Below are 72,089 nucleotides of genomic sequence, written 5' to 3'. Positions count from 1 at the left end.
AAATATTAGTTTTTATATGGAAGGGAGTAATATTTTTTTATTATTTTGTTGACTGTTTATATTATATTGTGTATAACTATATATAATATATTTTATATTTATAATATTATTAAAAAAATCGTATTATATAAATATTATGATTGTGTTTTTTTTTTTTTTTTGTTTTTAAATCTTTATTATTATTATTATTATTACTACTTAATCCCTAAGGCTTCTAGTAAAAATATAAGGTTGTGTTCGATTGGATTATTCTCAAAATATTTCATTATTTTTTTTTTCCAAAAAGATATTTATTAAAACTTACATTTTATTCATTTTATATCTTAAAATATAATATTAATTCTTATTTATATCTTAAAATAGTCAATATCTTTGATTAGGTTTAAGGAGTATCATACTAATAATATGTGAGAAAGTATACACAATTATCTTTCATAAATGATTTGAACACAAAATTATACTCCCTCCGTCGTCCAAATAATAAGTATATATTTATTTTTGGCGCCAAGGTTAAGAAATAATAGTATTTTAATTATAATAGGTAGGTAATTATATAATACTCCCTTGTGTTTTTAATAAAAAAGCACAAAATATGTCCCGTAAGGGATGACCTGGTGGTGTGGGGATTGGACTTGTAGGATTATTTTAATAAGAGTAAAAATCATTTCTAGTCCCATTCAAATTTAATTTTTTTCATTTTTGGTCTCATACCAAAAATATTATCAAAACTAGTCCTACCCAAAAAGATATTTATTATTTGTAGTCTCACCGTTCAAATTTTAACGATTCCAGCTGACGTGGCTGTTACGGATGCTGATTTAGATGCTGATTCGGATCAAACACGGCCTTGTTGTACAGAATACGACCGTGTTTAAAATCACACCTCATTAAAAAATTTGACCGAAATAGACACGAGCGTGTTAAATACAAACACGCCCGTGTTACTCTACCAACGAATTAAACACGGGCGTATTTCTATGGCACACGGCCGTGTTTGAGGTTGCAGTGTTTCGGGTTCAGAAAACGAGCGTGTTCAAATAGCACACGCCCGTGTTGTATCATTAAAAAATATGGCTGATTAGAATTAGCTTTACACAGCCGTGTTTGTAAAAAAACACGGCCGTGTTCGACCTCATATTTAACAAAAACCCTAGCCCCACATGTCCCCATTTCAAATTTATTCCACGCGAATTCTCTCTCATTACTTTCCCATTCGAGCCTCACTTCTCCAACCTATCAGCCCCATTTTTCATCTATTATATTTTATCTTTTTGAAGTAAAGAATGTTCTTGTGGAATCTCTTGTGAGGGTAATTTTTAAATTAATTCTTTTCTTAAATTTATTGTCTTTTATGGTATAAAAAATAATAATAATATGTATAGCTTGTATATTTTTGTGATTAATGGATTATATTGTATGAAAATTTGAATATTATAGAAATAAGTTTTACATAGTGTATTATTTTATAATTAATGCATAAATATTTGTATTTTATAAGTAGTGTATTCAATAAGTGTTATATCCTAACTTGTATTGTAGGAGAAAATTCATTATCATAAAAATGAGTTATGATAAAGGAAAAATGTGTATGTCGAAGAAATATACGATGAAGATATAAATTTGGATTGCAATGAAATTTGAGAAGAAGATGAGTGGAATGAAATGCTTAATGAATCGGATTTTGAGGATTCTAATTATATGATTGAAGAACAAGATTCGGAGGATGATAGGATTGATCAGTCATTGTTTGAGAGTAATGTGATTAATTTGAAAAACCCCATCACCTATTTTTGGCATATTGACAAATCTTCTTTTTGCTGTTGTTGTCGTTAGATTCCAAAAGCAGCAACATTTGACCCAGTTGTGCAGTCTTTTCAAGTTGCCTTTTATTGTCTTTCCTAGGAATGGTGGTTTCTCAAGACAAAATGGACACTTTGAGTTTGTCATCTTGTGATAAGAAGTGAATAGATACACACCATTCCTTGTTTGTATCAAGGGAATTTATTGCATGTCTGCAACATGCCTGCTGTGGTTGCCTTGCACAGCTCGAGATTAGTGGAAAGGTGAGTGTGGTGGTTTTGAGAGAGTGTGTAGTGAGAGAAATATTGTTACAATCTTCTCAACCTCAACCCTTCCCATCTCCATGCATTGAGTGAGTGATATTCACTACTATCTCGCCGGAGAGTTCGTCGGTCGAAAGGAATGGGAGTTCCGATCAGGAGAAAATTCGGAATCTGAGCAGCCCAGCTATTTGTTAGTTGTCAGTACGCGTTTGTGACAACGTATGCCAGTGGAGGGAATTTCCTAGGTAATCAATTTGTAGTTTGGGTTGAAGGAGTTTTGGGTATTTTGTTCTTAATCAGCACTAATTAATTAACCTCTTCTGGATTGGTATCCTCCGGATGTAGGATTATTTATATCTGAACCAGGTAAACAAATAACTTGTCATTTATTGCTTTGGTCTCTGCATTTATTTCATTGATAAGTCGCTGTTATAACTTTGATATAACTACGCTTCGGGAGTTGGCCCTTGAATAGGTCTTCGAAGGTGATTTGGTACAACACTTATTCTCCCAACATTTGGTATCAGAGCAGTGTTCTCTAAGTTGTTGAGTAGGTCATTTCACAGTTGCAAAGATGAGCAAGGAAGGTCGTTCTACGTTGAGACCTCCATTGTTTAATGGAACAAGCTATCGAAGTTGGAAAAACAAGATGGAAGTTTTTCTGATGTTACAAGGTGAAGATGTTTATGAAACTGTTGATTCTGCATGGTCTCATCCCATGAAGACCATCCAAGATGAAGATAATATTATCTCTCTTCTGTAGAAACCAAAAAGAGAATGGACCTTAAATGAAAAGGCTGCTGTAATCGCCAACTCAAAAGCTCTATTTTCGAGCTTCAACACTGTAGATGAAACACAGGCGAAGCTGATATCCAACTGAAAAATTGCTAAGAAAGCTTGGGACATTCTAGAAAATGTATTCGAAGGTTCTGTGCAAGTTCGAGAATCAAAGTTGGATCATGTTGAAACTTTGTTCCAATGGATGAAGATGAATGAAGATGAAACAATCGTTGTTTACTATAATCGATTCATGAATGTTGTAAATCAAGTTGAAGCTCTTGGAATGCATTTCGAAGAGAAAAGATTGGTGAGGAAGATGCTTAAAAGTCTTACGAAAAATTTCAGGCCCAAGGTGATTATGTTCGATGAACCACCAAAGCTAAGAAATATGGCATTGGATGAACTGTATGGTACATTGATGAGCTATGAAATGAACTATCTCGAAGATGAAGCACCCAAAAGTATGGCCCTGAGTGCTCTGATAGAGTCTGATGAAGAAATGGCATTGCTGAGTCGTAAACTTTCTCGAATGATAAGTGAGAAACGAGCTGCTAAGCTGAAGTATGGGAAGTTTCAGAATAAAAATGGCTATCAGGGAGTAAGTACATCCAGTTCTCAACGAAAATATCCTGAGCAAAAATCAACCACTTACAGCAAGCCAAAAGAAAGATTTGATGGTGGATTTAAGAAGAAGTTTGTGGTGTCTGCAAAACCTGAGACGGTTCAAGAACCTACCTCTTATGGATATGGTGGTGTTTGACATATTTAATCCGAGTGCCCAACGGTAAATAAAAGAGAGAAAAGAGCATATCAAGCTACTTTGAGTGACAATGAAGAGGGTGAATCTGTTGGTGGTGATGAACAGACTGAAAATCATGAAGTTGTTGCATTTATGGCAAATGCTGATGAATCCAGTGATGAAAAGGAAGAATTCAATTCTAAAACTACTGATGAGTCAAGAGAACTTGATGCTGATGAGCTGATTGAGGCTTATGAGCAGATGGTTGTCGAACAAAAGAAAGTTGTTGTGAAAAATAAAGAACTTCTGGATACCATTTATCGTTTGGAAGATCAAAAGGAGAAACTTAAGGATGAACTTGAGAAGTTGATGAAGATTACTGATGATAAATCTGCTGAATCAGAGAAGTTGAAGTCTGAGAATCTCAATTTGAATGGTGAAAATGATAGGCTTCGGAAAGGAAATGAAAAATTAGATGAAATCCTTTCAATTGGTAAACCATTTGGTGATTATAAAGGATTGGGTTTTTGTGAATCTTCTCAAAGTAAACCAACTACATTTGTGCGTGCTGGTCTACTGACCGATGTCAAACTCCCATAGAAGAAATCAACATAAGTCTGGAAAAGAATACAAGGAAGAGCAGAAGCAGAAAACAGGAACAGAAACCGTAGAAGAATTCAGAATGATAAGTCGAAGTTATCACAACCTACTGACTGTAAGTACTGCATGTATCCTGTTCATTCGGCTGAGAAGTGCTTGAAGCTGGCAAATGATGTTATCAATGGAAGACACATTCAGTGGCCTACTAAAGGATTGAAACAGAACATAAAAGTCGAATTGGTATGGATGCCTAAGGAAACTCAGAAACAGCTGGAGTGCAATGTGATCTTGTCAAGTCAAGAGTCTACCCGAGCTGATCGATGGTACTTTGATAGTGGTTGCTCAAGGCATATGACTAACCAAAACGGACTTCTGAAGAATTTTGTTGAAGACCGAAGTGGAAAAGTTATCTTTGGTGATTGAGCAAAAGGAAAGATCAGTGGCTATGGTGTTCTTAAAAAAAAAAAAGGATTCCAAGATTGTCGAAAGTCTATTTTGTAGAAGGACTTAGTACTAACCTGATCAGTATAAGCCAACTCTGTGATGATGACCTGCATGTGAAGTTTACTAAGGATTCATGCGAAGTATATGATGTTGGACAAAAATGTGTGATGACTGGTGTTCAATCTAAGAACAATTTCTACTTGCTAGAATATCCTCAAATGGAAGCATTGATATTGAAATATGATGAATCTATGCTGTGGCACACCAGATTGGGTCATGTCAATCCACAAAACCTGCTGAGCATCAGAAAAATTGGAGCTATCAGAGGATTACCCAAATTCTCAAAGATTCCAAATACTACTTGTGGTGACTATGCAAAAAGGAAAACATAAAAGGGTTGTGCATTCCTCACTGGAACAACCTTTCAGCAGCAATTGTCCGGAGCTTCTGCATATGGATCTCATAGGTCCAGTTGATGTCTGTAGTCTTGGAAGTAAGAAGTACATTTTGGTCTGTGTGGATGACTTTTCCAGATATACATGGGTTGATTTCTTGCATGAGAAAAGTGATGCTTTTGATGCCTTTGAAAAATTGGGTACAAGACTTATGAATGAGAAGAAGTCGAAGATTGATAGACTGAGAACAGATCATGGAAAGGAATTTGAAAATCAGAGATTTGATGGATTCTGCAATGGATTGGGAATCAAATATGAATTTTCTGCCCCAAAGACTCCACAAGAGAATGGAGTAGTGGAGAGGAAGAATCGAACTCTACAGGAGATGGCTAGATCGACTATGCATCCCAAGGGAGTTGCCAAACATCTGTGGGCTGAAGCCATAAATACGGCTTGCTATGTGATCAATCGAGTTTATCTCAGACCTCATACATAGAAGACAGCTTACGAAATCTGGACAGGGAAGAAACCAAATGTTTCTTACTTTTATACCTTTGGGTGTAATTTTTATATTATGAAGGACAGGGAACAACTTCATAAGTTTGATACTCGATCAGATGAAGGCATATTCTTGGGATACTCTCTGAACTCGAGAGCTTACAAAGTATACAACAATCGTACTAAGAAAGTGATGGAATCTATCAATGTGATATTCAATGATACTATTTCTGAAAAGAAATCTATACATTCAAATAATGATGATGATGATGAAACTGCTCCTGTCAAAGTGATTCAGAAACCTCCAGATGTTCAGAACATTCCCCAGATTCAGAATAATCTGCCTCAGACTGGTGGCAATATTGCTACAGAAAGTTCAGTCAGATTTGATTGGTCAGAACCAGAATGTTCAACGGACGTTACCACAACCAATCAACAACCTGCTGAGATTGAATCCGATGCATAAGTGAGAAGATATGGTTACAGATTTCTACACAACCATCCAATCGATGCAGTTATTGGTGATCCAATGGGTGGTCGACTAACTCAAGGTAAACAGATTGATTTCAAGAATTTATATGGTATGAATTGCTTTATTTCCATAGTTGAGCCAAAGACAGTAGATGATGCTCTCAAGGATGAATATTGGATCAATGCAATGCAAGACAAGTTGAACCAGTTCACAAGAAATCGAGTTTGGTATCTGGTTGAAAGACCAACTGATGTGAATGTCATTGGAACAAAGTGGATCTTTAAGAACAAGTCAGATGAAAAAGGGAATGTTACCAGAAACAAGGCAAGGTTAGTTGCACAGGGGTACACAAAAATTGAAGGTGTTGACTACAATGAAACATTCGCTCATGTTGCACGCATTGAAGCAGTAAGATTGCTGGTATCTGTCGCATGTTCCTTGGGATTTACTCTCTACCAGATGGACGTCAAGACAACATTTTTAAATGGATGGATTAAAGAAGAGATTTATGTGGAACAACCAAAGGGATTCGAGGACCCTTTCCATCCAGATCATGTATACAGATTGAGGAAAGCTTTGTATGGATTGAAGCAAGCACCAAGAGTGTGGTACGAAAGATTGTCCAACTATCTACTGGAGAATGAGTATGTTCGAGGATCAACTGATAAGACAATGTTTATCAAGCTGAAGGGAAAAGATCTGATGATTACACAGGTGTATGTTGATGACATCGTGTTCGGTTCCACCGCTGAATCCTTGAAGAATGAACTTGTCAAATTCATGGAAGATAATATTGTGAGTTGGAGTTCAAGGAAATAGAACTCCATAGCATTGTCCACTACCGAGGCCGAATACATAGTTGTTGGAAGTTGTTGTGCTCAGTTGTTATGGATTCGACAGATGCTGCATGATTATGGGATTGGTCAAGATTCATTCACTTTGTTCTGTGGTAATAGAAATGTCATCAACATTTCCAAGAACCCAGTTCAACATGGTAGGACAAAGCACATCGACATACGGTACCATTTTATTCAAGACTTGGTGGAAATGGAGTATGTGAATTGAAGCATGTTGGAACGCATGATCAAAAGGCTGATATTCTCACGAAAGCTCTGGATGCAGATTGATTCGATAAGCTACGAAGGGATTTGGGTATGTGTTCAAGCCCTCTTTGATGCTGCATGCATGAGTAAAAATAAATATCTCCAATTTATTTTATTACTCAATATTTTTGGTAGAAATTGGAGATTGGAGATTGTGAGAAAATGGATGTTGGAAAATATCAAAAAGAAGGAGGACTTATTGGTGAATCGAGATTATCTAAAAAAGAGAAATTATTGTTATTTTGAGAAGGGTTTTAAAAACCCCAAAAAGTAGATTTGACGGCTCTGCGTTGCAGTTTCGGCTGTAATCACGGCCTTTTGAGAAATAACGGTTCAGAGGGGAATTGAATTTGAAATTCAAAAAGTTCATTCGCCTCCCTCATCTCTTGTGGATACATATAGTGATGCGTGTTGTGGTGGAAATAACCACTCCCTCTCAATTTCTCTCCACTCTTCACTCTTGCAATTTGTTTCTAAGAAAACCATGGCTCAAACCCGATTTGGAGCAGACCCAAGGACGGGCAGAGAAACTGTTCATGGGCATGGACGTAGGTGCAGCAGAGGACGTGGAGGCCGTCGTGGAAGAATCACTTCACATCCTCTTCCCAGTGAATCTCCCGCTCCTGTGGTAGTTGCTAAACCACTTCCTGAGGTTCGAGTAATTTCTGAAGAATGAGTGGAGTCTGCTAAGAAAACCCTAGAGGAAACGCAAGCTGGTGTACCGGATGCTAGCATTTCTGGTGAACCTGAAACTACTCCTTCAGGTAATCGTGATGAGGAAGAAGATTCTGCAAAGGAACAAAATGATGCAGAACCTGAGTCTCGTGATGTTGCTGAGAAGACAGTGGAGCGATTTGAAGAAGCTCCTGCAGATGAAGAACAGAGGACTAAAGTTGTTGTCCCTCATTCTGAAGATTTTACCGCACAGGAAACTTCCATCCAAGTTGATGTTCCTGCCGTTGAAGAAGAAAGTTTTGATGCTGACCCTAATAAGTCTACCTCTGATGAGAGCCTTAACACCATTATCGACAAAACTTTTGAACCTCTTTTCTCCGGAGGTATGGAACGCGAGGAAGTTGCCATCACACCTGCATCACAACCTGAGGAAAAGAAGTCTGAGGACTAAGATAATGTTCCTCTCGCACGTCTGAAGAAGCTCAGTCCAGCCAAGAGTCTGAGTAAGAAAAGGAAAGTTGTCGTTGACACTTCTGGTTCTTCAGGCAAAAGGATCAAGCATCACATTTCCAAGAAGGGATAGAAATTGAAGAAATCAAAGTCCCGCAAGTGCAAAAACACTCCTCAACCGATTTGAGCTGAGGAAACAATGGACTCGACTCACTTTGATGATGCTGCCGAATCATTTGAATATGATGTTCTGGCAAACAGAAAGTTTGTTCCAGAAGCCCGTTTCACTGACCCTTTGCACACTGAAGTTGGATTCTCCGAGTTCTTACGGGAGAGAGGATTGCTTTATTGGGCTGTGTCTCTCAAGCAATACTGCCCGAAGTTGGTCAAAGAGTTCTACGTCAATTTGTCTCAAAAATTGATGGATGATGGAAGCCTATGGTTTCACAGGGCATATATCCGTGGAAAAGTATTTGAACTCAGTTCGTTGGTGATCAACAAACTGTTAAAGCTGCCATGTGACAACCCCGAAGAATTACCATTCTCACTGTTGCAAGAATCAAAACGAGAAGTTGCTCTCCATCTTTCTTCCCGGAAGTCCGATGATTTTGGAATAACAGGCTTAGCTGGCACAGAGCTCACGATAAAGTTTCAATGCCTCTTTTGCTTCTGTGCCATGAATGTCTTTCCGACGAGCAATGGCACGAACATTGGCTCCAGAATGGGTAAACTGCTCTTCTCTATTGATAAATTTTGTTCTGACATAAACTTTGGCTTTTTGGTTCTCTCAAAGATGTTGAAGTTTGCACGAGGCTAGAAGTATGAAGCGACCAAGTTACCATATCCTGCCCTTATCACTCTGCTCTTGAAGAAGAATGGCATTTTGCCGGAGCTGACTGAAGACCTCGTTGACACGGGCTTCTTTAAGCCCCGCTCGAACTTGCAGAAACTCCACAATGATTTCACAGAGCCCATTCCATTCGATCTTTCAGGTCAACTTCTGGAAGCCCATCGTCTACTTGTGGAGGTTCTATATGAACAATTGACCATCCGCATCACTTTAGGCGAACACAGGAAGAAGATCATCCATGCTCTCCACTTGCATCCCAAGTTTGCGTCGGGTCCTGATGAGGACGACGCCCCTAATCCTCTCTAGCTTCCCAGCCTTTCTTGGCATCTGCTTCTCGCAAGGGAGAGAGGTACAGGAAAGAGGGGGGTTGCTGGATAGAAGGTGCAGGAAAAAGGGAGAGTTGCTGCTGTTGTCAATCTTTTGTTGAATGTTTTGGTTATCTGCTGCTGCTGTTGGAAGTGTTCTTTATTTATGTTTGTTGTTGTTTTTGGATTCATAGTTGTGAGACTGTTGTTATCATAACTATCTGATTTGAATAGGCTTCTTGTAGCCTTATTTTGCTTGTCGGCCTGTAATCAACTACTAAACTTGACTTTTGAATTATTGGATTGATTTGCTGAGTGTGGGAGATCTTCTCCTGCACAATGTGCTTGGTCACATATGCCAAAAATGGGGAGAATGTTAAGTTGAAAAACCCCATCACCTATTTTTGGCATATTGACAAATCTTCTTTTTACTGTTGTTTTCGTTAGATTCCAAAAACAGCAACATTTGACCAAGTTGTGCAATCTTTTCAAGTTGCTTTTTATTGTCTCTCCTAGGAATGGTGGTTTCTCAAGACAAAATGGACACTTTGAGTTTGTCCTCATGTAGTCAGAAGTGAATAGATTGATAGTTAGAAATCGCATGCATTAAATGTTCATGTTATATGCGATATTTGATTGATTTTGATTAGATTCTACCTACTTTATATGCGTATTGTTTATTTGTTGTGTGCAGAGGGCAAATATCAAATTTGGCGTAATTGGTAGAAGAAATAAAGAAAACTTCATATTTGCACCACCTAGTTAGTCATGGCCATGACTAACTATACCCTTGACATGAGAATTCAATTAAGGGCCCAAAAGCCCAACTACAAAATAATTAGGGCAAATATTAAATAAAAGGAGGGATCACACGTTTCAAAAGGGGAGAACGGCTAGAGCAGATACGCACAGGAGCAGGAGACTGACAGACTCATAGATCGCACAGGAGCAAATCGACAGAGAAGATTCCCCCCTCCCGCTATGACTTTATCTTTCTCTTTTGTTCTTTGTTATTTGATTATGGAGTAGATACTTTTCTGGTTTGAGGGGTGATAATGTTTTGGTTCTTTTGTTTTGGAGATTCTTGATTTTCTTTGTAAAAGTTCTTTTTTATTATCAATATTAGTCTAATTCTGAGAATAGCGTTTGTGATTGTTAGATTGATTGAATATTTTGGTACTGATATTTAAATTAGTCTGATAATCTAAAGTCAATTCAGGTAGGATATCCGTAATTGTATTCACACATGAATAGGTGACAACCGGGTTGAATAGTTCCTTCCCGGGGGTTAGACAATCAAATCTAATTGCTCATCCTAGGTAGTAATTGTTTTGAATTGGGTTTTTCTAGATTACAATGTTGTTAGGCAATATTCTTGTGGGCGCACCTAGGTTTATTTGCTTAATTAGAGGTAGTTAACGGTTGTACCTTAATTACCTACACTGTAAGGAAAAATTGGTTGTCAGAGCTTGTTGATAACTATAACCAATTTATTGATACTTTAATAAGAATTAACTTCATTGAATTAATGATAAAACACAAGTGTCATAACTGCATCATCCCTTGAGCTATGCATCCCCTTGATAGTCAGTTCCTCTTAATTTAATTGCTTTGTTATTTTATTTTCACTAGAGAATAAAAGAAAATTCTCCCTTTATTTACTACATTAGAACACAAAAGAGTGAATCACACAATCTCTGTGGAGACGATCCCTTCCCCTATATTCCATTAAATTGTGATCACGGATTAGGTGAAATATTTGATTGACCGCGCGACAGGCTAAATAGATACACAACATTCCTTGTTTGTATCAAGGGAATTTATTGCATGTCTGCAACATGCCTGCTGTGGTTGCCTTACACAGCTTGAGATTAGTGGAAAAGTGAGTGTGGTGGTTTTTAGAGAGTGTATAGTGAGAGAAATGTTGTTACAATTCTCTTAACCTCAACCCTTCCCATCTTCATGCATTGAGTGAGTGATATTCACTACTATCTCGCCAGAGAGTTTGTCGGTCGAAGGAAATGGGAGTTCCGATCAGGAGAACATTCGGAATCTGAGCAGCCCAGCTATTTGTTAGTTGTCAGTACATGCTTGTGACAAAGTATGCCTGTGGAGGGAATTTCCTAGGTAACCAACTTGTAGTTTGGGTTGAAGAAGTTTTGGGTGTTTTGTTCTTAATCAATAGTGATTATTGAACCTCTCCTAGATTGGTATCCCCGGGATGTAGGATAGTTTATATCCGAACCAGGTAAACAAATAACTTGTCATTTATTGCTTTGCTCTCTGCATTTATTTCATTGACAAGGCGTCGTTATAACTGAGATATAACTATGCTTCGGGAGTTGGCCCTTGAATAGGTGTTCGAAGGTGATTTGGTACAACACTTATTCTCCCAACAGTGGATATGAATGAGTTTAATGAAAATCAAAATATCGTAGTGCACCAAAATTCCGAAGATGACATGTCAGTTGGTGATTCTCAAGAAAAAGATCTAACCACCTTTGTTGAGTCCGATGTTGATGAGATGGAGTCGTATGCCATTTATGATATAGGTCAAAGTATGATCCCACCGTTAGTCTTGAAATGATTTTTAGCTCTAAAAAAGAATTCAAGGATATGGTTCAGAATCACGCTATCAAGACAATGAGAAAATTGAAATTTGTCAAGAATGATAAAATAAAAAAAAAGTTTATGTCTGATGTGCCGTTGAGAACTGCAATTGGAAAATAAATGCGTTAAAGATGAATGATCAAGCATCTTTTCAACTATGGACATATAATTGCAATCATGATTGTATGTGCGACTTGAATATGAATGATGTGAAGTCGACATGGCTTGCAAGGAAGTATGAATTGTTGTTTCGATCATATTCTAAACGACGTATAAAAGGGTTTAGGACAGACGTCACAAAAGACATTCAATGCAATATATCCCATCAGCAAGCATACAAAATGCGGAAATGGGCACTGAAAGCAATTGAAGGTGATGCCGAAGAGCAATATAGAAAGTTGTGGGACTATGTTGAAGCTTTACGACAGTCTAATCTTGGGTCAAATTTTTTGATGCAATTGGAAGGCGAATTTTTAAATGGAGGACGTAGATTTAGCAAGTATTACATATGTTTGAAATCGCTTGTGCGCGGGTTTCAGTCTGGATGTCAACCTATCATTGGGATGGATGGTTGTCACCTAAAAGGTCCTTGTCAAGGCATTCTTTTTACTACTATTGGAATTGATCCCAACAATGAGTTGTTTTCCTTGGCATATGTTGTTCTCGGGAGTGAGACGCCCGAAGCTTGGGAGTGGTTTTTTACTCTTTTAAGAGATGATTTGAACATAGAGCATGAGGGTTATACTTTTATATCTAACAAACAAAAAATTCTTGTGCCATGGAAAAGATTTTTCCTCCATGCGAAAAAAGATTTTGTGCTCGACATTTGTATGGAAATATGAAAACAGCTTGATTTAAGGGTCTTGCATATAAAAGATTGATATGGATGGTTGTCGACACAAGTATTGTCCCTGACTTTAAGGAGGTGATGAAGGAGATTCAAGAGTTGGATCCGAAATGCATTGATTGGTTTGCCGACAAGCCACCATCTCAGTGGTCAAGATCACATTTTGCTACATTTTTTAAATGTGATATGATCTTGAACAATTTATGTGAATCATTCAATAGTATAATTTAAATGCAAGAGAAATACCGATATTGCCGATGTTGGAGTGGATTAGAATATACTTATTAACATGGCTTCAGAAACAAAAGGAGACGGCGCATAAAAGATGGGGGGGGATATGCTCTTTTGCCCAAAGATAGTAAAAATTATGGAAAAAAACATCCAAGCGGTATCTTCTTGTGCACCCGTTAAAGTCAATGATTGGTTTTATGAAATTTATTGTTCGGATGGGAATCGATTTTTTGTTGACATTTTACAAAAATCCTGCAATTGTAAAAAATGAGAGTTATGTGGGATCCTATATCGCCATGCGATGAGTGCTATATGTGGACAATAGTTAAATCCATAGGATTTTGTTGACGAAGTATACAGTTTTGAGATATTCAATAAAGTGTATTTGTATTCTATTGGCACAATGGATGGTAAAAAAATGTGGCCAAAAACTGAAGTGTCTCCACCACTTCCCCCAAATGTTAAACGAGCTATTGGAAGGCCTAAGAAGGCAAGGAGACGTGACCCCAATGAAGTAATGGAAAAAGGTCAATCACGGGGAAATAGGTTAGTGAGAGTACTTTACCAAGACAAAAAGTTAGAAGAACTTGCAAATTTTGTGGCCTTTTGGGCATGCTTTGAAGGGTTGCCAAAAAATAATAGCAAGTTTGATCGAATCAAATTCCACGGAGGATGCAATGCAACTTGCTGAAGAGTTGTCGCAGAGATGCAATATTCCAACGCAAACTCAAAGTATCTCAACTCCACAAATTCAATAAGCCGAGACTCCTACGATACAACCTTCCATTGCAAAGTTAACGGTACGCAACTTATGTGATGTATTGATATATTGGTACACATATTGATGTTTCGATTACAATAAATTATTACTGTTTGTATAAAATAGGTGAGAAAAAGAACTTTTGGAAGGAGTGCAACAACTGAAAGCGAAACATCGAGTGGGACACATTAATAGAAAATATGAATTTGGGGCATGTTTACGTGGAGTTGATTTGTGTTACTCTCTATGAATTTGGCTTATGTTACTATATTTGGATTAGTCTTGTGTTATTTGTCTTTTGTTATTGTGTATGAATTTGCCTTATGTTTGTTGTGGGTTTGATGTATGGATGAATTTGAGTTATTTAGTTGGTATTGTTTTTGTATAGGTGTTGTTTTTGGATGTGTTAATTTTAACAATGGTCCTACAAAAAATTTAGGGTTAAAAACGGGCGTGTTACTCTAAACACGGCCGTGTACGCATGCATTACGATTGCAAAAAATCACAAACACAGCCGTGTTCTACAAACACACGCCATAAAGTTTTACTCATAGTACACTAAACACGGCCGTGTTTAAAAAATAGAATAGAACACAGGGGTCAGACACGGCCATGTCAGTGGCCGTTTAGTCAAACACGGCCATGTCATAATCAACATGGCCGTGTTAATTTACAGAATAGTGCAGTGGGGTTATACACGCCCATGTACGTGACTGTGCAACTAAACATGGCCGTGTTCTTGCATTAGCCGTGTTCCACACATTTACCTCGTGTACAACTAACACGGCCGTGTACGTGTGCACACGGGCATGTTCTGGAAACAGAATAGTGCAGGGGGTTTATACACGACCATGTTCATGGCCGTGTTATGGTGCACGGGCGTGTTCGTGTGATACATGGCCGTGTTAAGTTCAGTAAAAGTTTATCCATTTTATAATAAACACGGTTGTGTATTGTTTGAACACGACCGTAATTGAGGCGCGTTAGGTTTTTTAAAAACCCGAATCGGTCGAACACAGGAGACAAAATATACAAATCTCTCGTGTTCGGCTCCAACCTACACATTCCTGGACGACCGCGAGGGCGGCGGCAACAGACGACGGGGAAGGCGGCGGCTGATCTGGGTTTTTTCTTTGCATCGATTTTAGAGATTTGGGAAAAAAGGTTTTTTTTTCAAAAAAATTTCAAGTAGTTTGTTGTTTATACAATATTTACTTGTTATATCTCTCGCATTATGGTATATATTTGGATTTAAAAATTATTTGATTTTTTTCTCAATTATAAACTAGGTATTGTTGGATTTTTTTAACGATGTAGTATAATGGTTTGTTCTTGGTGTTGTATTTATAATTTTTTTTCCTTAATGTGGTACAGTATTTTGTTCTTGGAGTAGTATTGAGGCTTTTTTGGATTTTTCAAACAATGTCATATAATGCTTTGTTCTTGGTGTTGTGTTTATTGAGGTTTTGTTGAATTTTTCGAACAATGTCATATAAAATTTTGTTCTTGGTGTTGTGTTTAGTGTTTTTTTTTAACATAGTATAATTTTTCACTATTTTATTTTTTACGTTTTGTTAACTTTAAGGAATGGTGCCTAAACGAGGAAAACAACGGAGCAGCAAGGGAGTATCAACCGATGTTGGTTCATCGTGGGAGATACGGATTTAAGTGGTCGGTTTTTGAATTTTCAAGAACAAGAGCTCATAGAGCGGTATGAGCGGTCGAAGATAAAGTTTTTCAGATGAGTAAGCATATTGATAGCAAAGTATTTGAGACTTTGGGCATAGAAAGGGAAGTAGAGGAGTTTTTGTTTTGGTGGGGGCATAGTGTAATTTCTTCCAAATTATTGAGCCAACATATAAGAGTTTGACATTGGAATTCATGACTACGTGGACACAAGATTCAATTAACTACCACTACGAAAAACCAAAGAGTTTGACTTTTCGACTAAGAGACAAGATGTTTTCGGTTTCCCTATTTGATTTTGGCGTAATTATGAGTTTGTATGATAGGGAGTTCGTGGATATGCCAGAGTTTAAGAACTTTCCTATTTCGATACCAAAAATGCTCATCACTTTTGGTCGCGTATTAGCACGGAGCAATTTCACAATCCTACACGGTCGAAGGCATCGACGCTCCGGTATGCATCTTTGCGATACATTCATTATATTTTGGATCATATATTATTTGGTCGTAGAGAGAGTACGGGGGTAGTATCATCACACGATTTATATTATCTTTGGAGTATGCATGCACGTATACTTGTAAATAGAGGGTTTATGCTTGCACGGTATCTCCTACATCAAGTTGATGATAAACTTCTTAGAGGCATTGCTATTGGGTATTATATTACTCGATTGGCGAAAGGTCTTAAAGTATTTAATGAAAGAACAGAGGAGCCTTGTTGTCTTATGATGCAGTGTGGTTTTCGTACCCTACAGTCTATGGGTATGATTACAAAAGTTAGGACACAACGAGGGCGAGAGCGGTTTGTGCTGGTTGATAAGGTTGATGAGGAGATGGATCGGGATGATCATGCTCAGGGCGACGAGGTTGAGCGAGAGATTGATCGAGAGGCTGTGCACCCTCAGGCTCGTCGCTGGGTTCAGCATAGGGTCTCCAACAAGGAGTCATCCGTTGATCAGTTATGTAGTGAGATGTATCAACGATTCTAAAATATGCATGAGGAGATAAGAACATCGTTTGCAGGTCTTTACGAGCATTTTTCGCTTCCGTACCCGCTGCCCCATGCACCTGCCCCAACAGAGGACATACAGCGGGACAGGAAAGTGATGATATGATAGAAGACGGACATTCGGATTGAATATATATTATGTAGTTTCATGTTGTTTTGTTTTTATGTTTGTTTTATTATGTAAACCGAATTTTTAACTAAATATAATATATTATTAGTTTATTATTTCTATTTAATATGTTGTGGTAATTAAAAATATATATTGATACATATAATAAAAATTTCACTTAAAACATGACAATACAATCAATGAAATCGAAACACGGTCAATGAAACCGAAACACGGCCACTGAAACCAAAGCATGGATGTATGTAGTCTGTAGCTTCAAACATGGAGCCTGTGTTTTAAACACTGCAAGGACTCCTGCAACCTCAAACACGGCCGTGTGCCATAGAAACACGCCCGTGTTTAATTCATTGGGGAAGTAACACGGGCGTGTTTGTATTTAACACACCCGTGTCTGTTTCGGTCAAATTTTTGAATGGTGTGATTTTAAACACGGCCGTGTTCTGTACAATACGGCCGTGTTTGGTCCGAGTCAGAATCCAAATCAGAATCTGTAACAACTACGTCAGTTGGAACCGTTAAAATTTGAACGGTGGAACTACAAATAATAAGTATTATTTTTTTGTGGGACTAGTTTTGATAATTATTTTGGAATGTGATCAAAAATGAAAAAAATTATATTTGAATGGGACTAGAAATGATTTTTACTCTTTTAATAAATTATATATTCGTTATGTAAATTAATACTCCATCTGTCCTATTTTAAAACACTATTTTTACTATTTTTATTCATCCCGCTCAAATGTATTCATTTCTTATTTTATAAAAAAGTAATCATACACTAATATTAAAATACTCTTAATTTTTTTACTAAATTACAAATATATCATTACATATACAATTCATTTATGCATAAAATCAAATGACAAAAATATTAAAATCTTTTACACAATTTCACTAACTAATAACATGTAGTATTTTTTTTAATCTATTATAAAACTCCAATGGACCTCTTTGAAACGAGAGTGGGAGTAAAATATTTACTTATGTGATTAGTATATTAGTGTAGATGACTTTAATTAATACTCTTTCTGTCCATGAGTCGCATTTTCCTTTTGCGTCATTAAACTTAACATTAAAATATTTTTATATTTATATAATGTTTTGTATAAATGTTCTTCTATTAGTATTATACACTAATTGAAGCATTTTTGTAATTTTTTTTAATTTGTACTGCGTTTTGATATAATAATTAATATTCAAATATTAACACGCAATAAGTAAATGAGATCATTAGAACCGGATGAAAGTGGTCTCAAATTTTAGTATAAATATATAATTAACTTGAATAAAATAATATTTTTATTTTTGTAAAAATACTTATATATTAATATAAAAATATTTTTACTTTTTACTTGCACTACAATGATAATATTACATATATAATTACTTTCTATAAAATTCAAAAGAGAAAAATATCAAAGCTTTTTATATGCTTCTATTAACAATAAAATAATGTTATTTTTTAGTTTATTACCCCCTCCATCTTACATTTTGTGCCCGATTTACAATAACTACGATAATTTAGGTAAAATATAATTAATAAGTAATTAAGAAATGTATTAATAAAAATTAATTGTAGTATAATAAAATTAATTATAAATTAAGACTAAGATAACTAGATAGTATAATTAAGATTAAAAATTATAAATTATAAAATTTAAAATGTAATTAAAATATATAATTATAGTTCTTAAAAAAATAACAAATAAAATGAGAAGGATGAAAATAAAAATAATTGACAAAAAATATAAAACGGGACGGAGGGGGTATACAACTTCAAAGGAATATATTCAAATGAGATTGAAAAAATATTATTTATATAATCATCTAGGTGTGTTTGTTTGGAGGTTTGAATTTTTTGTTGGAATTTGAATAGTAAAAGTTTTGAATTAGAGTGTCGATAAGATATTTTAAATATAAAATTAATTTTTAATATAATATAAAAAATATAAATGGATATTTAATTTGATATTTTTGAAAAAAAAAAATGTGTAAACTATGAAATTTTTTTAAAAATTCTTAAAACAAAAGCATCCCTAAAGTAAGGTCATCTCCAACCACACGTCAATTTTGACGTTGCAACTGCAATTATGTGCCGCCGGTCTCCAATCCAACGCCAATTGCAACACTATTTTTGGTGTTGCACTGCAACAAACGTCATTTATGATGTGTTTATTTTATTTTATTTTTTAATTTTTTTACAAATTGTAAATTTAACTTTTAACTTTAATTTTTATTTTTTTTAATTTTTAAAAAATTTATTTAAAATTATAAAAATAAAAAGTTATTTAAAATAATAGGAAAAATTGAATATTTGAAGAATAATGGGGAAAAATAGAGTTATGATTGGAATAAAATTATTGTAGCAATTGTATATTTAGAGATAAAATTGGATAAATATAGTTGATGGGTTGGAGATGTCTAAATATTTCCTCAAAATATATTTGCAAAGTTCTCCAAAGTTCGTGTGTGATCTCGCGAGTGAGCGCGTGGAGTTCTTAACTTTGACAGAAGCTGCAACAAATAAGATTACTGCACGACAAGCCCCACAAATTTAACTCAAAAGGTGAAATAACCTAATAATTATGTGTGTGGTTTTTGGGGGTTTGAGTTTTAGATTTGGATTTTTGAATAATAAAAAATTGAATTTAATACTTGTTTGATTTGATATAAATAAATGATTATTTGATGTTTTAAATTTAAAATAAATTTATAGTATAAAATAAAAATTATTATTTGATTTAATATTTTTTTAAAAAAAATAAAATTTAAATAGTAAAAACTTTATGTAAAATTCACAGAAAAACACAATCTATAATACTCTCCTTGTTCAAATTTAGTTGATATCTTTGGTGTAGTTGTTTTGTGTTTTGGTTTTACACAAATATATTTTTACAGTGAATTTTAGGTATATAATATAAAAATAATAAATATATAGTATATTAATTCTCTTGAAAAAATATATTGAAAGAAAATTGCAAAAGAAACAAATCATTTGTCTTTGTTTTATTACACAATATTTAAGATAATAAAATTTAATAAATTAATAATAATATTTAATTTTTTTATATACATAAATAGTGATATTGATATTTTAAAATAAAATTTAATATATTTGAATAATTAAAAAAGTTTTAAAATATATATTTTAAATTCTATATTCAGTAAAATATATAGAATATGAATATGAAATAAAAAATTATTTTATTTATTTATAATTAATATAAATTAATTTTTTAAAAATATTAAAAATTTTAAATATAAATAAAAATATTTATTAAAAAATAGAAAAATATAAAAAGAAAATTGAATATATGCATGTAAGAAATTAAAAATTTAATGAAATTGATAGATGAGAGATAATAGAGATAAAGATGTTTTGTATAGATGCTACATGTAAGGTATTATTTAATTAAATTAATTTATATTTATTAAAGTATACTTAATATTGATAAATTTATTTTTAAAAGAGAAAAAAATATAAAGTAGAGTGAGATAAAAATAATAATAATAATAATAATAATGCTAAAAAATGTCAATTACAATAAGATGGAAAAAAATAAATAATAATAATAATATAGTTTTTTCGTGCCGGTTGAATATTCAACCTCTTTCTATTATTAATATAATTTTTAAAATAATATATATAATTATTTAAATGGTAAGTTATGGCATTTTTTATTTAATTGATAGCAATAATAATTTTAATTTAAATTTAATATATAATTAAAAAATAGAAAATGTGTTTAAATATTATAAAAATTATATTATAATAAAAAATGTATATAATATGATCATATAATACAAGTATATAAAAAGATACATTTATTTATTTAAATTAACATAAACTAATTTTATAAATGATGTGGAAGGCAAGGTTTTTAGAGATGTTTGAAATTTTGAAATGAAAAAAAAAAAAAAAAAAAAAAAAAGATAAAAAGTTGCAATTTGATTTCATATTTTGTGAGAGAAAAATATATTTGATGTGATATTTTTAAAAAATAAATAGTGTCAAATAAATAAAAGATTGTTAATTAAACAAAAGGGAGTTTTAAATATAAATAAAAATATTTGTATTCAAAAGAGATACAAATAAAACAGTTTTGAATGAGTTTATGATCTTTCATACTCCCTCCGTCTCAATACAGTCTTGTTTACCATTTTTGTATGTCCCAAAACAATAGTCTTATTTCCATAAATAACTATATCACTGTATAACTATTCTTACTCTTTAATTATTATTACACAATTACAACTGCATTTTACAATAATACAATCACAAGGGCAAAAATGTCTTTTATCTGTACTTTTTACCCACTTTAAATCATGTACCTAACACAACCAAGACTATAGTTCCGGAACTGATGGAGTATTATATAGTTAATTAAGATGATTTATATTTATTAAATATATTTTAACTTAGTAAATATTTTCCAAAAAAAAAATATTAATTTTTATAAAATAGATAAAAATAAAAAATATGTAGATTAAAATGAACTAGAAAAAGTACAAAACAGTGTGGGGGCGGCAATGCTATCCGACAGCAAAAAGTGTTACCGTAGACCGTAGACGACACACAATATACGTTAATATAATACAAATATAGTATGACTTAACAATACATGATATTCTTTCATACAGCATGTATTAGCATATGACATACTTCCGTCTCTAACATGCTGTATCGATGAACAAATAATACATATGGTATAAAATAAGGGTGTGTTTGTTTGGGGGTTTGGATTTTTGATTGGGATTTGAATAGTAAAAATTTTGAATTTGAATAGTTGTATGATGTGATATAAATAGGGTTTGATGTGATGTTTTGAATGTAAAATTGATTTTTAGTATAATATAAAAAATAAAAAATAGGTGTTTAATTTAATGTTTTTGGGGGAAAAAAATTGGATGAATAATGGAAATCCTTCAAAATCCTTCAAACAAACACACCCTAAAAATATTTTACTGTTTAGTTTGCTTAAATTCAGCACTTTATTTTTTTATTATTGTTTTTTTTTTTATGAGGGGACCCTAATCTTTCCGTGCGTGAGAGATAGGAAGAGAAAGAGAGTCGTTTTTTTTTTTTTTTTTTTTTTATGGCGGAAGCTGCATCCGTGTCAGTCCATGTCAGAGGACACAACACAACACAACGCAAGGCGGGCAGTGAGGCAGGCAGGCGGAACGGAGGAGATTTCCTTAATTGTTGCATCTCCATGGATGGATCACAATCTAGCCCTTATTACCCACCATTTTAATTCCATCAACTCGCAGCAGCAATGGAATTCATTTGATTAGGGTTTCTGATAGAATTCATTTGTTGATGTCCACGATCGCATTCTATCTCTGTTTCTTCGCGTGAGAGTACGGGCTAGCCAGCTACTTTGGGGATTAGACCGACAGAGAGAGAGCGCGCTGTTATTGGATTTTGATTCCGACTCCGACTCCGATCCCTCATCACTCTTTCCCAACAACCAACGCTTCTAATTTTGGCGCTGCTTTCAATCCTCCTGCTCCTGCTGTTTCCTTGAACAATTTCTGCTTCGGTGAGCCGAAATCTGTGCTGGATTGCAATCCGATTTCCAGCCGGCGGATGCGTATCTAACTTCGAAATGGAAGCAGGAATCCGCCTCCTCCAACGCCAGAGGACCTGAATCCGAGACAGAGAAATGCTCCATGGAGAGTTGGGAGAACGTGTTGCCGGACGCATCTCCGGAGCAGGAGCAAGAGCAGGAGCAGTCTATTTCCCGGTGGATTATCGGCGATGTGGACGACTTCGCCACCGCTAGTTTGAGCAAGGTTCTTCAAATCGGTACCTCCGCCGACGCTAGTGGCTCAGCCGCCGCGGAGTTAGGGTTTCACGGTGGATTTGGGACTGTGGATTACGGATTCGCCGCAGACGACGACCAATTCGGTACGAAGTCGAACCCTTCCATTTCCGCTTTCCTCCATAGATCCACTGCAGAAAACCTCGATTCCTCCACAAATTCACTAAACATAATCAATTTCACCTCCGCCGCCGCACTCCACCACCATCAGCAGGATACTGCATTCGATTCATCCGCAGAAATAAAACCCCCAATATTCAACCCACAGTTTCTCATAAACCAACACCAATCCCACCACAATCAGAACCCCTCATTTTCCCTTCCTTTTCCTTTTGCCTATCCACAGCACCAAGGCCTAATTGGTGAGCTCCATGGCCATGTCTTCAATGGCTGTTTTTGGGACACAGGGCAGGAAGAAGTGTTCATAGGTAGTAGGCATCACAAACAAGGTCAGCTGCAAAGGCCTAGTCCGAATCCGAAGCCGAAAACTGGCGTTGGGGATGAACTAGGGCAGCATTCCCACCAGCAGCATCGGCAATTGATAATCGACCAGCTATACAAGGCTGCCGAAATGGTCCAGATGGGAAATCCGGTAATAGCGCAAGGGATATTGGCGCGGCTCAATCACCACCTCTCGCCCGTCGGAAATCCTTTCCAGAGGGCTGCTTTTTACTGCAAGGAGGCTCTTCAATCAGCCCTCCTCAATAATGGCAACAATCCTGTTAATCCAGCCTCTGCCATTTCGTCGCCGATTAATATTGTTTTCAAGATTTCTGCTTACAGGTCTTTCTGCGAGATCTCACCCCTCCTGCAGTTCACCAATTTTACTTGCAACCAAGCCCTGCTTGAAGTGCTAGATGGTTTTGATCGTATTCATGTCTTTGATTTTGATATCGGGTATGGCGGGCAATGGGCATCGCTGATGCAAGAGCTTGCGATTCGAGGTGGAGGTGCGATACTGCTGAAAATTACTGCGGTTGTTTCTCCTTCAATGCATGATCAGCTAGAACTTGCCCTCGCTCGCGACAATCTGGTTCAATTTGCGGGGGAAATCAATATTGGATTCGAGTTTGAGGCTGTGAGCATCAATTCTTTGGACTCAAGATTATGGCCTTCATCTTTCAACCTATTGAATAACAATGCTGTGGCAGTACATCTTCCAATCGGTTGCCTCGCAACTCATCAGTTGTCACCTCTGTCGACTCTTCAATTCGTGAAACAGCTCTCGCCGAGAATCATTCTTTCTGTCGAGAGAGGATGCGATCGGACTGATCTTCCATTTGCCAGCCAAGTTATCCATGCCCTTCAGTCATATTCGAATCTGATCGAGTCCCTCAATGCTGTCAATGTCAATATGGATTCGTTGCTGAAGATTGAGAAGTTCTTGCTCAAACCAGGAATCGAGAAAATCGTGATGGGCCGTATTCTTCAGTCCCCTGAAAAGTCGCAGCACTGGAGGAGTCTGTTCTTGTCCGCCGGATTCTCCCCGGTGACGTTCAGCAACTTCACCGAATCGCAAGCAGACTGCATTGTGAAAAGGACTCATTTCCGAGGGTTTCATGTGGAGAAGAAACAGTCCTCGCTCGTCCTCTGCTGGCAATGGAAGGAGCTCATCTCCGCCACCGTATGGAGATGCCGATGAAGGTATAGTACTCTTGCATACTTGCATATTTGCTATCGACTTTTGAACGAACTTTAGCATGGTTTAGTATCAATCTTTGAAGTAGTACTTATAGTTCGGTATCTCACATAGTGAGAAAAAAAAAAAAAACCCGTGCTATTTTCATGTCTAGGCGAATTTGACCCCTTGATCGAGTTTAGTGAATTTTATGCATGCCGATCATTTTTGTGCCTGTCTTAACAACCAACGGAATTCGGACATCCAAACTTTTCTATTATGGGCGTCTTCTTTTCTTACAACATCCAGCATTTTGTTTTAAATTCGTAGTGCAACGATAAGCTCCATGTTTCATATTGTTGATGTTCTTGGTTTATGTTATTTTTGCTGATGATCTATTGAAGTTAGTTAGTTTGTTTAGTTTTATACTTGAATTGCATGATGTGAAAGCGATAGAGATTATCGTATCACACTCACTCGGTACGTTATCAATCTCACAATGATCTACTGTAGTCAGTCAGTTTGTCGAGTTTTATACTTTCTTTGCATGAAGATGTGAAAGCGATGGGGATTAAAGTATCACATTTGGGAATGAATCAATCTCATGATGATCTATTGAAGTTAGTTTGTCAAGTTATATGGTGTCCTCGATAGAGTTAATGTAATACGTTATCAATTTCACGAAAGATCTGTTGAAGTTAGTTTGCTGAGTTTTTATACTACTTATTACATTCGGTATGTTATCAATCTCACGATGATCTCAACAAAGATTATTCCATCACCATGGTTGTCATGGCGCCCTTTTGCGGCACGGCGCTAGGGGACCGCCATACCGCCATGGCGAACGCGGCGTACTATGTATAAAATTAAATAGATATATATAATTACTATATGCCTTAAATCATAAAAAGAAATATATTACCATAAAAAATATAATTTCAATCATCAAACAAAACAAAATACTATCCATGAATCTCTAAACCACCAATTTAATGATCTCAAATTTCAACAATCAAAGAGCTCAAGTCCACCACTACCACTAGGAATATCTTCAAAATCATCATCATCAATGACATCATCTAATGATACATCTTCATCATCTAATTCTTGCTCCATCAATGCCGAAGTTGACATTTTCTTAGGACGTCTAGAGTATAATTGTATTGATGAACCCGATGTATCTCCGATATTTCCCCTTCTAGGAATATTGTGGCGTTCAAGATTAGCCGATGCACCCATAGCTTCATCAACATGACTCCATGTAAGATCCTCTCCCGAATAAACTACATCATTGGTGTCAAGAAATCACTCATATCTCATTCAAATTCCTCCAACACCAAAGGATTGAAGTTTTTTCCTTCCTCGCGCCTCTTTTGAAATCTATTCGCAATTTTTCGAATGTATTGAACGAAAACTAAATCGTTCAATCTCTTATACTCCAATCTATTTCGTTTTTTCATGTGAATCTAAAAAAAATAAATTATAATATATTAGTATATGACTACAATAGCAATAATGGTTAATATATTATTTATATAAGTAATTAAATACTTACAAATTCAAATGAGCTCCAATTGCGTGCACACCCGGAGGACGAACAACAAAGACTAATTATACGGAATGCAAGTGATTGAAGCTCGAAATGAAGGCCTCCAAAAGCATTCCACCAATCAACTAAAATTATAAAACATTAAAAAAATATATTTAGTTCGATCTTTAAAGAAAAGATGGAAAAACAAATAAATAAAATAGAAATTATAAAAATTAAGCACTTACGATGACTTTTTGCCTTTTGTTGCTTAATAGCCAATTGTTTTCCGAAGCTTCCCCGCATATTATCATAATCATCGACTTGATCACAAATCTTTGTTTGCAATTCATCATCAGTGACCATTTTTTCAAGAACATCATTAAACATAGCTCGTGGCTTACGAGCATATGCATTATCACTCACCTTGAGATCAAAGTACTTGGAAGGATTAAGAAATAATGCAGCTCCATACAACTCGACTTCATTTGATTCTCCCACCGACAATCGATAATATGCATAACTTCTTTCAACAAATGTGGCTTTTTCTCAAAATCTTCTTTGATTTTCCTTTTAGCTTCATTCATCGCTACTGCAAACTCCGGCATCGCTGGCTTCTCATCCCCGTCAACGATCCTCAAAACAATTAGAAGTGGATGCGATGCTTTTATACAATCCTCCACACCAGTCCAAAAAAGAGAAGACAATACCTTGTTTGCTACTAATCTTCCGGCATTTGTATCAGCCAATTTCGATGCAGTCCAGTCTTCGCTAAAAAATAAGCTCCTCAAAGCATCCCTATGCTTATATAAGCTCTGCAAAGTCAAAATGAGTAGCAAATCGGGTAGGCCCAGGTCTCATAAGATCACTACCGTCCGTCTTCTCCCGCTGCGCATTAAGGAGCTTTACGTGCTTATAGATATAAGTAGTAACTCTTCTTGCATTGTCAATCTTTGCCCGGAAAACAAACAATTTCCCGATATCTTCCAACACAAGATCAAGACAATGAGTTGCACAATGAGTCCAATATAAAGTGGGTATGCGCTGCTCCAATATTTTACCCGTTGCCTCGAAATTAACACCATTGTCCGTTACTACCTGAACCACGTATTCTTTTTCAATTTCTTCAATTTTCACCTGAAGTAAATCCGCCAATAGTGATGCAACTTGAGCTTGACTTGATGCATCAATCGACTCAAAAAAAAATGTACCTTATGGGCTATTGACGAGGAAATTAATCAAATGCCGCCCTCTTTTATCCGTCCACCCGTCGGCCATAAGTGAACATCGGTATTGCTTCCAAGCAATAACATGTTTTTCCTTCAATGTTTGCGTCTTTTTTACCGCCTTCTCCAAAAGAGGAACTCGTAATTCATGATAACTTGGACCTTTTACACCTAGTCCCATCTGCCCCGCTGACTCAGTCATTATCTCAAAACTTTGAGACTTTGCCACATTGAATGGTATGCCATTTTTGTAAAAAAAAATCGGCAATATGTCTATGAAATCTTTCGATCTCCTCATTGCTCCTTGTACACGCTTCTAATGTTCTTTGACTTTCACTACCCGTTTTGCTATGTCTTTCCTCAATGACTTCCTCCGGGGTTTTTCTAAGCAATGAAGCAACCGACTTGCTTTCTTTTCCACCTTGTGACGGCATCGATGGAAAATTTAGAACAGATTGCGAACGCTTCCTCTTGCTCAAAGTACCCGAGCTAGGATAAGAAATTGAGTTGTGCGATACCCCTTGCCTTGCTCCTTGAACATTCACATCAAAATCGTCGTCGTCGTCATCTAATTCAACACGACTACGACTGGGCTGCTTTCCTACTGTCTTTTTCTTTAGGAACTCCCGCATCTCATTCCGGATTTCTTCGGTAGTTTTTGAACACTTCTCTACGTCTCCAGAATTTCCAAGCAAGTGTTGTTTCAATCGCTTTATTCCCGATCGTACTTGCTTATAGCAAAGGGACATTCTACCAAATCTCTATTTCCCAAGTCCGGCCAAAAAGCATATTTCCAACCCGGATCATTTGACTTAGCTTTTTTTTTGGGATCTTTGGATGGATCTATCGTTGACGCTTCACTTTCGGCCATAGCAAATTTAATCCTATAAATATTTATATATCAACATGTCAAAATAATACAAAATAAATAAAAAATTTGTTTTATAAAATGAAAAATTATAAAAAATATGTTGCAAAATAAAAATAAATAATATTATTATATTAACAAATAAAAAATATATAAATAATTAACTTATTATTAAAACAATAGCTAATAATAGTAATATAATATATATATATTAAAAAACTAATAATAGAATAATAATATAAAAATAAATAAAAAATAAAGCATATCCACTTAGAAATTAAGATTAAGATTCCACTCACCCAGAGGATGAGGATAGCGGATGGAGCGCGGCTTCGGTTCAGCGGACTGGAGCGCGGAGGGGAAGATTCCAGAAACGACGCAACAAATCTCAAATTTTTTGAGAAGATCCTTATATTCATACCGGTTCAGTCCACTTTCAAGTAGGGCTTGATTTCGGGTAAAAATCGGTTAAGGGTAGAATTAGGTTAGGGCTTGATTTCGGATTTAGGGCCACACGCCGCGACGTCGTCAGACCGCCTTATGTCACAAGGCGAGGCAGTGACGCCTGGCGCTCTCCGGAGAGTGCTAGAATGCCGTGGCGTCGCCATGGCGCCAAGTGACAACCATGTCCATCACACTAAGTTATGTGTGACGTGGGTATGGTTTGAATTTGTGATCTTAGTTACAAATTTGTCTACTATATCAACTCAGCCATCCCTCATTAGCCATAATCTCTTTGAAAGTTACATAATTATCTTATGTTGTGACAAGTTTATTTATTTATTTGAAAATTTAGATAAATTTGAATATCATGACAAGTTTATTTATTTATTTGAAAATTTAGATAAATTTGAATATCAAGTCTTTCAAGCATTTCTAGTTTAAATTGAAATATTAAGATAGAATTAATTAAACTCCTTCCGTTTCAATTTAAAATATTGTTTTTATCATTATTTTTTTGTTCTACTCAAAAGTATTAAATAAGTAATGAAAGTTAGTCAAAAATAACATTGCATTAATAAGAAACTTTACCATAATTAACAAATCACATTAATTATAGTTTCAAATCTTATCTAAATTTTGAACATATTACATTGTACTATCGACCGCTACATATGTTATCAGTAATACCTTGATATATTTTCATGTTATAAAGTGTTTATTGTACATGTTATTTGTACAACTAAATTTATATTTATTATCTATAGTATACTTTTATAGAATTAAAATGTTATATATATATATATATATAGTAATCTTAATTGAAGCAATTAGTTTAAGTCAAACAAGAAAATGATATGATATTCATGACATACTTCATAATTAACAAAATTTTATCCATTTACTATAGTTTCAAATTTTATCTAATTTTTTTTTTTTTAATCGGATCAAATCTTGACTATATTACATGTTGGAAAATATGGGCGATAATGAGGAAGCGGGAAGGAAGTTGAGTCGAATGAGGCCTTTTTTCACAAAGCAAAATAAGGCCAATAGTGTTCCGGTGTATCCGTATTACTCTAAAAAATAAAATAACTTATTCCTTTTAAGCAGCACCACAAGCAAGAGGCTTCATGAATAGGAAGATAGTAAAATAATCAACAGAGAGATGAGAGAAGAATTTCGGGATGAGAATGTGTAGGCTTATGTGTATGTCCTTGTAGGTCTAGGGTTCATGCCTATTTATAGGCTCTCCACTTAACAAACTTTTGGAGATTTTTTCTTGATATGGTTACCGATAATCTAAATAACAACCATATCAAGAATTATATGTCGTAGGATATGATATCAAGATTTAGATGAGAAATTAATTCTAAGATATAACTTATTCATTAAGTATGGATATAGTTTTTTCGGACTTATCTAACCGACCTGTGAGCTTACTTACCGACTAAGTCCAAAACTCAATTCGAATTTGCAACTCGGTTCGGCATATAATAATGTGACGTGGGTAATTATATCATCTAATTTATTTCTCACTCAACATAATTCGGTTTTGAAAATAAGCTAAATATTTAATCATTATTTGATTACTTGAATTTTCAAAACGAGAATTTTTGCATTCTCCTACACGAGTGAAAAATAGGCAATACTAGGTTGTAATGGCACAACTCTCCTCAAAGAGATATCGCATAGGGCAAGGTAGGTTTTTCTTTGACCTTCATTTTTCGATACCGATCAGGTATACTGGCAGCCTAGTGAACTTTATCTTGAACTATTCCACCACAACGTACACCTAGACAACGTTATCAAAAATGATAACACCTCACATCTCGCATGTTCTCAGTTTGTTTCCATTTCAAGCCATGAAGCACACATTTGTCTTCACAAGTGTTTCAGTTGAAGTAGCCCCCACTTCACACTTGCATAGGTGACCTCCAAGAGTATTATGTTGTACTCTACATATGATTGGTAGAGAGTCATTATAAACTCAATGCTTAACCTTCACCATTGATAGAAGACTCAACATTTGTTACTCGTACTTTTCCTTCCCGAGGAAGGGTAGATGGCGTGTCTTCCAAGTGTTGCAACGTGAACTTATGTAGCTTGGTTTTTTCATTGAACCAACTTTGAGGAATCTCCACTCATTATGGTTGGGTGTCCACTAGAGTCGTTCTCAAGTGTGGTTTTTCAAATTCATTCCTCCAAGTAACTTCAAAAATTGATCTCGGTTTAACCTTTGGTTAGCGGATCCGCTATCTTATCCTTGGACTACACATAGTCTAACGAGATTATCCCCGTGAGATCAATTCTCGCATGGTATTGTGTTGACGACGCATGTGTCGTGACTTACCGTTGTACATCACATTATGTGTCATTCCAATTTCCGCAAGATTGTCACAGTGTATCGTTATTGTGGGCACATATTTCTTTTAACATGGAATCCTCCGTAATAATTGTTGAAGTCATTCGGATTCCTCTCCTACCTTGTCTGTGATGATAAACTCGAATTTTATAAAGGATCCGGCTATACATGTCTGCTTAGTCAATTTCCACGACATAACGCATCCTTGGATTGTAAACACATATCCCTTTGTGGAGAATAAGTCACGTTGGATCCGATATCCAATCATCATCAGAGTATCCTTTAAGTACTTGAGGATATTTCAAATAACATAGCCCACGGTTTTGAGCATGTTTTAAATACCTCAAAACCCTTACAATAGTTGTCCAATAATCCTAACTCGGATTGCTAGCGTATCTACTCAATTTGTTTACCGAGTACGCAAGATCAAGGCGAGTACATTTCGTCAGGAAGATAACACTCTCAATTATCCTTGCGTATTCCGCTTGAGCTATAGGATCACCCTAATTTTCTCTCAACTTCACATTTGGGTCAAGCGGGATTTTTGTTGTTGGCCCATCATTGGCGTCGAACTTTGTTGGTATGTTTGACACCTAATAGGATTTTGTCAGGACGTTTCCTTCAATGTTTAGAGATAGTGAGGGGGGAAAAAACAAAAATAGAATTGAACAACCTTCAAAGTCTTTCTTTCTATATACATCTCTATACGAACCCCTAATTATTTCGATCCCGAACATCACAACGGCCAACTCCAAAGTTTTCATGTCAAAATTTCATTCAACATTTGTTTTGTCCGAACAATAAGTCTTTGATCATTTCTCATGATCAACATATCGTCGAAGTAGAGGCAAACCAACACAAAGTTGTTGAATCCCCTTTCTAATAGACACATTTATCACACTAATTGTATCTTAATCCATTTGAAAACATCATATTATCGAATTTCAAGTGTCATTTCTTCGACGTTTGCTTCAGTCCATATAGAGACTTGATCGATTTGCATACCTTACTCTCTTGGTTAGGTACTACAAATCCTAGAGATAGGAGAATATGTGTATAAGACTTTCTCTCTTGTTTTGATAAAAGCCCTTAACAACCAATCGGACTTTAAACTTCTTGACTGAGCCACCGGCTTTTATTTTATTTTTTTTTAGAACCCATTGCATCATAGGGGATTGCAATCCTTTCAAAAATTGGTCATGATCTAAGTGCGATTTTGCATAATCGGATCAATTTGGTCATTTATCGTTTCTTGCCAGAATTCAACATCTGGCCTTGACAACGCTTTTTTCATTGTCCTTGGTTCATCATTCAACATATATGTGATGTAATCTGGACCGAAGTTCTTGGATATTTTAATTCTCTGACTATATCTCGGTTCTTTTTTCAAGAAATTCTAGTAGTCACTTCTCATGTTCTTTTCCGGGAACAAGGAGAAAGTTTCTTGTTCCAGTGGTGATTCTCTCCGTTTTATATTAACCTGTTTCAAGGGGATACTATATGTTAATCTGATGTCTCTTAGTCCTTATCCCATATTTTATATAATTAATATGTGAGATATAGTTCCGATAAAAAAAAAAAATGTGAGATATAGATCATCGTTGTTTTGGCTTACCTAATGAGATTGAGTGGAGAGTGACCGATGAGGATTTTGTGAAAGTGTATGGGTTTCCATTTGGTTGTAATAGGGCCTCAATTTCCCTTGATGAGTATCGAATTATTATGATTTTGCAGATGAAATAGGCGAAGAATATAGTTTGATTGGAGAGGAAAAGCATCATATAAAAAAAAAAAATAACTTGAAAGAGTTGTTGGAGGGAGACAAGATTATTAGAGAAGTGGATTATTGGAGGGTAAATGCTTTATTTGCTATATGTACGTTTTTTGCTCATATGACAAACAATAGGTTAAATCATCGTTATCTGAAGTTTCTCAAATCCGAGAAACTTGCGGACCAATACAATTGGGTTGACTTTTCAAAGAAATAATGTTTGATGCAGTTCGTGTTATTCGCAAAAAGATGCTAAATGATTATATAAGGAGCGGACATGCATTTTTTTATGTAAGTTATTAGCACAGTAGTTTTACATATTCATGCTTGGTTGCTCTAATAGTTGTCTATAGATGCTATGATACTTTGGTTTGTGATTTTTGTATATTTACTATGTTCTTGCATTTTATTTTATTTTATTGATATCTTGAATATAAGACATTTGGTTAGTCGATTTTACATGTGTTTGATTTTGTGGAAGCTGACGATTGATGATATTGAAGAACATTTCCCACTTAATTATGTTAACGTTGAAACAGAACATGTGAAAAAAAAAAAAAAAAATAGGACAAAAAGAACAATGAAGGTGAATTACATTGTCTTACATATGTATTTGTATATGCATGTTCTAATGATATTGCTATTTTATAGTGATGTTGCCACTTTTATAAAAAAAAAAAAAAAAATTGTGATATTTTGCAACATTATGTACATATGATATATGTACTTTATAGATATGTCGGATGTTTTATTAGTATATGGTACGATATATTCAATGTAGAATTGTACTGTTGAACAACCTTAGAAGACCAAGTCGTGGTATGATGTTGAGATTGCCAGACTGACAATGGTTGTCCGATCACTGGAGGACGAATACAACTCTAACTTTAAGCAATTGACGAAGAATGTTCATGGTATAGTGAAAAAACTAGGCTACCCAAATGACCTTTTTAAGGACATGAGCTTATTATTCCCCGCAGCAGAAAGCTCACGATTGTCGATGAGACAATTTTTTTCTTTGAGTATGACCCAAGAGTTTGAAGAAGTATTCACTTCATCTGTTAAGAATACAAACGTAAGACATGTGCATCTGATATGTTGCTGAGCTAGATTTAGAATATTGTAATTCTACATTAGATAAAGTTGTCAACTTATAATATGTCTTGTTGCATTTTCTATTATATATTGATCATCTGCTTTGATCAAATATTTAAATTATAGAAGTTTTTTACGCCAAATCAGTGTGATTTAGAGGCTAATGAAATTGAGTGTGATGATGACATGTTTTTATTACTTGTGCTTCATGATGAAACTAAAGTTGCTAGGGAGATAATACTTTATAAGGTATTAACCTCACCATGCAAAAAACCTTCAAATATGAGCGAAAATTTTAAAATATCTGAGGAAGAAGAGAAAGTCGTGAGGTTGGCTTTTAAAGACCAACCTAACAAGGATGATTTGGAGGGGGGGCACAATGTGCAATGATAAAACAAAGATACTTTTAATAATTAGATACTTACATTGAGACTAGGGAGTGGTGTTTCAAATAATGTGATTGATTTGTATGGGATCTATCTGAACCGGATGGAGTTTAATGTAGCTAAGAAGGAAAAAACATCGATGAGCAGATTATGTTGTACATTCAATATAGTTATAAGTTTTTGTTTCCTCTGTTTGCTTATTTCAGATGGTTAAAATTAGTTTGATCTGTGCATTATTTTGTTTTTTTTTTTTAAGTACATGGCTTCTGTCGAGCTTATTAGTAACTTGTGCGAGAAGATCGAATTTGAGATGTTAGAAGATTGGAAATGTATGTTTCGTCAGCCCGACTTTGGCAACTATTGGTTGGAGGTGTTGAAAGCTTACTATGTAAGTATCTTTCAACAAAAGCTAAAATGTTTTATTTTAGTTAGTCTAGTTTTTACAATTAATTTATTAATTCATTGAAATCTTTATGTGGTTCTCTAACATAGCATAGGTTATTACACAGTAGATGGATTATTTTATATAGTTTATGGTATTACAATAAGATGTTGGTAATTTACCCATCTTTTTTTTCTTTTTTTTTTTGTATTGCAATACTTTTTCCATTATGTCGAGCGGAGTATTGGGTTTTATTTGGTATTTTCATCACCCGACTTAGTGTTTTTATTTCAACAACCTAAATTCCATTGATGCTTAGGATTCTGATTCTCTTGTTTTCAGAAGACTCTTCAAATATTTTAAACTCGCCATTAATAAGTTATATTCCGATTGGCGGTGGGATGGACAATTTTCAATTGAACTCCCGCCCCATATCGCACAACAGATATTCATAGTTTTGGCGTGTATGCTTAATCTTTTTACATCTATAAAGATTTGGTTGCGCGATATGGGGTGGGAGTTCAACTAAAAACTGTCCATCCCATCGCCGATCCGGATAAAGCTCATTCACAATGAGTTTAAAATATTTGAAGAGTCTTGTGAAAATAAGAGAATTAGAATCTCAAGCATCAATGGGATTTAGGTTGTTGAAATAGAACACCTTACTTATGGAAATACCAAATAAAACCCAATGCTCCACTCGACAGAATGAAAAAGTACTGTAATACAACAAAAAAAACGAGTAAATTACATTCGGTATAAATTTTAAAAATTGTTAATGGTATATTTATTATAACTGACAACATCTAAAAGGACAACCAAATAATTGATCGAAGCAATCCAAATGTTGTTGAAGAGCATATGCTATCCAATAACATAAGCAATCCATTTGTTGTCAAATATCACATGCTCCGTAAGAGAACAACATAAAGATTTGATTGCATTGCTAGATTAAAGGTTATTACCGGCATCTCATTATAATACCATAAAATATACAAAACAATTTATCAAATGTGAAATAGCATATGTTATGTTAAAGAACCACATAAAGATTTCAATAAGTTAATAGATTAATTGTAAAAACTAGACTAACTCAAATCAAACTCTTCAGCTTTTGTTGAAAGACACTTATATAGTCAGCTTTCAACACCTTCAACCAATCCTCATCAAAATCAAGCTAACGAAATATACATTTTCAGTCTTCCAACATCTCAAGTTCAGTCTTCTCGTGTTGGTTACTAACAATCTTGACAGAACTCAAGTACTTTTCAAAATAATAATAATAATAATAATAATAATGTAATGCATAGATCAAACTAATTTCAACCATTTGAAAGAAGCAAACAAGGGAAATAAAAACTTACAGCTATATTAGATGTAAAACAGAACTTGCTCATCGACATCTTCTCCTTCTTAGTAACATTGATCTCTCTCTGGTTCTGGTAGATACCATACATATCAATCACATTGTTGGAAAGTATCTTCGTTTCGTCATTGTACATTATGGGGCCTCAATCATCCTTGTTGGGGAGGTCGTTCTAAAAAGCCAACATCAAGACCTTCTTCTCTTCCTCAGATATTTTAACATTTTCGCTATGTTCGAAGGCTTCTTGTATGATGAGGTTAATACTTTCGAAGGTATTCTCTCCTAAAGAACCTTAATCTCATTAGGAAGCACAATTGCTCAAGATATGGCATCACACTTAATTTTATCAGCCTCCGAATCACACTGGTTTAGCGTAACAAGCTCAAATAATTTAAATATTTGATCAAAGCAAAGGTTCAATATATAAAATAAAATGTAGCGAGATACATTATAAGTTGACAATATATCTAATATAGAACTACAACATTCTAAATCTAGCTCAACAATATATCAGTTGCACATGTCTTACCTCTATATTTTTAACAGATGAATTGAATGTTTTTTCAAGCTCTTGGGCCATACCCAAAGAAAACAATTTCGTCTCATTGACAATCTTGGGTTTTTTGCTGCAGGGAATGATAGGTTCAATTCCTTCAAAAAGGTCATTTGGGTAGCCTTGCTTTTTCACTGTATCGTGAACACTCTCCGTTGATTGCTTAAAGTTAGAGTTGTATTTGTCCTCCATCGACCAGACAATAGTTGTCTGTCTGGCAATCTCGGCCTTATACTACAACTAGGTTTTCTCTGGTTGTTCAAAGGTACAGTCCTACATTGAATATATCATAAAATATATAATTATAAAACATGCAAACATATCTATAAAATGTTGGGACTTACCAGGAATTTAACCCTAAGCCCAAAATCTACCGTGTTGTCATAATTGAGATAAAAATAAAGCAAAATAAATCTAACCTTATTCCATTAGTATAGTCGAATTCGGATCTGCAAACAATGGAGGGTTTTGTGTTCTTCAAGCCTATGGCACAACCCCTCCTGAGAAAACCGCTAGGGTTTTTGTCGTTACTCCCACGATGAGATATGGAACATAATGGTTGTTGCGTCTAGACCTGGGATCACAACCCTATTTATATCCCTTATTATTAATTGGCCTCATCACCCAATTAATAATTTACCGGGTTTCTGCACATTGGAGGCCCGCGCTTACTAAACACATTTAAGCCCAATAAATTAATATATCATTTAATATAGGCTTAATCTGACTGATAACTCAAATAGTTACATTTAACCCACAATTGGATTTTTAATCCAACAATCTCCCACTTGGGTAAATATACACTGAATAACCTTATGAGCTCATGAATGTTTTGCTATCAGGTCCTTAATGTATATTATCAATCTTATCTATAAGTCACGTCAATGCGGATCAAAGCGGTCGTCACTGCATCTATCGCAATAGGACCGATCAGTGGTCACAACACTAATATAACCTAAGATTCGATCAAGTGCGGATGCACAACATGGAAATTTCATGTAATGTGATCTTAACATGCCTATTTCCAACTGATCCACCTTAACTTTAATTTCAGAACAACTAAATACTGAATTAAAACTGAACATTGCACACTGAATATTGAACATTGAATACTAAATTGTGCAGTGTAAACCAAAGTAACTTTAATAGTATTTGAACATTACTAATCAGCTCCCACTAAACCGAAGTATGGAAATATGGTTCCACTATCAAACGAGCAATATGCTCATTATAAAACTTATGTGGAAACCCTTTACTAATTAAGCGGATCCGTAATCGTGGAAGTTATATGAATATGTTAAATAACTAATTCATTATATGAAGTCAAACTATTAAATAAATGGTGATTATTATTATCAAATGATGCACTAGTTCCAATCGATTTTGAATTCTGGAAGAGACAAAACTTTATATTCGAATGAACAATAATAACTGAATTTGTTCAAAATAGAGATCGAAATTAAATTTTGACTGAAGATGGTACCATAAAAAATGCCTCATCCAAATTCAAATAGTAACGAATACTCAATAATAATTTAAAATTGTCAATGACTTCAACTTGAACTTTCTTGTCGTCACCCATATAGATGTATCTTTCAACATCAATTGATTTCGACAATAAAATAATCTTGCATAGATATACTGATGTGTGTTGTTACATCAAAATCCACCCGCAGGTGTGTCTATAAACTGAAATTAAATTAATTTCAAGAGCAAGACTAATAGGACAAACATGTCCTCCGAAATGTCTAACTTAAGTGCCCTCAATTTAGTAGCAATAGTAGACATGTTCATGATGTACTCCCTTATGTTATGTTTGTCGTTATACTTTATGGTAGTGAGAAGAGTACGCATTTCTGCCTTATCGCTTTTGGTAAAGCGTTTCTTAATTTCGACAAGGAATCCATATATATTGTACTCCTAAAAATTTATGGAGTGCTTTTCTTAATGATAATTAGACTTAGGCGTTGGACCTGTCCCACTTCTCAAATAACTATGCTCATGAGCAGTGTTTTTCGCCGTATGAGTGAGTTGGTCTATTATTAATGCCAAGTCATGATTCATGCAACCAAATGAATCATAATGAAGCTCAATAATAATGCATTCTCATCTCAAGACACTAAGTGCAACATCAATGGTCAATCTTTGGATCAATAATATTGATTGCTAGCAGTCATCTTGTTGCAATAATCATATACAGACAATAAGTAATGTCAAACAGCAACCAATCTTTGGACTGATTTACCATTCACATAAGTTAAATCCATATAATCGTCCCATACATACTATCGCAGATGTATATTTCATTCTGTCAATTACCAACTGCCTTTGGGCCGAAGAATAATCACATGAATTAAAATACACATAAACACTTACGTTATCAAGAAAAAATCTTATATAAGAGAGGTTAATTTGGCAACGTCAAATACTTGATCTTCACCGTCAAAATGCAGCATGCTTATTAACAACTGAATGCACATGTCTATAAGCTACTGAATGTTTCATATGTGAATTTATAAAATAAAGTAGCTATTATATCACAAGTTATCGAGCAACATCAGCAAACGTTGTTGGACAAATTACTGACTCGCCAGTGATAAACTTATTTTGACAACTAAATGTAGACAATAAAGTAATATGCCAAACAACACTCCATCTTTGGACAGATCTATTATCCACACACAAACAATCAAAATTATCATCACCACATTCAATGTCACTAAACATGTATGTAACTACTTAATGGTTGAGTTGCCTTTGGGTCAATCAGAAGCCTTATAAGTCACAAACACAACTTTCTAATACACAAAATAAACTGATTTACACAGCAGAGGCTGCTTTGGCAACATAATTGTTTCAACCGATTCATGAAATATATTATATTATTTATTGCTAATTAAATTCACCTTAAATAAATTATGTATGTCCAATACATATGAAAGGTATAACAACAACAATTAATTGATGGACTTATTAAAATAATTAAATAGTCCAAGAAAGACTAAATGCAACGGAATTATATAAGCAAAAAACATGCCACCCAAGGAGACTATAAATTAATACACCAAATAATTATAGTCTTATTTAAACAAATGTATACCCTAATAAATACATGCTACTATATCCCAAATTTAATTGGATTTTAAACAAATCAGAATAAATATGTAATTCTGATTATTCAAAAATTCAGCAATAAAATAAATAGAGCATTGCACAACTGACAATGAAAGTACACAGGACCATATGTACATACTGATTGCATATATTTAGTAATTTAATGAATAGATCCATCAACAATGTAACACATAATCATATTTGAATTTATAAAACTCCACACCATACTTTATCTGAATCCAAAATTAATAGAATCCTTTAACGATGAGAGTGAATTGATTTTATAAAATCAATAATAATAAATGAATAAACAAATTCAGTACATATTAAATCTAATTACAGATATATTATTATATGTACATTAATTAGTAAATCTTTACTGCATGTATACATATGTAAGCACACAAAAATTGGACACACTAATTTAATCGACATCGTGTAATATTGCATAATTATGTAATTAATTGATTAAATGAGTACACTGTATTGATGTAAACATCAACAAAATTAATGCTTACTCCATTCCATTGAGTATTAAATAAATTAATAATACCCTCAGTCCAATTATTAATGCAAATTAAACTTCAGACTAATAATACTTTTCCATATGGTATAATGGCAAGGAATTCATACATATATATATATAAATGTATATATTTCCGATAACAAATATCCATACGATTGCATATCAAAATCAAATTAAACTTCAATCAAGACTAATCTCAATTAAGCAATCAATTTATTTAATTGATATACCAAGAATCCGTAGTACATGCAATCACATTCATAATAAAAGAAGTGATGCAGACACTCACATTCATAACTTATTGTCTGCTTTGATTCATAATATATATATATATATATTTTATAATTGCATTCAATGTCCATTCATACTTGTAAAAAATAAACAAAAAACACGATTACATAATCATGTTAACATATACATATATTAATTGCAAGCAAATTATTATATCGCAAACACGTCAATAAATCATCATACATATTTAATGATCAATGGACAGCAAACTTACGGAGTGATTTCACGAATGGAGACCGAAGGGATTGATGTATGAATAAAGATGATATCAACATTCTCAATACGAGACATATGGACATGATGGCAGCACACGAAATAATATTTTCACTTAATTAAACTTGATTAAGCAATTATATCATACAATGAAAAGATTCGACACCAACATCTCGCAAACAGATCAATTCGGAAAAATAAGTCTGTTCTATCTTGCGTGGATTAAATCTAACCGATCAAACATCAATTGATCTAACAGATAAATCTCAAAAATTCAACACAAAACTACTCTGATACCAATTGTTGGGACTTACTAGGAATTTAACCCTAAACCCAGAATCTACCATGTTGTCATAATTGAGATAAAAATAAAGCAAAATAAATATAACCTTATTCTATCAGTATAGTCGAATTCGGATCTGCAAACAATTGAGGGTTTTGTGTTCTTCAAGCCTATGGCGCAACCCCTCCTCAGAAAACCGCTAGGGTTTCTGTCGTTAAATATGGAACGTAATGGTTGTTGAGTCTAGACCTGGGATCACAACCCTATTTATATCTCTTATTATTAATTGGCTTCATCACCCAATTAATAATTGGCTGCATATTGGAGACCCGCATTTACTAAACACATTTAAGCCCAATAAATTAATAGATCATTTAATATAGGCTTAATCTGACTGATAACCAAATAGTTACATTTAACCCACAATTGAAATTTTTAATCCAACATAAAATACTATTATCATATAATAATGCAGCATATCACAAAACAATTTTTTATAAAAGTCCTAGCATCACTATAAAGTAGCAATAGCATCAAAACATGCATCTAAAACTACATATGCAAAATAATGTAATCTCCATCATTTGTTCTTTGTCTTTTTCACTTCTTATGTTCCAACGTTAACATCATTCGATGTGAAAGATTTTTAAATATCATCAATCGTCCGCTTCCGGACAATCAAATATGTGTAAAATTGACCAACCAAGTGTCTTATATTCAGCATATATATATATATAAAAGATGTTGCAACATAGTAAATAAACAAAAATCACAAAACAAGGTATCACAACATCTACGGACAACTGTTACAACATCTACAGACAACTATTACAGTATCCAAGTATGAATATATAAATTTATTGTGTTAATAACTTACAACAAGACAATGCATGCCCCTATTTGGCCTTGCACTCCTCATATCATCGTTCACGAATGGCAAAAACTGCATCAAACATTCTCTCTTTGAAAAAGCTAGTCCAATTATATTGGTCCGTAATTTCCTCGGATTTGAGAAACTCCAAAAAACGATTATTTACCATATTGTTTGTCATAGGGGAAAATAACATAGAGATAGCAAATAACACATACAGCCGCCAATAATTCACATTTCTAATAATTTCGTCTCCCTCCAACAACCATTTGAAGTTGCTTTCTTTTACATGATGTTTTTCCATTTCAATCAAATTATACTTTCTACGGAATTCGTTGCAAAACCATAATAATTCAACCCTCATCGAGGTAAATTGTGAACCTATTGCAACCAAATGACAAACCATACACTTTCGTAAAATCCTCGTAGGTCATTATCCACTCAAGTCCATTAGGTAAAGCAAAACACCGATGATCTATATATCCCACATATTAATTATACATAATTTGGAATAAAGGCTAATAGGCATCGGATTAACATGTAATAACCCCTTTAAAATATGTACTGTTAAAAAAAACGAAGGAAACCACCACTTGGAAGAAAATCTTTCTCCTTGTTTAAATCGCAAATTTTCCTAGGAATAATACAAGCGCATTGAAAATAGAAAGTTTTTTAAACATTTGATTTATTGTCTGGGATAACGAAAGGATTGGGCTTAGACATACTACCGTTCAATTTATCCTCTTGGATTACAATGGATTTATATTTAGATATACCAACAAAAAAATAAATTTACTCAATTGAAAGAGGATCGAAGATGGAACGACTGCCCGGGACTGGAATCACACAAACAAGTTGGGAGAAGTCGATTTCAAACCTGGGTTTATGTCGCATTTGAATGGGAAAAGGGATGGATGGTTCGATTGATTTTTGCGTTGATGACGGTAGCGGCGGTACCAACAACGACAGTGACGGAAGGCCGACGACGGCAGAAGAGCGACGGGAGGGGCGATTCGGCAGACGATGGATGGGATGCGACAAGGGCATTGTGGGAAACGTAATGAGGTGAAATGTTTTTTATAGGATTCGGTAAGTAATTAGGGTTTTAGAAACAAAATTATCCTAAATAATTTTTATAAAATTTAATACTATAAATACCATGTACATAAAACACCGTATAGAATGAAAATATATTATAGAATTATGATAATATTATAATTAATATCACATCAATTTCTTGCTTGAATTAAATTAATTACTTAAATTAAAATTATTACCAAAAATATCTTAATTAATAAAAATATGTCACAGATAATAGATATAAAATTTACTTCTACAAATAACTTGTTCAGCAAATACTATATAGCATATAATTATATCATTGAATTAAGGATATCATATGCATATACTACCGATAGCACAATATGGTCAAATTTTGGATAAGATCTTGAAACCATAATTAACATTATTTTCTTAATTATGCTAACATTTGTAATTAATATCATATCAATTTCTTATATGAATTAAATTTAATTACTTAAATTAAAATTGTTAGCAAAAATATTTTAGTTTTATAAAATTATATGGTAGATAATATATGTAAAATTCAATTCTACAAATAACTTCTACAACAAATATATTATGGAATTACTCATAACATATGTATATACGGGTGATAACAAAATATAATATGATCAAAATTTGAAACTATAATTAATGTGATTTTTTAATTATGATAATGTTTCTAATTAATGCAATGTTATTTTTTTACCAACTTCAAATATTTATTTAAATTAAAAAATTTCTTAAAAAAATTTCTATCCAAATTTACAATTTTTACTTGATTGATATCCATTGGATCAATCAATTATCAAATCCTACTACTATAATAAAATAAGTAGTGTCAGATGGTTTTCATCAATGTAAGAACAATCTAATTATAGATGATACTCACAAAGTTACACATTTATGTCTCACTTATTATTTAAGATTGTCTATCCAAATTATTTAAAATCATTTGAAAAATTTCTCTATCCAAATTTATAATTTTAATAAAATAAGTAAGGTGTTCATGATTTTACAACATTAGCACCTTTACAGCAGCCTTATCTCACCTATATAATTCTTTTTTCATTTATAGTTTATGTTGTTCCCGCTCAATTACTAATTTTTCACTTTTTTTTTTTTTTTTACATATATATCATGTAACAATTTATTATTGGCCTTACTAAATCTAAGAGTATTTTAAATAGTTACCAATGATAACCCAAACAGAAGCACATTGGTAATGCAAGGAGAAGACAAGGGGAAGCAAATAGGCTAATTCCATGATACAACATGAAGTAACTTCCGAATATAGAAATTATTCTACGTGTAAACTACACGGGCTTGGTATGATAATAGATACCAATGGGCACCAAATTTTCTTCCCTTTGATATACTGTGTCATTTCTGTCCGTCCAATAAAAGGACTGTTGTTTCATTTTTTTTCTTTTTGGTTTTAAAAAAAATAAATAAATAAACTTTAAAAATTGTAAATAGATCCCTCACCCCGTCATTACCCAAAAAGCTACGTAAAAGAAAAATAAAAATCCAATTTCTTTCCTTCTTCATTCTTGCCGCCGTGAAGGTCAGTCGCCCGGCCTGCCCTTCGCCGCCCAGACCCCGGCATCGTCGGCATCCTTTTGCTTTTGCATTTTCTTTTTTTTTGGAACCATTCTAACCGCGTCCAAGACGAATTTTATTTCATTCGACTATATCACCAAGCCCATAATCGTTGCCTTCTCCTCTTCCCCAGGTACACGATGATTATTTTTGGAGATTTTATGCAATTTCAGTTTAATTTTGTTGCCTTAGTGTTAAACTTTGTTGTTATGTATTTAAAATTTATCTTCAATCTATATTTTTGTTCACTGTTATATTTGGTATGTTTATCTTGTAGTTGGCTTAAAATTCATCAAAAGTTTTTTTTTTGTTATGGTTTTTGAATGAATGAATTTTTCATTTCATTGTGATTAATTTTACAGGATATGGAGTGTCGGTATTTGCAAAGATGTTAAGAAGATATGGTTGTCTTGATGGCCACAAAAGCCTCAAAGCTAGAAAACAAATGTGCTGAATTAATTCCTTGACATTTTTGTGTTTGAATTTTATTCAATACCTAATATTATGTTATTTTCACGATACATTGATATATTGCCATCTATGTTGATTAATGCACAATATATCTATGAAGCAATTAACTATGGAGTTTAATTTATAAGAGTAGTAGTTTTTTGTGCCGTTATTGCTTTAGTTAAGAATACTTTGGCCAAGCTAGCAGTCTAGAACTAGCTACATTTACTTACCTCAGTTTGTATAATTCCAGCCTAATTATTTCATATCTTAGTTAATTTGCATTGTTAGAAACTAATCGGATGTAGGTTTGTAGTTACCATTCGTCTCCCATGTTTATTTAACTTTTCGTGCCTCATTAAATTTATCATTATGTTGGGATATAACAAAAGTCCAAATTGTAATACCCTTGGAGTTTGGCTGGTGCTTAAGCTAACTCTTATGGATGAGCCGATACCAGATCATCCGAAATTGAATAGTAATTAAATAGATTGAATAGATTATTCATATCATACACATCCCTTTTCTAAAGTCCTATTCAAAGAATTATTAGTTAAATATGCTTGGTTTAGAGGAGCGCGTTAAAAGGACTCGCGGTAATCTGTAAACCCTCAAAATTCACTCATTGGCTATAAGATGAGAATGTAAATGCATGCCTTAAATTATATATTGCACAGAAATAATATATGGTTCCCTAAAACTCTGTTGACAAGACGAGAAAGAGATAATAGGCTACTGCATCCTCCTCCACCCATAATTGCAAAACATCATATTATATCCTCCCGACCCCAGAGTTAGCTGAGTTGGAAAATGAAGAAGGAAATATCGTACTGGTTTGTCACTTCATCACCTCTTGTTCCTTTTTCGGTAACACCATAACTTTCCGATCCAAAATTCACAACCTGAGGTTCTTCTTGAGATTGTAGGATTGGTAACACCTTAACTTTCCGATCCAAAATTCACAACAAGAGGTTCTTCTTGAGATTGTATGATTGGTTTCACAACCTCCCACTCTCCATAAGCATAGTGGGCATTTATCATTGAATTTATATGCAACATTCTACAATTATTTGGGATCGAATCCAATTATTTGGGTATCGGGTCCGAGTCTAGGTATTGTGCACCCTTATCAAATTTGGTCGGATCTCGGGTCCAATGGTGGACCCTACCTGGACCCGACCTAGATCCGATTAATATATTAATTATATATATGAAAAAAATTAATTTTTAATAATATAAATTATATTAAAAATACTTTTTTATTTATTTATTTTTTACTATTTTATTGCAATATTTTTGAATAAAATATATAAATTTTAATATATGTTGAATCCGGGTACGGGTTGAGTCCATTGAGTATTTGGGTTGAGTCCGAATATAATTGTGTCCAAGTATAATCGGATTTGAGTATCTTTCTATTTTTTTTTTTCACCGCGTCATCAAACATACTTTCTTCAATTTTACATCCACAATGAAATTAAAAAACTAATTCAATTTTTTATATATTTTTTAAATTTAAAACTAATCAAATAATAAATTAATATTATTTTCTAATATTTAATTTATTAAAATATAATACAAATATTTAAAACTAATAAAAAAAAATATATTCAATATTAATATCATTTTGTAAAATAGTAATATAAAATTTAATAAATTATAAAATTAAAACATAATAATATATTCAAAATAAATAACAAAATAATATCTATACATATATATATAATATTATATGTCATGTGTCACAATGATATTAGGACACATGGCAAAAAGAAAAAGGCACATCTCCAAGGGTGTAAAAAGGGCACATCTCCAAGGGTGGTGAGCAGAACACCTTTGGTGATAATATCTCATATTATTTGATGGGTATCTCTAAAATGGAGATACCTGGTGGCCTAATTCTAGGTGGTGACTGATTGTAATCAAATAAGTTGACACAGCATTATCACTACACTAACTACAAGATCTATTTGACCTAACATTGGCTATTGGAAATCACAACAAAAATGCATTACATTAAGAAGGTCAATTCTGAGAAAACATGACATATAATAATAGAGCATGCATTCATTTCATTATAGGGAGGAGGAGGAGGAGACCAAAGAAAAAGAATAGAATAGAATAGAGAAAAATGAAGTGTATCGGATAACTAACAACTTACATCGCATGGCCATGGTGCTTATCAAGAAAGTTAGGCCAACCCTTTGGCCTGGCCAGTTGACCCCCAATTTTGGTTGCAACACCACCTACCTATAAAATGGGGAGCTGGAGTTCAGAGTTACTTACATAGTCAGAATGGGAATTTCTAATCCAAGTGGTGCTACGTTACAATCAAATATAAAATTCATATCAACATCTGAATGAATCCCCAAACATTTGGGGTTCATCCTCATTCAGGAAGTCACTGGCTCTAAGATCACAGATTCAACACCAACAATTAATCAAACAATAGACACAAAGAAAATTCACAATGTTGCCTCTTGTTTCAACATTTTTCAAAGTAGGATTACAACTGACAGAAAATGTATCAATTTCTCTCTGGAATTAAATGTGCTTCAAATGATCGATACAGACGGAAAAAAAAAAAAAAAAAAAAAAAAGAACTCTCAAGGTAATAATGTGTATTGCATGACAAATTGAAAATATAATCAAATTATTCTAACGTGATTTAATATACTTGTTTTCGCACTATGCATACATTCAAATATTTTTCCCTCTAAAAAGTATCTCATTCAACACCTGTTTGCCATTCAAAACCATCACATTCGAACCTAATTTCCATATAAGTTATAACATCCATAACCTAATTTTCATTCGAAACTTTACAACACCCTAAAACATCATCAAGACAAACAAACACCCCAAAGCAATAAATTCAGGCTATCATCAATCAATTTGTAACTGTCATCGAGCACACATTATTTCACAAGGCTAAACTAACAACAAACCGAAGCCATACCTCAAATTCTCCTGACAGCTTCTATGTTCAGCATGTCCACATGCCAATGCAGCTCCTCATCTAGCAATCTTGAAGTTCATAAGCACTAAAAGCTTAAAAAATTAATCTAATAATCACACACTTCCATAGGTATAGAGCATGTCAATGTCATCACATGACTGCCAACGCATGCATTGTTGACAAACAAGAATGCATGCTAGAACATAGTAATGGAAAGAACGAGATGTCTTTGATAAAGTGAAAGAATATATTTCTGTGCTGTCATCGAAATAAAAATGCCAAAAAAAATAAAATCTAGTCACACTGCAAAGCAATTACAATAACCATCAAAACCATTGAGCGTATCTTCTGTCGAACAAACAGCTAACTTAATCCAAAGCTCTTATCAGCAACATATCCTGGATGTCTTAGAAATTTGTAACAAGCAGACGACTGGGGTATATCTAAATGTGGATGCAATTCAAGTTCAATCAATCACGCTCTCTTCAAAATATACCCCAACGCGATGCCAATCAAGCCGATAATGATCACATACAGGAGGGGAATACCGCCATGGGTACTACTTCCCCGACGCCTTAACATATCCTGCGGAACATGACCAATTCCAGGAAATATTAGCAAGGGATCAACTTTAGTGCCACAGAGGGAACATATCGAAAGGGTCATCCTTTGCAGCTTTGTAAAGGAGAGTTGTTACAAATTTACAACACCCACAAGGACAAGGCTATATTTACCATTCTTTCAATTCTCATCAAGATTGTGGCGACTAATATAGCAATAGAATTCCTTCATTTTAAATTTAAAATGGGGTGTTTTGCACAATTAAGTACTATCTTAATTTTCACCCTGTATGTATAAGACGTGCATATTCAATGAAAACTGGATGGCATTTTAAGAGTACAGAAGATCAAAATGGGTATTAACTTTGAACAAGATTATTATCTTAGTTTCTCTTACATGATATATTCCCCCTAAACCAAATAATTCTAAGGAAAGAAAAGTAAAACAAATCATTATATTATGTGCCATTTTAAAGGCAGTTTCAAGTGGGACATGGCACAAATGATTATTCGAGATCATTCATCATTCTATTATAACACATGGATGAAGACTCTAATAAAGCAAGAAACAAATGATTACCAGTTCTTGTTGAAGCTTGTAATTTTGCTGAACAACAATACGTTTCTCCTCTGTAAGCTTTGAAATCAGTGCCTTAGCCTAGAGTTTGGATTTAAACAGAAAAAAATTAGTAAATTAACAATTATATACATTTATTGTTGAGAATTTGAGGGTAAAAACAAATAATGACCAATAAAAAAACAACTAGGTCTTTCATAATAAGGAAACACAAAAAGAAATACTGTTTCAAATAAAATTGATGCAAGGAAAGTGAAAAAAGCACAAAAATTATATTCAGCTCTAAAACTGCATAAACTAGCCCCCCGAATGATTGAAGAGAATAACCTCATTAAAATTCAATAGAAGAGATTCACACATGAGAACCAAAACCAAAATACAACTAAATAGCTAGCCCTACAAAATTAAATAAAGCCAATATATTATAGCATAGACCTCTGGGGTGCTTTCCTGGTGGTCCGATGATTTTGACATCTGCAAAGTCATAAGAAAGATTGAGTTATTATAAATTCCCTGATGTTACAAAGCTTCATTGATTGAGAGACAATGCAACAATATTCCAGATCACAAAAAAACCAAAACCTACCACATTGAAATCTGAACCCTGATTCACAGCCCCATTCTCTGATAAAGATGCCCTAGGCGAGTAACCTTCCTCCGAACCTTCTCTCACAGGTGAAGGAGGTCGAGGGGGCGGTACATAGACAACTCTTAACTTGGATTCCTCAACACGATTCCCAGACTCTTTGTTGAACTAATCAAAAAGATTATCAATAGCTACCCAAACACACCAAAATGTATACTGTAGTTAAAATTCTTACTGCAGAAAAAAATGAGAAATTTACCATTTCAGGAGTAATATCCTTTGCCGTAACTCCAGCGCTCACAGTAACACTCTGCAGGAGAAACTTATCCCTGCATTGCATGTCCGGTGGCACCTCCTTTTGGGCTTGCATTGTTACTAAATCAATAAATAATAAAAAAAAAATTAAAATCCACAGCCATTTAAGTCATCAGTAAATTATTCAAACTCAATTCTACCAACATTCAGACTTCAACATCTTGAATGAACAGATTAACATAATAGAGAAATATAAATGTATATATGTATGTGTGTGTGTTTTCAATTCAAACACAGACCTATAACATCACATGTTGAATGAGGTACCACAACTCCAGTGTTCGGCCTCACACAATACTTCTTTGGATTTGTAGTCTTCACCTGAACAGCATGAGAAAGAAAAAGAGAATATATATAGATATATATATATATATATATATAATGATCAGAATCAGGCATTCCTTCTCCGCGGTTTAGTTTCTTCTTATACATAATCCGCAGGGAATTGCAAGATTGTAACAAGAAAATAACTGCAACACATTCAAACGAAGGAAATGGCACCCACCTTAAATGCAACATAATTATCGGATTTGTTGGTCAATTGCATGGTACAGGAGATCTGTTTCTTCAGTTCAACTTTTACAAACACGAAACGAGAAACAAATTAATCACAGAAAACAGAAACGCAGATCCAAAAGAACATGAAAAATTAAATTCATCACAAATTCCCCATCCCCAATCCATCGAAACTTCTAGAAGCAGCAATCTTCCATCACACACACAAAATCCAAAACTTTCTCATTGTTAACAAAGAAATTAAAAATAAAATAAAATAAAATAAAAGAGAAATTGACAGTCGCGTACATGGGAATTCAAGCTCCAGTGGCTCGATATGAAGGAGCTCGCCGTTACTCATTTCTTAAGGGATCGCCGATATCTCCGCCGGATAACTGATCGCGTCTTAAATTATCGAGGCGAGCAGAGAATCTTCGATTGGAATCACGAATTGACGGCCAATAGCACGATTAATTCAGCATCGACGTGATGGAGATGAGAGATCTGGATGGATCTTCAAAAATTGGGAAATTTCTCATCAGCAATTTCTGCAGTTAGAGAGAGAGAGAGAAAGAGAGAGTCGTATAAATAAGAGCAAACGTGGAAAGTGCAGAATGCCCCGACTCCGGTGAATGTGCTGTACATTTTGAACCAAAGTCGCGTTTCTTCAGTTAAGAATGTTAAGTCGCGTTTCAATAGGAGTATAAAATTTGAAACATTGAAAACATAATATACTCCGTCACTTGTGAAATATTTGACGTGTTTAGTTTAGTAAATGAATTATAATACTCCGTCTTCCATCTCATAAATACGTATCTATTTATTTTTTTACGAAATTTTAAAAATATTAACATTATATTGAGATATAGTAGAAATAAAGTAAAAATAACTAAAATGGTCTTATTAATTAGTACTGGTATGATATAAAAGTAACAATATTTGTGTAATATATTGGAAGTTGTAAGGGTATTTGTAATTTACTAAAAAAATAAAATTAACACCTTCTTATGAAACAGACCAAAATGAAAAAATGAATACTTTGTTATGAGACGAAAGGAATTGTATGTTATAATATTATTGTATTATTTTATATGACCGGTATTATTGATATTTTAAAATAAAAATCGATAAATATACTGACAAGTTAGTTTTACAGCTATTGCTTCCAAAGATTTGACGTGTACTTGAAAGTATCAATATACTAATAAGTTAGTTTTACATTTATCAACATTACGGCTTGTTTATTTTGTATTTTTAAATAAATATTTTTTTTTATATTAAAGTATATGTTGAACAAGAAAAAATCAATGGGTAGGATTTTCGAGAATGGGCCTGTTAAATTAGGTTAAAGGTTGGTATAGAATCTAATGGGCTTATTAAAAGTAGTAGGATCTTAAAAAAGGGAGTCCAAGAATAAGTTGGAGCGCTATTAAGGAAAAAGGTTTCCTTGGCAGATAACTGTGATTTCGAGGTCGGGCACAGAGATTAGACAAGATAAGGTCGGGCTCGGAGATCGGACGTGATGAGGTCGGGTACGTAGGTCGGACCTGATAAGGTCGGGCACAAAGATCAGACAAGATAAGGTCGGGCTCGGACATCGGACGTGATGATGTCGGGTACGTAGGTCGGACCTGATAAGGTCGGGCACAGAGATCATACAAGATAAGGTCGGGCTCAGAGATCGGATGTGATGACGTCGGGTACGTAGGTCGGGCACGGAGATCGGAAGTGATAAAGTCGGGCACGGAGGTCGGACCTGACAAGGTCGGGCACTGAGGTCGGACGTGATTAGGTCGGGCTCGGAGGTCGGACAGGATAAAGTCGGGCACGGAGGTCGGACGTGACAAGGTCGGGCACGGAGGTCGGACCTGATAAGGTCGGGCACTGAGGTCGGACATGACAAGGTCGGGCAAAGAGATGATTCATGGGGAGGTCAGACAAGTGAAAGACGGGCAAGAAGAGACAGAACAGCAGGTGTGCAGGTAGGGCGAAAAGTAGTTTTGGACGGTTGAGGGAAGTTACAACCGACAAGCGGATATGAAGGCGCGACTTGATTGTGACGGTTGACATGGGTTTTAAATAGATTTGTTCATGGCCTAAAGAAACCATCTTCAATCGACATCAAATTCAAGAGAATTGCTTTTGGGGATCACCACTTCACTTTTTCAGTCGGTAGTTTTTATTTTCCTAGTTTATTTATGTATCGTACAGTGTCTAGAGATTCTTAATCTCAAGCATTTATTTTATCAAATTCGAAGATAATTTCTATTTTCGGATTTTACTTTTTATTGTTGAAAAACGGCATCAGCAGTATGAAAATAGTGTCGATACTATAAAAAATATATATATATTTCCTCCGTCCCACATTGGAAGTCTTGGTTATTGTAGACACGAAAATTTAGAATAAGTATAATTAGTAGATAATTAAGAATGTATTAGTAAAAACAAATAACTTATAATATAAATCTTTATAGATTAAGATTAAGATAACTAATTATTTTAACTAAGATTAAGATAACTAATTAGTTTAATTAAAATAAAAAAATTTAAAATGAGATTAAGATGCGTAATCATTTTTCAAAAAAGGAAAGTGACATGAGATATGGGTCGAATAGAAACGGTAATATGGACATAATAAGTGGAAAGGAGGGAGTACTATTTTATATTGAATTTTTAACTTTTTGTAAGTGAATAAAATATATATTCACTTTGTTCGCCCAAGCAAACTTTTAAATTGCAATTCCTCAATAATAATACTCTCTACCTCCCACTTACCGTGTTCATATTATTGTTTTTTTTGTCTCACATCTCATGTCACTTTCTTTTTTTTTTTGAAAAAAATGAATATACACTTTAATTTTATTTTAAAATTTCAATTAGAATAATTAGTTATGTTAATTTTAATTTATAATTATTTATATTATAGGATAATAATTTTCATTAATACATTTTTAATTATATGTTTATTCTAAATTTTTGTATCTACAATTACTCGGATATGGTAAGTGGGACGAAAAGAGTAATAAACAATGCAAAATATATTTTATAAAAGTCAAAAATAAATTCAAATACTCATTAAGAAAAGTCAAAAAATCAAATGTTCAACTTAAAATAATATACTTTATATTTTTCACGCAATTTCGCATACTTAGTTAGCACACAATATGCTAAAAAATCAATTCATCTAAAAATATTTTGTGAACAAAACTATTATATATATATTTTTTGTATTAATATCTGTATATATATTATATTTTTTATACAACCTCCGTCCAGTTCTAAGGTCTCATTTATTTTTTGTGTGTTGATATTTGAATATTAATTATTATATGAAAACGTAAATACAAATTAATGAAAAATGACAAAAGTATTTCTATTAGTGTCTTATAGGACTATTATACTGATATTTGTGAAAAAATTTATACAAATATAATAATATTTTTGTTGATGTATTTTTTCAACAATAAAAAGTAAAATCCGAAAATAGGAAATATCTTCGAATTTGATATAATTAGTGTCTGAGATTAGGAATCTCCAAACACTGTAGAATACATAAATAAAATAGGAAAATAAAATACAGAACTAGAAAATAAAGTGGTGATCCCCAAAAGCAATTCTCTTGAATTTGATGTCGATTAAAGATATCTTTTTTCGAATAGCAGCGGATCCTTAAATAACCCCTTGAAGAAATGGTTTGAACCGTCGTCTGGTCGGTTGCAGCAACCGCTGTTCAACCGCCCAGAAAATCCTCCTCTGTCAACACATGTGTTAACCGACTCACCAACCGCTCGCGCCAGTTACAGCACTCAACTGCTCAACCGACCGCCTCTGAACACTTTTCTGCCTCAAATGGGTGGCTGGCCCGACCGGTTACTCAGCTGCCCAAAATAACCTCTGACTCCTTAGACGGACCGCAGGCCAACCGACCAGTCCAAATACTAACTGGTCGCTAGACCGAACGATTCATTGGTTGCTCAATCAAACGACCACCATCCAGTCTCTTTAATCGGCTGAATAACCATTCGTCCAGACGCTTGATTGGTCGCCCTATCAAGCGACCAACAGACCGCCCTTTCAAGCGACTGAACTACTGTTTGACCAAGTGACCGACCAATTGATCAGACGACTAATTAACAGACCTTTCTTCGTCCGTCTTCCTTTTGCCCGACCTATATGCCACCCGACCAATCCAAAGACTAACTGATCGCTAGACCAAACGATTCCTTGGCCGCCCCATCAAGCGACCACCATCTGGTCTCTTGTCCAACCACATATCGTCCGTCTCATTCTTCTTCGCCTGATCTCACTTGGTCCGAACTCCGCATCAACCGACCTCCATATCAGCCGACCTCCGTGTCGTCCGACTCAACCGACTACTGACCGCCCGACCTGCTCAACCGACTTTGGACTATCCGACCTATTTAACCGACTGAGAACCAACCGACTGCTGATCAGCCGATTGAGAACCAACCAACCGTGGATCAACCGACGGCGAAACAACATCCTCTGGTCGCCTTATCTCCTTAGATGGACGGCTGGTCCAATCGACTTCCTTTTGACTCTGCTACCATACCGTCTTACCTTGGCCCATCCGTGGGCCAACCAACCAACTTACTTTGGTCGGACTGCAGACCAACTGACCAACTTCCTTTGGTTAGACTGCAAACCAACTGACTTGCTTATCCGACTGCGTACCATCTGATCTCCTTCTTCGCCTGATTTCCTCTTTCAACCGACCTCGGCCAACCAACCAACTTACTTTGGTCGGACTGCAGACCAACTGACCAACTTCCTTTGGTTAGACTGCAAACCAACTGACTTGCTTATCCGACTGCGTACCATCTGATCTCCTTCTTCGCCTGATTTCCTCTTTCAACCGACCTCTGGGCCGTTTGGCTTATATTCAGACCCATTCAGAATCCTACTGCCATTATTAATTATTATTATTATTTTTTGTGCTCAACAATTTTATATTAGTACAATGACGCAAAAGGTAAATAAAACTCTTAAATCCGACGAAAAGAGTAATATTTATAGAGAATATGTTACTTAAAAAAAAAAAAAAAGATTGGGTAAACAAACTCATAGTTTTGTTCATCCAAACTAGAAATGTTCATGACATTATTTTTAATATATATAATATATATTTTATTTTTACTTAATATTTAATATAAATAATATTTTTATATTAACAATACGATTTTCTATATACTCTCTCTATCTCATTGAAAGGTTGTCATTTTTTATTTTGTTAGTCCCAAAATAAGGTTACCATTTCCTAATTTAGTAATTGTATTACCTACCTAACATAATAAATACCCTTCTAACTTACACTATATTACACAAATGTCATTACTTTTATATTACAAAATACTAATAGGGGTATTTTCGTCTTTTTCATTACAACTCATTATAATACTAATATTAAAAAATCTACGTTCACAAAGTAAACGACAACCTTGCACAACCTTGCACCGGGACGGAGGGATTATTACACTAAAAAAATATATCAAATTAAAATACTAACAAAACACATCCTATATTTTTAAGTATATACACAATTGCGTTCTATCTATTGCTATCAAATATTACTCTCTCCGGCACAAAATTTTAAGTAAGTAATATTATATAGAATAATTTGGAAATGCCGGAAAAAACTGTGTATTTTTTTTTTTTTGGATAATTTATAATAGAATAAAATGTATAATATATTAAATATAATCAATAATTTTCTATTTTAGAAACATTAAAAAATGCTTAGAATATATGTAAAAAATATTGCAGTATATTTTGAATGGAGGAAACTCGAAAAGTAATACTCCTTTGTCGTACCATGTTCACCTTTTCATTTTCATTTTCGTTGTTCCATTTATTCTATTATTTTTTTAGAAAAAAATTATACACTTTAATCTCATTTTAAATTCTTTAATTTATAACTTTTTATTTTTAATTAGACTAATCAGTAATTATTTTTATTATACAATAATTATTTCACTAATACATTTTTAATTATTTAATAATTAACTCTCCTAAATTTTTGTGTTTATGGTAAATGAGGCACAGTAGCCGGAACCGAAGGATTATTTTTTTAATATAAATAACAAAAAATAATTGATACATATAAAATGAATGTTGGTAGTATTAATATAGGGAGTTTTAAACTATTTGAAAAAAACAATTTAAATCATAACATTGCAATGTATTCTTTTGATATATATACATACATATACTTAAGTTTTGCCGTTTGAGTTTTATTCATTTATTTATTTATTTTCCTAATAATGATTGGATACAATATTTTATATAAAAGTTTGATATTCAAACAAACTTTTGAATATTATTATTGTTTGTTTTTATTTGTTATTAATGTACAAAACTAATTGATACGTTAGCAAAACAGAACCATTGAATTGAGATAGGGAGTATTATTATTTATTAATCATTATCAACAGGTAATGAAACCTAAAAAAAATAAAATTATATCAAATATTTTTTATTATTTTAAATATATTTTTCAAAATTTAAAAAGTTTTAAAATTTCTATATAAACTGATATAAAAAAAAAAAAAAAAAAAAAAAAGTAAAAAACAGACAATAGGGACACACAATTCCACAAAACTTTGCTTTAAATTGTTGCTTCCACTTCCACAGTCAAAATTCAATTCCCAACATACTTAAATGAACTATTCATTTAAAATTCAACTTAAAATTCAGTTCCCAAAAGTATTAATTTAATTAGTGTATTTGTAATTTTTTTTCTTATTATTCAGTTTTTCTTTTTTTTTTCTTTTTTTATAATTATGTTTAATAAAAAATAATTGTTCGAGTATCACATTTAAATAATATTTTATTTCAAAATAACAAAATTTAAAAACAAACAGTCGTACTCCCTCCGTCCCAATACAATAGTCTTGTTTATCATTTTTGTCCGTCCCAAAATAATATTCTCATTTTCATAAATAACCATGTCACTATAAAAACTATCTTTACTTTTTCATTATTATTACACAATTGTCATTACTTTTTATACACTAATACACTCATAAAGACAAAAAAGTTTTTTACCCGTACTTTTTACCAACTACCAATATAATATCAATATTCATTAATCGCATGTCAAACTCAACTCATACTATAATTCTGGGACAGAGGGAGTAATATTTAAAAGTTTGTTTGAATATCAAATTTTTACATAAAATATTGTATTCAATCATTATTAGTGTAAAAAAAAAAAAACTCAAACTGCACAATTGAAGTATATACATATCAAAAGAATATATTGCAATCTTATGATTTGAATTATTTTTTTCAAATAGTTTAACACTCCCAACATTCATTTTATATGTATCAAAAAATAATTGGAATATTTTTGTAGTTGCTTTGAAGAAGAAGTTTTCTTTCATGTTATATAATTTTGTAATAATTCTTGCAGGCTAAATACTGCTATAAAAATAAATACTAACAGATAAAATATTTTGTTTGCAATATCAAACCACATATAGTAACACCAAAGGTATTAGAGAATATTTTGCTATTTTGCCTATTTTTAATTTGAAATAGTCAAAACTTTTATAACTTTTATTTATTTATTCATTTTTTTTTCTTCTTTTATACTCTTCTAAAAAATTATTAAAACATACCCAGTAAAGGCAAAAAGATGATATATATATATATATGAAAGTTATACACTTAAAAATTGTTCCAATACCAAATATTAAATATGAAATAAAATACACGAAAATAATATATTTGTATGGATTTAAAATTCTTTATTCTTATATAAATAAATTATATTAATTATGTATAAATATGTTTTTTCATGTATAAAATTTCATTCTACCTGTGGTATCCATATTACTTAGTATATTATATTGAACATTAGTTTTAAAAAATACTTTAACAAATGTTTTAAATTTACTCTTAAGTCAAATGCTCCATCTATCCTTATATTTGGGCTTACTTTCCATTTAAATCAACATATTATTGCGCTTGCACCATAAATAATTTTTTAATCTATTTAATATTATTTCTATTTTAACACATAATAATAATAATAATAATAATAATAATAATAATAATAATAATAATAAGAAGAAGAAGAAGAATAAGAAAAAGAAAAAAAGAAAGGATAAGATATATTTTTGGTCAATCTTTATTTATATTTGTATTAATTTTAGTCACTGGATTATTAAAATAATAATTTTGATTTTTTTATATATATTTGGATCAATTTGAATTCCTCACATTTTGAAATGACAATTTTGATCCTGTCTCAATTAATATAGTTCATATTTAATCCTTAATTATATTGTTCAAAAAAAATTAATAGATATATTAATTATATGTATTGTCATACAAACAGACTAATACTTTACAAAAGAAAACTATTCTCCTTATAATATCTATTAAGATGGATATGACCTATATTTAATATAGAATAAAGTTTTTTTTTAGTCCTGTACTAGACTTCTTATCATTAGTTCCGTAAATGGAAAATATCGCAAACTAATTTTATAAGTGAAAAAATATCGTTGTTTTAGTCCTCCGGCGCTAGAGATGCCCGCATGGCTCGCCGGAGGCCACGTGTCCGTCTGACCTGGCGGACACGTGGATTTTATTTTATTTTTTCATTTTTTTATTTTTTAATTTTTTTTTTCAATTAGACCAAATAAAAAAAATTAAAAAAAACAAATAAAATTAAAAATAAATTTAAAAAAATCCACGTGTCCGCCACGTCTCGCTGACCTAGCGGACGTGGCCTCCGGCGAGCCACGCGGGTGTCTCCGGTCCCGGAGGACTAAAATAACGATAATTCTTCAGTTATGAAATTATTGCGATATGCTCTACTTACGAGACTAAAATGATAAGGGGGTTCAGTTACGAGATTAAAATGATAAAGGGGTTCAGTTACGCGACTAAAAAAACAGTTTATCCTTTAATATAATACTCCTACCCACAAAATATATATATATATATATATATTTCATTTTCTTATGTCAAGAGTTTAATTACAAGCAACTAGCTAATGTTTATGTTGTTTTAGACGAATAATTTTTAAATTGGGTATTTAAATTTTTTTTGAAAAAAACTATTTGAAAAAAAAACATTTGCGTGTGTTATAGAAATATACGAAAAAGATTTAAAGTTTTTTATTAACGAAATCGAGTTAAAACAGAAATATTAGACTTGTTTTGGTTAGCTTCAGCCCCTAACCACTCGAAACAGTAAATCAACACACAAAATCCACCTAACTAGCGATTACACACTTTTAACCGGCCCGAAACCACACGACTCACACAAAATGAACCCCATCAAGTATATACAAGGCGAAACAAACAAAAATACAAACACCTAAAGGTTGAACGAGCCCTTTGCGATTATGAACAACAAAACATGGGGTGAAACACCGCGCCACAGGAGCTCCACAAGTTACAGGAGGAAGGCGCCGCCAAGAACCGCCGGAAAAAGTCACTGGAAAAGGTAAACAAAAAGGTTGAGAGAGAGAGAGGCTAGAGAGTGTGAAAGTTAGAGCGAGAGAGTGTGAGGGAGAGATATGAGAGCTGCGCCCTCTCTCTCTATGTATATATACTCTAGGTAAGTAGAGACGAACGGCCAGGATCAAGATCTATAATGGACGGCTAGGATCGCGTCTAGTAAAAGACGCGGATCCTTAGCGGGTCACGGGCACGGGTCGTGGGTATGGGACGCGGGCACGGGTCAGGTAAGGGTGTGAGTAAGCGGTTCAGGGTCATGCGGGTCATGGGTTGGCGGGTACGAATCGCAATCAGGGCCAGGGTTTAAAGCAGGCTGCATAATTAAGTGTGTGTGTCTTATATTGGAGTGGATCTAATTTGATCAAAAAATTCAAAAAATCCTCCACCTGATTTTTTGTTTGATTGATAGGGGGTACATCATCGCCCATATATTTGCATGCATACAAGAAGAGAACATAATGTTAGCTAAAAAACATTAATTTAGCCTACATACTACTCTAAGTAGTATAAGGCTAATCAAAGCTATCCCAATGTATGTATTTCATACAAGATACAAATTTATTTGCAGGCAAAACTTTAGTACCCATATCAGACGGATTATATTCAGATGGAATCTTTTATAATTTAAAAGTTTCTTTAGATACAATATCACGTATGAAATGAAAACGCACGTCAATATGTTTGGTTCTATCATGAAATACAGGGTTTTTGCACAATTGGATTCTAGACTGACTATCCGAAAAAACAGTAACAACATGTTGTAAATAACCTAACTCACCGATTAATTCTTTTAACCATAATGCTTCTTTTAAACCTTCAATAATTGCAACATATTCAAATTCTGTAGTGAATAGTGCAACAATGTGTTGCAATTGAGATTTTCAACTTATACAAGTTTCACACAAAGTAAGAACATATGAAGCAGTACTTTTCCTACTATCCCTATCATTTGTATAATTCGAATCCACAAAACGCTCTAATTTAATATTTTCAATATGTTTTCCAAATACAAGACCAACATTTATTGTACCAACTAGGTATCTAAAGACTCATTTCAATGCATGCTAATGTTCTAAACCAGGGTTTGACATGTACCTACTTAAACAACTAATAGCATCACTCATAGAAAATTTCTTAAGTATTTTCAAAATATAAGTAGACTGATTGAAAAACAATCTTGATTTTTTTTCTATCCCTAGTGATACACATGGCTAATTGGAATTACCCAATAGTTTCATGTCAAAATTATCACATAAACACTTAGTCACGTGATCAATAAGCTTTAAACATGGACTAATGATCAACATATCATCAACATAAATGAGAAGAAAAATAGGTTGATTTTTAACAGTCTTAAAATACAAACAATAATCAAATTTGCTTTTAATAAAATCAAGATTTTTCATACAATTATCAAATTTGATATCCCAATCATAAAATGCAACTAGAGCTAACATGACTCTAACAGTGGTAAATTTGACAACAAGGGCAAAAATTTCATTATAATCTATTCATTCATTTTGGGTAAAACCCTTAGCTACTAATCTAGCCTTAAACCTAATTCTACTATCTTCTTGTTTAACTTTATAAATCCATTTACAATCAACAAGAGAACAATTAGGAGGCTTAGGAACCAAACACCAAGTTTTATTATCATATAATGAATCAATTTCTTTTTTCATTGCTTTTAGCCACTGATTTTTATTTTCAAAATTTATGACCTCCCTAAATGTCTTAGGTTCATTATCATCTAAATTTTCAAATACACTAAAAGCCAAAGAAGACAAATCAAAATCACCAAGCCTAGTAGGCAACCTAGGGATTCTTCTACCCCTATCTATAGTCAATTGGTAATTTTCTAACTCATTTTGATTACTATTATCAAAATCAGACTCATTTTGACTGTTATTATAAAAAACAGATTCGTGTTGATTATTATTATCAAAATCAGATTTATTTTGATTTGCAGAAATGTTATTATCAATTTCAATAACAATTTCCTCTCTCACAACAGATCCTACTCGAATTTCAGCATCATTTTTTAAATTTTCTGTCTCACCTATACTAGCAATATTTTACTCCACCTCATTTGGAATATTACTAGAATCTAGATTTTCAATCTTAATCTCACATTTATCCAAAACAGATTTTTCAATATTTAAACAAGGCACCTCATTTTCATTGAAAACAACATCTCTACTAATAACAGTTTTAAAACAAGGCCTAAATCTTAACCATAATTTATAACCTTTAACTCATTCCGGATAACCCAATAAAGCACAATTTTCAGCTCTAGGGTCTAATTTGTCATTATTAACACGTATAAAAGCAGAACACCCAAACACCCGAATATTTGAAAAATCAATTTTCCTACCAGTCCACTTAAATTCAGGAGAAGCACCATTCAAAGGAATAGAGGGTGATCTATTGACTATATAAGCTGTTGTCATAACAGCTTCCCCCAGAATTTTTTAGACAAACCGGATGAAGCTAAAAGGCTTCAAACTCTCTTCAAGAGAGTCCGGTTCATTCTCTCAGCCACCCCATTTTGCTGGGCTGTATAGGGGACAATCTTATGTCTATTTATACCATTTTTTTGACAAAAAACATCAAATCAGGAGTGGCAAAATTCTAAACCATTATCAGTTCTAAGATATTTAATTTTCTTTCGAGTTTGATTTTCAATTTTAATTTTCCAATTTTTGAAAATATCAAACACATTATATTTATTCTTCATAAGAAATACCCATGTTTTTCTAGAAAAATCATCAATAATGGATAAAAAATATCTAGACCCATCATGTGTGGACTCACTAGCTGGGCCCCACACATCAACATGTAAACAATCCAACACAGATTTAGATAATTCACGTTTTTCACTAGGGGATGAAGAAATTGGACCCTATGGTGTTTACCATACACACAATTATCGCAAAAGGACACTGGATTAAATTTAACATTTCCTAAGGATCCACTTTTATGTAAAATTTCTAATCTTTTATTACTTAAGTGTCCTAATCTCTTATGCCACAAATCTCTATTCTCTTTAATAGTATTTATTGTGTTTACAGGCATATTAATTGGTTCAGCACAAGTAACGTACAAATTATTACGTTTTACCACTTTAAACACAACTAAAGATTCCTTAGTAATTTTCATACAATCATTTTCCCATTTTCCCTCTAATTCTAAATCTGATAAAACAACACAAGAAATCAGATTATTTGATAAACCAGGAACATGCCTCACATTATTTAATTTTAGCACAAAACCAGTACTAAATTTCAAATTTACACTACCAATTCCAAGCACATTAGATACACTATTATCAGCCATGGAAACAGTGCAATTTTCTAAAGTTTTGTATTAAAAAAAAATCGATTTTAATGGAGTCATATGGTAAGTGCATCCAGAATGAATAAGCCATTCATTCATACATACATTGTTCACACTCAAACAGTCGACAATAACAGTAAATACATCACCACAATTTCGATCAAGTAATGTCATATTGGCTAGCTCATTAACATGCTGTTGGCTACCATTATTATTACTTTTTATCGTGTTATTATTCTTTCTTTTAGGACACTCACGTATAAAATGGTTAGGATCACCACAATTATAACATTTTTTACCCCCATTTATTTGGAGTTCTAGATCTATTATTTCCTCTACTTTTAGATCTATACTTAATTCTATTATTCTGGTTTTTATTACTATTATTACTATTTCCAAAATTACCCTTTTTATTTGATTTAAAAGGAGACCTACCTCTAGTATACATGACTTCACCCTTATTGGACTTATGAACTTGTAAGTCTAATTCTTTAGGTTTTAACCCATTAATGACTACATCTAATGTCACAAAATCGCGCCCATATTTAATAGCATATTTCACATCCATGTATGAGTTAGGTATGGAATTTAACAACACTGTGGCACTATAATCATCAATATTTTTATCACCAGTAAGTTTTATATCTTGTATTAATTTTGAAAAACTGTCCAGATTTTTATTAATTGATTTTGACAAATCAAGTTTAAAACTAAAATTTTTTTCTAACAAATATAACCTACTAGGAAGTGAAGTTTGAGTGTATAGTTCATCCAATTTATTCTAAAACAGATTCTTGTATACCTGCTTTTCTAATTACATAATCTGCTAAATTGAGAATTATAATAGAGTAAGTCATTTCATCTAACTCAGCCCTCATCTCTAGAGGAACTTGAGCTACATGATCCGGCTCAATTGCTCTAATTATTATTTGAGTGACTAAAATGCTTCTCATTTTTTGTTTCCAAATTGCAAAATCCTTTTTCCCATCAAAAGGTAAAATATTAAAACTAGAGTTACCAACCATTTTACTGGTTTAATAAAAACAGATTTTAATCTTGAAACCAAATTCTGTTTTTAATTTCAGAAAATTATTTATTTAAATTTTCACAACAACATACTATATATGGCATGCAAATCACACGAAAACAAACAGTCACAGATTATCGCATACAATCAGACAATCACAGCAAACAATTAGGCAATCAAAGAAAAATATATAACTATTACAGCATACACTCGTATTCAACCGAGGTAATCGAGAATCACTCATAAAGTGAGGATCGGAGTTTAGTAACCTTCGTTTCACAATAGCCTTTACAATTTTATTTTCAGCGCAAAAATTAAATGCAGAATTTAAAACAAACACAAAAACAATAAATAATGTGAGTTTAAGGGGTTACCATTGTAGCACAACAAAAAAAAATTATATTCCTACAAAATAGTAGGAAATTCACATAAAACAAACCTATACTCTTTTGAAAAAAGTAGGGGTTAGCCAAAAAAAAAAAAAACAGTTTAAAAAAAAAAAGAAAAACACAAAAAATGTTTCTCTTCTAAGAAATTGTTAGAATCCCCGAAACAGATTGTATATTACACAATGCCGACTCAAAAGCAAACACAAACAAAACAAGACTTAAAGATTTGAAGATCTCAAACGAGATTTTAGTTTGAAAAAAAATATAAAAATCTTCACAAAAAATATTTACCAACTTTTAAGATTTACAAAGCCTTTTTGGATTTTCACTCCCAGTGAATAGATCTATACAAAACAGAGACATTTTACCCGATTTACACCTTTTATTAAAAGGAGGTTTGAAAGACAAAATTCGTTTATTAAAAGTAAAATGGTTTTGTAACAAACTAACCAAATCTAGACTCAAACTTAACCAAACTACACATATTTGTAGCGATTAAGTCACGTTCAACACAAATCGCACACGACTGAGGCTAAAAAGCACGGATCGAGTGAGATTTTGGCCGGTATTCAACAGATCTATTAGGAAAAGAATCGAAACACCAAAAAAAGTTCGATTCAACCAGATCCTTTCGTAGATCTAAAGTCTTACAAACAAAAAACCTCAAAACAGAAAGAATAACTCGATTTCGAAAAACAAAAAACACCAAATAGCTCGGATACCACTTGTTATAGAAATATACGAAAAAGATCTAAAGTTTTATTAATGAAATCGAATTAAAATAGAAATATTAGACTTGTTTTGGTTAGGCTTAGCCCCTAACTACTCGAAACAATAAATCGACACACAAAATCCACCTAACTAGCGACTACACACTTTTAACCGGCCCGAAACCACACGACTCACACAAAATGAACCACCTCAAGTATATACAAGGCAAAACAAATAAAAATACAAACGCCTAAAGGTTGAACGAGCCCTTTACGGCTATGAACAACAAAATAGGGGGTGAAACACCGCGCCACATGAGCTCCACAAGTTACAGGAGGAAGGCGTTGCCGAGAACCGCCGTGAACCGCCGGAAAAAGTCACCGGAAAAGGTAAACAGAGAGGTCGAGAGAGAGAAAGGCTAGAGAGTGAGAAAGTTAGAGCGAGAGAGTGTGAGGAAGAGATATGATAGCTGCACCATCTCTCTCTATGTATATATACTCAGGGTACGTAGGGACGAACGGCCAGGATCAAGATCTATAATGGACGGCCACGATCGCGTCTAGCAAAAGACGCGGATCCTTAGCGGGTCATGGGCACGGAACGCGGGCACGGGTCATGTAAGGGTGTGAGTAAGCGGTTCAAGGTCAGGCGGGTGACGGGTTGGCGGGTGCCGATCGCAGTCTGGGCCAGGATTTAAAGTGAGTTTTATAATTAAGTGTGTGAGTCTTATATTGTGGTGGATCTAATTGGATCAAATCCAACGTCAATGAAAATAATAATAATAATAATAATAATAATAATAATAATAATAATAAAGTAATATAAATAATGAATAAGAATATGAATTCGGATGAAAATAAAATCTTACCTCCGTGATAAAAACAAGCTCATAACTTTTGATGATGAATTTTAATATTGTGTGTATTTTTGTTAGTTACGAATTTTGTTTAAATGAAAATTTTTATATTTTTATGCAATAGTAATAATTATATTTATTAATTTTTATTGAAACAATAATTAAGAATTAAAATTGAATTAGTTTGTTGAAAAATAGATCAAAATTATCATTTTAAAAATAAAGAGATTAAAATTGACACGATATTGAATAAAAATGACTGAAATATATTTACCCTGATCAATTTTGGTCCAAATATAATTAAAATCAATTTTGGTCCAAATATAATCAAAATTTATCAATTTTGGTCATAATATAAAAAAACTCATCAATGTTAGTCTAATTATAAACAATTTCAATCAATTTTGATCCCACTGAAACTAACGGAAATTGTTGACGTGGACGTAACGGAGTTGATGTGGCAGCTGATCTGGAAACTACACTGCCATGTACAATTATATACGGCCATGTTGTCACACAGCCATGTATATTTCAGTGTACAATTATACACGGTCATGTATAATTTTACATTGTCATGTACATTTCTGTTTTGATCTAAAATTTTATTTTTTTGTTATATATATATTTTTAAAAAAATATACTTTGAATTTAGAATAGTTGATATAGTCAAAATTGAAAAGATCTATAGTAATCCTAATATAATTAAAATGAGAAAAAATCAATTTTAGTCTCAATATAAAAAACTCATCAATTTTAGTCTCATTATAAAAAATTTCAATCAATTTTGATCTCATTATAAACAATTTCAATAAATTTTGGTACTACCGTTAAAAAACTAACGTAAATTTTCTGACGTGGACGTAACGGAGTTCATGTAACAGCTGACCTGGAAACTACATGGCCATGTACAATTATACACGACCATATTGTCACACGATCATGTATATTTCAGTGTACAATTATACATTATCATGTTCGTACACAACCATGTATAATCTAAAATTTTATTTTATTTTTATATTTTTTTAAAAAATAATTTAAATTTAGAATAGTTGATACAGTTAAAATGACAAAAATTAATACTAATCTTAATATAATTAAAATGTATCAATTTTAGTTCTAACTCATTTGAAAGATTTTGTCTAAAATATTCATCAAAATTTTTCCTCTTACAAACATCCAATTACACAACTATTTTTTTTATTTTATTATATTATATTAAAAATTTATTTTACATTTCAATACAATTTCAACGTAGACATATATAATTGTATTGAAATATAAGATTAATTTTTAATACTATACTATACAAAAATAAAAAATAGTTGTGTAATTGAATATTTTTAGAAAGAAATGTTTTTGGTAAATAATAGAATTTTACACCAAATCTTTCAAAAGAGTTGAAATAAAATTGATACATTTTAATTATATTAGGATTAGTATCTTCTTTTTTTTTTTTTTTTTTTTTTTTTAACAATATCAACTATTCTAAATTTAAAATATTTTTAAAAAAAATATAAAAAAATAAATTTTTAGACCAAAACAGAAAGTTACACGGTCATGTAGAATTATACATGGCCGTATAAGAACATGATCATGTATAATTGTACACTAAAATATACATAGCTGTGTATAATTGTACATGATCGTATAGTTTCCAAGTCAGCAGCTACATCAACTCCGTTACATCCACGTCAGCAATTTCCGTGAGTGACCAAAATTTCTTAAAATTGTTTATAATAGAATCAAAATTGATTGAAATTGTTTAGAATGAGACCAAAATTGATTGAAATTGTTTATAATACGACTAAAATTGATGAGTTTTTATATTGAAACCAAAATTGATTGAAATTGTTTATAATGTGACTAAAATTAATGAGTTTTTATACGTTGAGACCAAAATTGATAAAATTTGATTACATTGGAACCAAAATTGATTTTTTTCCATTTTATTATTATAGTATCATTACTTAATTACTTCACACACACTATTAACTAAACATTTACTCTAATTAATTTTCTAAAATCCTTCTATATAACTTTTACATTAAATATTGGGTGTGTTTGTCTGGGGTTTGAATTTTGAGTTGGGATTTGAATAGTAAAATTTTGAATTTGAATAGTTGTATAATGTGATATAAATAGGTGTTGATGTGATTTTTTGAATGTAAAATTGATTTTTAGTATAATATAAAAAATAAAAAAATAAGTATTTGATTTGATGTTTTTTGGTCAAAAAAATGAGATGAATAGTGGATTTAAAATTCAATCACCCGAACAAACACACTAGTATGCGTTTGATTTATGTTTCAAAACATCACATAGATCAACCGATAATCCGATTAAGTCAGCATAATGTTGATTTAACCAAATATATTTATACATATATTAGCATATTGATAGTACAATATATTACTCACTCCGTCCCTTATCTATGTATCTGTTTATTTTTTCCAGAGAGAGTTTTAAAAATATTAATATTATATTGAAATGTGATATAAATAAAATAAAAACGATTAAAATAACCTTATTAGTATTATATAATATAAATATAATAATATTTGTATAATATATTATAAATTGTAATTGATAGACCAAAATAAAAAAAAAATAGATAGATTATTAAGGGACAGAGAGACTATACTACAACTCACAAATGTTGTCTTATATGTATAAACATATGCTCATGCTAATTACCTATATGGCATACAACACAATGCTAACTTGGCCTCAAAGACAAATTAGCAATATTCAACTAACACTATTACCAATAAAAAAAAAATACACAATTTTACTAATTTCTCTCGAAAAATAATAAATCAAAATTCAAACCACAGATACAATTTAAATAAAAACCAAACAAACTCTAATTAGTATCAAGACGAGCGCAAACATGGCGGACTTGGGGAATATATTTCTATACTAAACAATCATAGTATTTCATCAGAGTCAAGTCAAACACATGATAAAGCAAAATCTTATTACATCCATGGAAGTAAAACATTCATCCTGTCAAAAGCATGTAAACACAAGAAGAGGGATATCTCATTCCATCATCTAAAGCACACGTAATTTTTGAGTTTTTGTAGTGTCTCCTATCGAAAAAAGAAAATAGGTATCAAGACATAATAATCTCCCTTCTAAATAAAGCTTTCCTAAAACTCGAGAGGTATGAACACAACCACTATTCCCTTTGAGCCGAGACCGGCATGGCATGGCATGGCACTCACAAGTAAATATAACATATATCCGTGATCTTCTTGTCGGGCAAACAGATGCCGAGGAACCTCCCCACCCAAAGCACCCTCTAACCACATTTTTAAAAACCACATAGAAAAAATCCCACAAATGCTCAATATTGGTTTAAGATTGAGTGACCTGAATATGGTCCTGGCAGCTTCATCAACCCTCGATGCCTTCAGTCGCCCACATGCAGCAGTGTGGGGCTGCCAAGTGACCGAGCATCAATTCTGTCCGCTGCAATCTGCAAGAACAGAAAAAGGTAAAGCAGAAATACTTCAGAATCTATGATGAAGGTTGTAGATATGTCTGTATTGAGGCATGACCAAGAAGAGTTGATATAGGCTTGCTTTAGTTTTTTATTTTATAATTTTAGAAATTATAATTTGAGGCAAGGGTTTGGCCCTAAACTGAAATTTATAAATGATTGAGTGAAGCTTAAAAATGGGGCAGAGAATACTACTGTACCGGCTACTGATCCTTGGCAGAGCGGAAGTTCGGCGTGGGACTTGCTGAAAGGATGCTCGATTGGCAGAACAATTTCTTCGACACAGACTGCAGTACCAATCTGGGCAAGCTAGAAAGCATCGGATGGTCCAGGCCGTCTAGTAGGTTTAGTCCATTTCTTGTGCTTAGAATCTCGCCCATTGAGGCAAGAAAATCGACACACAGCTGTAACCTCTGAATGTGTTCTGACAAAGAATGAAGTCAAAAAGAAAAATGAGATATTTGATGTAGTAAATCTTCATATCCAACAACATTAATCAATTCATTTGAATACTAGAGTAACTATTTCACACTAATGACTCACTTGTTGCCTCCTTCCATTTCATTCGATTATTTATATAGTAACATACTACTGCAGAAAATATATATAGACCCTAGAGAGCATTATTTTCCGTACCCTAGAGCATGTTTACCACAAGAAATGAGTATGACAAACGTTTTTGCACTCAAATCACATGTTTACACAAGGGTCCTTCATCAATAGCTCTGGCTACTCGTAATAAACATTACTTGAAATATAAATGTTTTATATATTAAAATAGAAAATTAGAAACAATATCAAATAGCATGAACAATATTCAAACAATGTGCTTATCTCACTAAAAGGCAAACAAACTGTCATTCATTTTAATTTATTTGTTTATTTCCGGTGATTAGTTTTTCATATGATTGAACTCTGTTCAGCTGATGCAAGAATTTTAACAATGAAGGGAAGAAAGGATTGTGACTATCCACCGCTATTTTTTTCTTCTCTTCAGGTGTTTAAAATGGGGAGCACATGTGTGTTTGGTTAAAAGATTTTACCCAAAATTTACTATTTACTAAATTTATTCACTCCAAGAACATCAAATCAAATGTCTATTCTTTATTTTTTATATTATACTAAAACTAATTTTACCAACACCTATTTATATCATCATACAACTATTCAAATTCAAATTTTTTACTATTCAAAACATAAACTTAGGGTGCATTCGTTTACAAGATTTTCCCCAAAATCTAATATTCCTCAAAAAAAAATTTCTTAAAAACATCAAATCAAACACCTATTTATATCACATTATACAACTATTCCAATTCAAAATTTTTACTATTCAAATCGCAATTCAAAATCCAAATCCCCAAACAAACACCCCCTAAAAATCCAAACCCTCAACCAAACACACCCAGTTGTTTATGCTGAAAATAGACAGGCTTCTGAGATACCTCGGAGAAGGAAAAATCATTGTGGCAGCATTAAGACCCAACCAGCTGGCCAATGCTCGGAATCAACATTGGAAGTAATTTCCGGGTAGCTTTAGCATTGGTGTAATTATCATTTTCAAAGTTTGCGAGCTCATTTTCCAGCATTGCATAAGCATCAGCAAATGCCTGAACAAGACAGATGCATATGAAACCTTAAAAAACAGCTAAAAAGGACATCAGTTGTGAAAAATAAATAAGCATCGACAAATAAAAGCTTCCATGTGGTTGGTTTAGCCATAGCTATAAACAAAATAGATTAAAAAGGAAAAAAAAAAGGCTGTCAAAGCAAAAACAACAGATTCATGTCTGGATGTGATAGTTAACAAGTAAACTTTACAATAAATAAAACATATACATAATGCAATAAACCACTGGACAGGTATTAAGGAAACACAAAGAATATCATATTTAAAAGACATGAGCAGAGACTCATCAGCTACATGAAATGATTCAGTGAACAGATTTTAGTATTAATTCAGAATAGAGACAATTTCAAAAGGAAAAGCACGCCATGAAAAATATTGTTCAAGGTGGTTCAGGGTTTACGGAAAATTATGTATAATGGTAGGGAATACTAAAATCAGATTCTTATGACTACCAAAGGGGACTACTGTCAATAAAATCAATTTTGGGAATGATCCAATTAAAAATGCCACCTGACCTTGATACATTGATGAATGCGGAAACAATTTCTCCCAACATTATTTGTTAAAAACAGAGGATCATCAATGCAGAGTGGATCGATACTGCAAAAGATAAAAAGCAATAAATTAATAAATATGAAAAGCGGATGCTAAAATATAAGCATGAGCTGTGGATGTCATGAAATGCAAATCAAGAGAGTTTATTATTCACCTGCACCCACGTTCACGGTTTAAATATACACCACTTCCCTGTACGGATATACGCATTTGTCGTGGATCAAATACATTCCTAAGCAACGATCAGTCACAAGGGAAAAAATTGAAGATTAAAGGAATGAAATAATTGTAGAGTGGAGAGGTAATCTTGTTAAAATAAATTGATATGCTTTCTAAAGTACGTCGATATACTTACCCAAAGAAATAGAAAAAGTCCATCAGGAGGCTTCCATAGTTCTACAAAAGACAATGTTAAAAAAATATTACCCAATTCCATTTGTAGAAATATTTTCAAAGAATTGTAGGATAAGATAAAGCTCAGAATCCAAATTGAAATAATTCTCTGTTTACGTCAACATTGAGTGTATGTGCATGCTTGCCACTATTATGGTAAACATAATGTTCATTTAGAAGGAAAAATTGCACCCTATTCCATTCAGTCACAACAG

At 33.1% G+C, this 72,089-nt stretch overlaps 4 protein-coding genes and 1 long non-coding RNA gene across 8 annotated transcripts in view; 1 reads left to right on the top strand and 4 right to left on the bottom strand.

Moving 5' to 3' along the window:
- The first annotated feature begins 16,266 nt into the window (after positions 1-16,266).
- On the top strand, positions 16,267-24,791 carry LOC127250478 (scarecrow-like protein 6). Its single transcript, XM_051273782.1, has 2 exons — positions 16,267-16,471; positions 22,196-24,791. Exons 1-2 carry the CDS (start codon positions 16,267-16,269, stop codon positions 24,112-24,114), a joined length of 2,124 nt encoding a protein of 707 aa, XP_051129739.1. The 3' UTR covers positions 24,115-24,791.
- Positions 24,792-25,095: 304 nt separating this feature from the next.
- Positions 25,096-27,593, bottom strand: LOC127250477 (uncharacterized). The gene is made up of 6 exons (XM_051273781.1): positions 27,155-27,593; positions 26,963-27,033; positions 26,528-26,755; positions 26,143-26,433; positions 25,867-26,044; positions 25,096-25,373 (listed from the first exon to the last, which is right to left on the bottom strand). The coding sequence occupies exons 1-6, from the start codon at positions 27,591-27,593 to the stop codon at positions 25,096-25,098; spliced, it is 1,485 nt and encodes a 494-aa protein (XP_051129738.1).
- A 13,599-nt stretch (positions 27,594-41,192) lies between these two features.
- LOC127250130 (uncharacterized) lies at positions 41,193-42,532 on the bottom strand. Its single transcript, XR_007838544.1, has 2 exons — positions 42,247-42,532; positions 41,193-41,441 (listed from the first exon to the last, which is right to left on the bottom strand). It is a non-coding gene; the product is annotated as an uncharacterized LOC127250130 (long non-coding RNA).
- A 5,120-nt stretch (positions 42,533-47,652) lies between these two features.
- On the bottom strand, positions 47,653-50,589 carry LOC127250685 (vesicle-associated protein 1-1-like). The gene is made up of 8 exons (XM_051274086.1): positions 50,285-50,589; positions 49,986-50,056; positions 49,720-49,801; positions 49,425-49,540; positions 49,166-49,333; positions 49,015-49,053; positions 48,583-48,660; positions 47,653-48,027 (listed from the first exon to the last, which is right to left on the bottom strand). Exons 1-8 carry the CDS (start codon positions 50,334-50,336, stop codon positions 47,917-47,919), a joined length of 717 nt encoding a protein of 238 aa, XP_051130043.1. The 5' UTR covers positions 50,337-50,589; the 3' UTR covers positions 47,653-47,916.
- Positions 50,590-70,741: 20,152 nt separating this feature from the next.
- LOC127250278 (uncharacterized) overlaps positions 70,742-72,089 on the bottom strand; it is a 9,018-nt gene continuing 7,670 nt past the window's right edge. For all 4 annotated transcript variants that reach the window (XM_051273466.1, XM_051273467.1, XM_051273468.1 and 1 more), the window contains exons 12-15: positions 71,837-71,877; positions 71,636-71,713; positions 71,442-71,526; positions 70,742-70,906 (exon numbers count right to left, since the gene is read on the bottom strand). In XM_051273466.1, coding sequence (XP_051129423.1) covers positions 70,772-70,906; positions 71,442-71,526; positions 71,636-71,713; positions 71,837-71,877 — 339 coding nt within the window. In that variant the 3' untranslated portion in view covers positions 70,742-70,771. The remainder of the gene's footprint in view (positions 70,907-71,441; positions 71,527-71,635; positions 71,714-71,836; positions 71,878-72,089) is intronic.

The sequence above is a fragment of the Andrographis paniculata genome, unplaced genomic scaffold (assembly GCF_009805555.1).
Source record: "Andrographis paniculata isolate CXL003 unplaced genomic scaffold, ASM980555v1 Contig37END, whole genome shotgun sequence".
Lineage (NCBI taxonomy): Eukaryota > Viridiplantae > Streptophyta > Magnoliopsida > Lamiales > Acanthaceae > Andrographis > Andrographis paniculata.
Note: the sequence above shows the minus strand (reverse complement) of the source record. Positions and strands in the feature narration are given on the sequence as shown.

What these genes read in the sequence shown, in the direction of transcription:
- LOC127250685 (XM_051274086.1), bottom strand. Translation starts at nt 50,336, where the DNA reads ATGAGTAACGGCGAGCTCCTTCATATCGAGCCACTGGAGCTTGAATTC. An exon ending in ACTGGAGCTTGAATTCCCAT is followed by an intron (nt 50,057 to 50,284) that starts GTACGCGACTGT and finishes TGTTTGTAAAAG; the next exon opens with TTGAACTGAAGAAACAGATC. An exon ending in TTCAACATGTGATGTTATAG is followed by an intron (nt 49,541 to 49,719) that starts GTCTGTGTTTGA and finishes TTATTGATTTAG; the next exon opens with TAACAATGCAAGCCCAAAAG.
- LOC127250478 (XM_051273782.1), top strand. Translation starts at nt 16,267, where the DNA reads ATGGGTATGATTACAAAAGTTAGGACACAACGAGGGCGAGAGCGGTTT. An exon ending in GTCATCCGTTGATCAGTTAT is followed by an intron (nt 16,472 to 22,195) that starts GTAGTGAGATGT and finishes TGCTTCGGTGAG; the next exon opens with CCGAAATCTGTGCTGGATTG.
- LOC127250477 (XM_051273781.1), bottom strand. Translation starts at nt 27,593, where the DNA reads ATGTCCCTTTGCTATAAGCAAGTACGATCGGGAATAAAGCGATTGAAA. An exon ending in CTACTTATATCTATAAGCAC is followed by an intron (nt 26,434 to 26,527) that starts GTAAAGCTCCTT and finishes TTGACTTTGCAG; the next exon opens with AGCTTATATAAGCATAGGGA. An exon ending in ACAAAAGGCAAAAAGTCATC is followed by an intron (nt 25,374 to 25,866) that starts GTAAGTGCTTAA and finishes CCAATGATGTAG; the next exon opens with TTTATTCGGGAGAGGATCTT.